The sequence below is a fragment of the Saccopteryx bilineata genome, chromosome 7 (genome assembly GCF_036850765.1).
Source record: "Saccopteryx bilineata isolate mSacBil1 chromosome 7, mSacBil1_pri_phased_curated, whole genome shotgun sequence".
In the NCBI taxonomy this organism is placed as follows: Eukaryota; Metazoa; Chordata; class Mammalia; order Chiroptera; family Emballonuridae; genus Saccopteryx; species Saccopteryx bilineata.
This window is the reverse complement of record NC_089496.1, coordinates 93,072,514-93,144,602: the sequence shown is the minus strand read 5'-3', so window position 1 is coordinate 93,144,602 and position 72,089 is coordinate 93,072,514.

The window sequence follows — 72,089 nt, the reverse complement described above, 5'->3', positions numbered from 1 at the left end:
TTTAATAGGGCCAAAATTATTTTGATATCACTATCAAAGATATTATAATTAAAAAACACACACATGCCAAAATCCCTCATGAATTTAGACACAATAATAATTCTAGCACATCAATTCCAATCATATATGAAAATCATTCAGAGCAATTCACCTTCATCACCAAAAGAAAGGGGAAATGCCATATGATCATATCACTAGATTTGGGGGGGGGGAGATGTTTGACAAAATTCAACATCTATTCCTGATAAAATTCCTCTGAAAACTAGGAATATAAATGACTTTCTTCAGCTCAATGGAGGACATTTACACAAAATCTACAGCTAACATCATAACTGAATGTTTTCTACATCTGATCAGGGACATAGTAAGAAATTAAGAGTAACTGAGGTTCAGAGAAGGCTGAATTCTCAGTCCTGAAAAGGCCCCTTCACCAATATCAGGACCCTATTAGACAGAAGGCAAAGCTCAGAGCCTTTACCTCCAGGATTACCCTCATGTGCTGTGGGCCACCTTCCCTTGGTAGAAGACAGTAGCACCACTCTCCTTGAAGATGAAGCAAAGACTTTATCTGTGCAGGCATCTTGTAAGCCATCACTGATGGTAGAGAAAATCAAAAGTCTCAGAAAGGTGGTCATTCTAAAGCAAATAGACTACAACAGCTAATACTGTTCTGTAGGGAAGCTCAGAAGACACATTATTTACCAATGTTATCAGGAAGGCAGTGATGAGAGGGGGACCAGCATCACTGAGCAACTCAGTGGTGGCCCGAGTTGATGGTAGGATATTCTGTTACAGAACCGGGCTCCCATATAACAATAGAATATAACAACATCCCCCAAATAATAATGGCTTGGTAACCATCTAAATCAAGTGGGCACAATGATCTCAATGATCCTCAAAATTAATGGCAGTCACAGAGGCACAACCCACAAAGCTATAGCAATGATTAATAGAACACAGGGTCCCTAGAGGCAGGATAGATAAACATCCAGCAAGAATATCACCTCATTTATATACTCAAAAGAAATAAAATATAGATGAACTTAAGGTTGAGGATGGACACATCAACAAAATGTGATTCCTTAACCAGTGTCCGTATCGACTGAACAAAGAGGGTGAGTTCTTTTTAAGGACTCTGAAACACTGTTGTAAGCGAACGGAGTAGCAGACAGCTCTGGTCTTCTCAGGTGAACAAACATTAGAGAAAGGGAAATATTTAGGGTTAAGTGTATTAGACACGTGGATTATTAGACATGTGGTCAGAATTGACTTTGATACCCATGATCTTCTGTTACAGTGGAGCATATGGGATGCATTAATAATGTTCTGGCCGAGGTCTAATTCACAATGAATCCACTGGGTCTGTAAACAAACTTGGTCATCACATTCTTAGTCTTTACATGTATTTGCAATGGACAAATTGTCAGTGTCAGAATCCTAATATTGATTCCTAGACCTAGGATAAGAGCAATTGGATTGGGTCGATTAAATGGATACTTTTGAAATCCCCCTTCTAAAAAATAGGAAATAAAAAACAATGATGACTTTAAGTGAAATGACACATAGAGAGTCATCCTCGAAGACCTAATGAATGGAGTTAGTTACTGTCAAATTTCTATTTAACTCATCCCTTCAGCCCCTAGAATACAATATAAATCAAAGTGTGAGAACAATTTTCTGTAGCATTAAGCAAATAGATTGTTCATACCCTCCTGCATGTGGAACCTGGCCACTCACCTGGGGAAGACCTGCTTCCCCATCCCTATGAGGAAGGAGAATCAGAACTAGTTCAACTCTATGGGTAAGGAACAACATTATATATTTATGGAGTTAACAGGATTAATACTAACATTTCTACCCTGTGTCATAATGTTGTTCAAAAAATACATGGATCATCTGCGCTTTCTGCAGAACATGACGTTGGCACACTGTATCTGGAACATTACTCCAGTAAGACTCGATGAGCAAGAAGCAGCAAATTGGAGGCTGTGGTCAGACACACACCCTCAAGGCTGACATCTGTGATATTTTTTAGGCATCTGGTCATCTAGAACATGGGAAAACATTTCCTTCAGAGTAAGGGACACATTGATGTATTTTATACCTCCCATTAGTAAGAAACATCCACAATATTTGTTAGGTCTATTCAAGCTTTAAAGATAGCATGTTTCATATGCAGAAACATCCTTCTGACTCATTTACTAGATGATATGCCCACTCCCTAATAAGTGTGAATTATTATTACAATTCTCTTAGGTGAATAATTAAACAAACTATGGTACGTGTAGTGTGCAATTCTGCTTGATTGTTAGCATTAACTCTCCTCAGTAATAAAAAGGAATGTATACTTCAAACATGCAACAACGTATACGGATTTTCTTCATTTTTATTTTTATTTTTATTTTTTACAGAGACAGAGAAAGAGTCAGACAAGGACAGACAGACCAAAACTGAGAGATGAGAAGCATCAATCATTAGTTTTTCGTTGCGCATTGCGACACCTAAGTTGTTCATTGATTGCTTTCTCATATGCACCTTGACCGTGGGCCTTCAGCAGACTGAGTAACCCCTGGCTTGAGCCAGCGACCTTGGGTCTAAGCTGGTGAGTTTTTACTCAAACCAGATGAGCCCGCGCTCAAGCTGGTGACCTCGGGGGTCTCGAACCTGGGTCCTTGGCATCCCAGTTCAACGTTCTATCCACTGTACCACTGCCTGGTCAGGCAACGTATATGGATTTTAAAGACACTATTGAATGAAAAGAACTACCCATAAAGGTCACATACTATATACTCCATCTACTTAACATTCTCAAAATGATAAAATTATAAATGTAGAAAAGAGATTAGGGATCACCCAAGATTAGGGTAAACAAACACTAAAAACAGATGATAAAGGAGCAGCATGAGAAAGACTGTTGTGTTCATGGGATGTTCTGTATATTGTTTTCAGCAGTGGTCACATAAATATACACATGAGAAGATACGGTTTTGATATTGCCCTATAATCATGTAAGATGTATCCACGGGGAGAAACGGTGAAGGGTACAGGGGCTTTTCTGTGTTAGTCTTGCCACTTTCTGTAAATCTGTAATTATTTCAAATATAAAAATTTTGACAATTCAAACAGTGCTAGATTTTTCCTCCGACAATGGAATTGAGAATAAGAAGTGCAGTTGATTTCCAGTTAGTTTGCAAAACTAAAATGATTGTCTTTACATAGCAGAATAATAAATAGGGTAGAGGAATCTTTACACTCCACAGCCCTCGGGAATGGTCAGTGACAAGAGTCATATCTGCAAAATCATGTCCAACCTGGGCCACAGCTGAGTTTAGGAGTCAGGAGCGAACTAGCGTGCAGAGTTGCTCACTGTCTGAATGGTCTCTGCGTGTTTGGTCTCCTGTCTGTTTAGTGGGCACATAGCTGAGTCGAAGCTCCACACATGGTTTTAGTGACCTCATACCCCAGAGCTGCTCAGTCATTACCAGCAGTAGAAAAATAGATGTGTGCTGGCTAATTAAACATCATTCCTTCTTATTTCATAAGTCAATATGGAAAGCAATTTATTCATCTCCTGCGGCCCAACTGGAAAAACTGCTATTCTCTTTCTCTGGGTGATGAGGTTATCAAAAATATAGAGAGAAATGACAAAAAGTAAAAGCCAATGATTATGTATGACTTTTTTTTTTTCCCCAGAAATGAGTGTAGTTTTTTTTTTTTTTTTATTTTATAATTTTATTTTTTAAATGGGGTGACATCAATAAATCAGGATACATATATTCAAAGATAACAAGTCCAGGTTATCTTGTCTTTCAATTATGTTGCATACCCACCACCCAAAGTCAGATTGTCCTCTGTCACCTTCTATCTTGTTTTCTTTGTGCCCCTCCCACCCCCTATCCCTCTCCCATTCCCCCCTCCCCCCCGTAACCACCACACTCTTATCAATATCTCTTAGTTTCACTATTATGTCCCACCTACGTATGGAATAATACAGTTCCTGTTTTTTTCTGATTTACTTATTTCGCTTCGTATCATGTTATCAAGATCCCACCATTTTGCTGTAAATGTTCCGATGTCATCATTTCTTATGGCTGAGTAGTATTCCATAGTGTATATGTGCCACATCTTCTTTATCCAGTCATCTATTGATGGGCTTTTTGGTTGTTTCCATGTCCTGGCCACTGTGAACAATGCTGCAATAAACATGGGGCTGCATGTGTCTTTACGTATCAATGTTTCTGAGTTTTGGGGGTATATACCCAGTAGAGGGATTGCTGGGTCATAAGGTAGTTCTATTTTCAGTTTTTTGAGGAACGACCATACTTTCTTCCATAATGGTTGTACTACTTTACATTCCCACCAACAGTGTATGAGGGTTCCTTTTTCTCCACAGCCTCTCCAACATTTGCTATTACCTGACTTGCTAATAACAGCTAATCGAACAGGTGTGAGGTGGTATCTCATTGCCGTTTTGATTTGCATTTCTCTAATAGCTAAAGAAGATGAGCATCTTTTCATATATCTGTTGACCATTTGTATTTCTTCCTGGGAGAAGTGTCTATTCATATCCTCTTCCCATTTTTTTATTGGATTGTTTGTTTGTTTGTTGTTGAGTTTTATGAGTTCTTTGTATATTTTGGATATTAGGCCCTTATCTGAGCTGTTGTTTGAAAATATCATTTCCCATTTAGTTGGCTTTCTGTTTATTTTGTTATCAGTTTCCCTTGCTGAGCAAAAACTTCTTAGTCTGATGTAGTCCCATTCATTAATTTTTGCCTTCACTTCTCTTGCCATTGGAGTCAAATTCATAAAATGCTCTTTAAAACCCAGGTCCATGAGTTGAGTACCTATGTCTTCTTCTATGTACTTAATTGTTTCAGGTCTTATGTTTAGATCTTTGATCCATTTTGAGTTAATTTTTGTACAGGGGGAGAGACTGTAGTCCAGTTTCATTCTTTTGCATGTGGCTTTCCAGTTTTCCCAGCACCATTTATTGAAGAGGCTTTCTTTTCTCCATTGTGTGTTGTTGGCCCCTTTATCAAAAATTATTTGACTATATATATGTGGTTTTATTTCTGGACTTTCTATTCTGTTCCATTGGTCTGAGTGTCTATTTTTCTGCCAATACCATGCTGTTTTGATTGTCGTGGCCCTATAATAGAGTTTGAAGTCAGGTATTGTTATGCCCCCAGCTTCATTCTTTTTCTTTAGGATTGCTTTGGCTATTCGGGGTTTTTTATAGTTCCATATAAATCTGATGATTTTTTGCTCTATTTCTTTAAAAAATGTCATTGGAAGTTTGATGGGAATTGCATTAAATTTGTATATTGCTTTGGGTAATATAGCCATCTTGATTATATTTATTCTTCCTAGCCAAGAACAAGGTATATTCTTCCATCTCATTATATCTTTTTCGATTTCCCTTAACAATGGTTTATAGTTTTCATTATATAAGTCCTTTACATTCTTTGTTATGTTTATTCCTAAGTATTTTATTTTTTTTGTTGCAATCGTGAAGGGGATTATTCTTTTGAGTTCCTTCTCAGTTGTTTCATTGTTGGCATATAGAAAGGCTATTGACTTCTGTATGTTAATTTTGTATCCTGCGACCTTACTGTATTGGCTTATTGTTTCTAGTAGTCTTTTTGTGGATTCTTTGGGGTTTTCGATGTATAGGATCATATCATCTGCAAAAAGTGATACCTTTACTTCTTCTTTTCCGATATGGATGCCTTTTATTTCTTTGTCTTGTCTGATTGCTCTGGCTAGAACCTCTAGTACCACATTAAATAAGAGTGGAGAGAGTGGACAACCCTGTCTTGTTCCTGATTTAAGGGGGAAAGCCTTCAGTTTAGTGCCATTTAATATGATGTTAGCTGATGGTTTATCATATATGGCCTTTATCATGTTGAGATATTTTCCTTCTATACCCATTTTGTTGAGAGTCTTAAACATAAAATTGTGTTGTATTTTATCAAAAGCCTTTTCTGCATCTATTGATAAGATCATGTGGTTTTTGTTCTTTGTTTTGTTGATATGGTGTATTACATTAACCGTTTTACGTATGTTGAACCATCCTTGAGATTCTGGGATGAATCCCACTTGATCATGATGTATTATTTTTTTAATATGTTGTTGTATTCGATTTGCTAGTATTTTGTTTAGTATTTTAGCATCTGTATTCATTAGAGATATTGGTCTGTAGTTTTCTTTTTTTGTGCCATCCTTGCCTGGTTTTGGTATGAGGGTTATGTTGGCCTCATAAAATGTGTTTGGAAGTATTGCTTCTTCTTCAATTTTTTGGAAGACTTTGAGTAGAATAGGAACCAAGTCTTCTTTGAATGTTTGATAAAATTCGCTGGTATAGCCGTCAGGGCCTGGACTTTTATTTTTGGGGAGGTTTTTAATGGTTTTTTCTATTTCTTCTCTACTGATAGGTCTGTTTAGGCTTTCTGCTTCTTCTTGACTCAGTCTAGGAAGGTTGTATTGTTCTAGGAATTTATCCATTTCTTCTAGGTTGTTGAATTTAGTGGCATAAAGTTTTTCATAGTATTCTACAATAATTCTTTGTATATCTACGGTGTCCGTGGTGATTTCTCCTCTTTCATTTTGGATTTTGTTTATATGAGTTCTTTCTCTTTTTTCCTTGGTAAGTCTTGCCAAGGGTTTGTCAATTTTGTTGATCTTTTCAAAGAACCAGCTCCTTGTTCTATTAATTTTTTCTATAGTTTTTCTGTTCTCTAATTCATTTATTTCTGCTCTGATTTTTATTATCTCCTTTCTTCGGCTGCTTTTGGGTTGTCTTTGTTCTTCTTTTTCTAGTTCCTTAAGGTGGGAAGTTAAGTGGTTCACTTGGGCTCTCTCTTGTTTGTTCATATATGCCTGAAGCGATATGAACTTCCCTCTTATCACTGCTTTTGCTGCATCCCATAGATTCTGATATGTCGTATTGTCATTTTCATTAGTCTGTATATATCTTTTGATCTCTGCACTTATTTCTTCTTTGACCCATTCATTTTTTAAAAGTATGTTGTTTAGTTTCCACATTTTTGTGGGATTTTTTTCCTCTTTTTTGCAGTTGAATTCTAGTTTCAAGGCTTTATGATCAGAAAATATGCTTGGTACAACTTCAATTTTTCTGAATTTGCTGATATTGTTTTTGTGGCCCAACATATGGTCAATTCTTGAGAATGATCCATGTACACTGGAGAAAAATGTATACTCAGTCACTTTGGGATGAAATGTCCTGTAGATGTCTATCATATCCAGGTGCTCTAGTGTTTTGTTTAAGGCCACTATGTCTTTGTTGATTCTCTGTTTGGATGACCGATCTAGAGCCGTCAGCGGTGTATTGAGGTCTCCAAGTATGATTGTATTTTTGTCAGTTTTTGTTTTAAGATCAATAAGTAGCTGTCTTATATATTTTGGTGCTCCTTGGTTTGGTGCATATATATTAAGAATTGTTATGTCTTCTTGATTCAGTGTCCCCTTAGCCATTATGAAATGGCCATTTTTGTCTCTAAGTACTTTTGCTGTCTTGTAGTCAGCATTATCCGATATGAGTATTGCTACACCTGCTTTTTTTTGGATGTTATTTGCTTGGAGTATTGTTTTCCAGCCTTTCACTTTGAATTTGTTTTTATCCTTGTTACTTAGATGAGTTTCCTGTAGGCAGCATACAGTTGGATTTTCTTTTTTAATCCATTCTGCTACTCTGTGCCTTTTTATTGGTGAGTTTAATCCATTTACATTTAGTGTAATTATTGATACTTGTGAGTTCCCTATTGCCATTTTATATCTTGCTTTCTGTTAGTTTTGTGTCTTGTTTGATCCTTCTCTTTCGTTTTTCTATCTTTTGTTTTTATTTGGTTGTATTCCATACATCTTTCCTCTGTTGCTATCTTTTTTATCTCATGTGCTTCTGTGGTGGTTTTTTCAATGGTGGTTACCTTTGAGTAATGAAAAGGGTCCCTACCCTGTTCATTGTAGCAAACTATTTTGTGAGTACTTTTGCACTCCATCGTCCTTTGCTACTGTTAATCTCCGTCTTCTCCCCCTCTTTCTTTTTGTTGTTGTTACAGTTTAAATTTGGTTTTATTGTGTTCTTCTTGGAGCTTTTACTTGTGGCTCTGTTTTTTTTTTTGTTCTTTGTATCTGATTGGAGAACCCCCTTTAGTAATTCCTGGAGTGGGGGTTTTCTGATGATAAATTCCCTCATCTTTTCTGTATCTGTGAATGTTTTTATTTCTCCTTCGTATTTGAAGGATAGCTTTGATGGGTATAGTATTCGTGGCTGAAAGTTCCTCTCTTTCAGGACTTTAAATATTGGGGTCCACTCTCTTCTAGCTTGTAGAGTTTCTGCTGAGAAATCTGATGATAATCTAATGGGCCTTCCTTTATATGTTGTATTCTTCTTTTCCCTGGCTGCCTTGAGAATTTTTTCTTTGCTGTTGGTTTGTGTCAATTTCATTATGATATGCCTTGGAGTAGGTTTGTTGGGGTTAAGAAAACTTGGAGTTCTGTTTGCTTCTTGAACTTGAGGCTTTATTTCTTTCCACAGGCTTGGGAAGTTCTCATCAATTATTTGTTTAAGTATGTTCTCCATTCCATTTTCTCTCTCTTCTCCCTCTGATATACCTATTATTCTTATGTTATTCTTTTTGATGGAGTCAGATAATTCTTGTAGGGCTATCTCATTTTTTTTAATTTTTGAGTCTCTTTCTTCTTCTCTCTGTTGTGCCTCAAGTTGCTTGTCTTCTATTTCACTAATCCTCTCTTCTATCTGACCTGTTCTATTAGCTAAGCTTGTTACTTCGTTTTTCAGCTCGTGAATTGAGTTTTTCATCTCTGTTTGATTTGTTTTTATAGTTTCAATTTCCTTGGACATATATTCTTTGTGTTCATGGAGTTGTTTTCTGATCTCCCTATATTGCCTTTCTGTGTTTTCTTGTATATCTCGGAGGATTTTTAGGATTTCTATCTTGAATTCTCTGTCATTTAGCTCCAAGGTTTCCAATATATTAAATTTTTTCTCCATAGATTTTTCCTCATCTAGCTGTGTTACCTCTCTTTCTTTTGTATCCATGATATTCGATTTTCTCTTTCTTAATGGCATCTGAGGGTGGTTTTGTTGATAGTATTAATGAGATTTAATAAAGAATAAAAAGTTAAAAAAATAAAAAAAATAACAAATCGAAAAGAGTTGTTTTTTTTAAAAAAAATAATAATGAAATAAAGAAAAATAAAATAAAATAAAAATTTTTTTAAAAAAGGAAATTATTCCCCCCCTCTTTTTTTCCTCTCCTCTCCTCTCCCCTCTTTCTTGAGAAAATCTTGTGGTGGACTGTGAGTTATAACAAACAATGCCTGTGATGGAGGGCCTGAATTGGGGAAAAGTAATAAAGGGGCAAAAAAGAGAGAAAGAAAAAAAAAAAAAAAAAAGGAAAAAAAAAAAAAAGAAAAAAGAAAAAAAAAAGAGCGTATGGACCCACAAAAAGCAAATAAGGAAAAAATTTGGGTCAAGAATAAAATGATTTGCTTTTAGGTGTTGGTTTTCTAAGAGTTATGATGAGAGGAATAAGAGGAAAATGGAAAAATGGGGGGACAAATTAAAAACTTACTATTGTATTTAGTGGAACAAGAACTAGATAATATGGAGAGCCAGGGATGGGAGCACTGCTAGTGAGTTAAAAAGGTGAAGTAAAAACCCCCCAAAATGCCACAAACATAGGTTTGAGTCCCAGATAAGATAATTTGTTTGTTATTGAGGTTTGAATGAGAGGAGATGTAAAGGAGAAAGGAAGAAACTAATATAGAGGGAGAAAAGAAAGAGAGAGAGAGAAAAAAAGAGGGAACCACTAAAAGAAGAAAAAAGAAAGGAGAGAGAGAGAGTTAAGGGTTTTGGAGTGCAACCCTCGTAGAGAGAAAGGAAGAGAAGAGAAATGATAATGGGAGATGTAACACTTATGGGTAGTGTAGTTCAAGGAGAGGAGAGAGTAAGACCGGTAGAGAGTTAATCGGCCAAATTGGAGGAGGAAAAAAAAGTCTCAAGAATGAAGATAAGAGAAACAAACGAATAAATATAATAAAATGGGATAGGTTATAAAGTCTGCAGATTATTCTTGATTTTGAGAGGTTATCTTCTTGCTTTTTCTTTTCTCTCCCTCTTCCTGGTCGGTGACTCTGTACCCCGGGTTCTGCCCCTTTGGCACGCTCAGGTAGAGGTTTGCAGTTGATAAGTCTCTATGGCAATGTCATGTATTGTGCTTTATTCTCGTTGGGAGTCGAGGCTCATTAGCATTTATAGGCTCCGACAGTGAGAGAGTCCGTGTTCCTGGAGCCTTTCTCCTAATCTTTCCTTCCTCAATTAGTAGCCTGATAGTCCAGGTATGGGGTTGCTGCTGCCTCTGCCTGGATAGTAAGAGGCTCAAATTGCTGGCAACTCCCCACTCTATTTCCACTCAGCACAGGGCTCTGGGTAAGGCTCAGTCAGTCAGAGCTGCTAGCATAATCAGGCGGGCTTTCTGCCCACTCGAAGACCTCTGGCTCTGCCACTCTATCCGGTAACACAAGCAGGCGCCCACTTCTGGGGGGCGCTTGGAGGAAACTCTCACTCACTGTCTGCAACCAGGATATCCGGCCAGCAGTCTCACGCTCTGAGTGAAACCCCCAACCGCAGGGAAAAGTTGCAGCGTTGGAATTGAGTCTCGCTCCGTCCCCGTGTGCGGCTTTTGCAAGGCGCTGGGGCGGCCCGAGATTCCGCTTTGGCCCACACAAAGGCCCCTGACTCTGCCCTCTCTGCGATAACATGGGCGCACACTGCCAAGGCACTCGGAGGAATCGCTCACTCCTTATCTGCGCGCGCAAACCAGGATATGAGGCCGGCCGCAGTTCCCTCTGAGTGAAACAGCCTCCAGCACGGAAAATCTCCACCGTTGGGATTAGTTCTCACTCCCTCCCGTGCGTGGCTTTCCCAGGGCGCTGGGGCTGCCCAGAGACTCTGCCCTCAGCCCACAGAAAGGCCTCTGACCCTGCCTCTCCGTGGGGCAACACGGGCACCCACTTCCGCGGCTTAGGAAGAAATCTCTCTTCCACTAACTGCGCACCGACCAGGAGACCGGGTAAAATGGCCGCTCCGCTTGTCTTTCTTTGTTTGGGTTTGGCGCGAGTGTTAGCTTGTATTGCCCGGGTTGCCACAGGATCAGATTTTCCTCGGCTTGGATCTCTGAGCCACAGCCTGGTTCGGCCGTTTTTGCTGCGGCGGCCTGGATGTATTCACCCCCTTTGCCCGCCTCAGTTTCTATATTCACAGTTACCAGAGAAAGCCGCCCTGTTTAGGTTAGTGAGGAAGGCGGAGCATTTCTTACTCCCTATTTCCTTCGGGGTTTGGTTATATATTTAGCCAATTTTTCACTCAATCATACCTTTGGGTGTATTGCGAAGAATCTGGAAGCTCCAAGTATAGGTTTTTCTGTTTCTGGTTGAAGATCTTGTTGAGTTTTGGGGGAGATTTATCGGTATCGCTTCCTACTCCGCCATTACTCTGACGTCATCTCCCGAGTGTAGTTTTAACGTCTTAAAACAGTGTTTTAAAAATCGGATAGTGGCCCTGGCCAGTTGGCTCAGTGGTAGAGCATCGGCCTGGCGTGCGGGGGACCCGGGTTCGACTCCCAGCCAGGGCACATAGGAGAAGCGCCCATTTGCTTCTCCACCCCCACCCCCTCCTTCCTCTCTGTCTCTCTCTTCCCCTCCCACAGCCGAGGCTCCATTGGAGCACAGATGGCCTGGGCGCTGGGAATGGTCCTTGGCCTCTGCCCCAGGCACTAGAGTGGCTCTGGTCGCAGCAGAGCGATGCCCCGGAGGGGCAGAGCATCACCCCCTGGTGGGCAGAGCATCGCCCCTGGTGGGTGTGCCGGGTGGATCCCGGTCGGGCGCATGCAGGAGTCTGTCTGACTGCCTCTCCCCGTTTCCAGTTTCAGAAAAATACAAAAAAAAAAAAAAAAAATCGGGTAGTATTGTGGTATATAAGCAATGAAAGCATTAAAAGTTGGTAGCTCAGGCCATAATCTCCACTGTCAGTGATCAGCCCTATGACTTAGGACAACTTCTTCAGCCTCACTGTGACCCATTGTCAAGGGGACAGCAACAGTATAGAGCAATAAGCAAGAGAACAGTATATTAAAAATGGTTTAACATTGCTTCCCACATAGTGAGATCTTTATAAATGCTAGCTATTTTTAAATAATTTCTCATACTTGAAATCTAAACCATTTTTTTCTCTTGCTTACAGAAAAAATTGTAGGTGTTTTATTTGCCAACAAAATTTTTATGATTGAAATGGGTCACTGAACAAAAAAGCTTATATATACATATATGTACATAGATTATATATATATATGATCATTTTATTTAAGGCACACATATATATATACCACTTATAGGCACTTCAATAATAAGCATTCTGTTTGTGCATATATTTGAAAAGAGTACCATCACTTTACAAGTGAGTTTACATGCATTGTCCTGCTTTACACTTAGAACTTTCCTTCTGCCCCTGGGCCTGGCATTCTGGGTATTTGACAGGGATTCAGCTTTCCAATGCACCGACTCTCTGTGCTGTACACATCAAATGCCAGGTTTTACCAAAAGAAAAATAAAGGTGGGAGAGTGAGAGGGAATCATTATCTCATTAAGCAAGATGATAATTGCAATTATTCACCAAGAATTATGAATCACAAATGAAGACTACAAAGTCAATTGGGAAACAATTTGGCTATAAATACTCATATTAAACAGCCTAATGAAATCTGCTTTGCTTTAGATACTTCCACTCCTGTTTTCGTCAAGTGCTCTGTAGAAGTACAAATCTTGATAAATTATTCCTGTCTATTGCAATGCAGGAGAAAAGAGGAAATGTACTATAATAATCATGCTGATGGTTGCAGGATCTTCTGATGGTAATATCACCTACAATTCAATTGCACACAGTTTTCAGGTTTTCTCACTCAAAATCATTATTTCATGGGATGCTCATAACACCATGTAATAACAGGTAAGAAAACGACTCCATTGCAAATTTATCGCTAAGGAAAATGTAGTATAGAAAGGCATAATGATCATGCCAAGGTCATATAGTTAGTTGCCGGAGTAGAATTTGGGTCTGCTTATTTCCAATAATGGGAATTTTTCCCCCCTAAATCATATTGTCCCCACCATCTGATTTGATGTTTTCAGTTTTACATAACTCAAACTGACTTGAACAATAACAGAATGCATTGATTTATGTAAACAGTAAGTTCACATGGAGGTAGGTAGGTGTGAAGGTTGGTTGGATCTAGTAGTTCAACAACAGCACCTGATATTTTTTTTCATCTCTTCAGCCTTCCTGCAGCAACTCCTCCTCCCTTTCTTTCTTGGCTTAAGAAGAGCTCACGTTCTTGCAGCATTAACTCTCAAAAACTTCGAAAGGTAGTAGCGGGGAAAGAGACCCTATTACACACAAGTCCTAAACTTATTTCTGATGGGTCAATGTAATTTAGTTGCCCTTTTTCATTGCCAAGTGCTATGACTAAGGCTTCAATGGGTAGTAATGTCCATTCCTTTACCAATCACCCCGGCACAGTTTTACGTTAATGTTGATTGCATTAGAACAATCGGAGACTGGTTCTGGAGTTTGCAGAGATTGCACCCAAATTCAAACCACACAGATGCTACACATTGATGTGAGAAGAAACATCTGGGAAGTATTATAAAACAGAGGTGGGTGGAGATGTGAGCTGGAAAAGTCACAAATGAATAATCTATCTACATCACCTCCAGATGTGCCACTCATTGAATAAAAATGAACAAAATTCAGAGGCTACCATACATGGATCTAGAACAGGGGTCCCCAAACTTTTTACACAGGGGGCCAGTTCACTGTCCCTCAGACTGTTGGAGGGCCAGACTATAAAAAAAACTATGAACAAATCCCTATGCACACTGCACATATCTTATTTTAAAGTAAAAAAACAAAATGGGAACAAATACAATATTGAAAATAAAGAATAAGTAAATTTAAACAATCTGACCAGTATTTCAATGGGAACTATACTCCTCTCACTGACCACCAATGAAAGAGGTGCCTCTTCTGGAAGTGCGGCGAGGGCCAGATAAATGGCCTCAGGGGGCCGCATGCAGCCCGCGGGCCGTAGTTTGGCGACCCCTGATCTAGAACATAGAAGATAGAGCCGACGGCTGGGGATTAAAATGGTTATGAATGTACATTAGTTCTAATAAAAACTCAAGATTTGAGATAGAATGGAGAATGGGAACCAAGGCAAGAATCAGTTTGAAATAAATCTGATGGGCCAGAGGCACTTCTTCAGTGAACTTCCATGTTCTCCGCACATCCACTTCCTCCTTATTTTGTTCTGTTTTGTTTCCAACAGCTTTCTCCTAATATTAGGTAGTCGTGGCAGTTACAGCGCTCACTGTGAATTGATCCAATCCAACTCCATCTGGCTGCAACCCCAGCTCTGCAATCTTATAAAAATTATTTAATATCTCTGGGCTCACTTTCCTCTTCTCTAGGATTCATGGTTTTATAAAATTTGTTCTAAATTGCTTCACAATCTCTAAGGTTCTCCCTGTGTTGACTTCTAATAATCCACCTTCTAGAGAGAGGTTCACTTCATTGGAACATTATATTTCTGCATGTATGAGGAAGTGCAGAAAGATTGGGCTAGAGACCTGTGTTTCCATTTTATCATACACTAAACTGACATTCTTGGCCGGGGGAAATTAAAAGACTTCTTGGGCTTTAAAATTGACCTTAATTGTCCTCCTTCCAGCTGGTGTTAGGCAGATTACACACTAATAGTTTTCTGCTTTCTTATCTAGAACTTACTTTAGTTTTCATCATAACATTGAGAAGCCTAACCTAAACAATGACTGCTGTTTTCATTGAAAAACTGCTGCAGGAATGATACCTGATGTTCACTTACAAATATTCTTAGATTGACGATTTAATCACCAGCTCCAATCTTGCATCTAACCTTTGGCTGTTAACACTAATCCGTCAATAAATAGGATATGTAGTTTTGTCAATGTTATCTTTGGAATTAATTCTAAGAGTGGAACCAGTGGGTCAAAGAGGATATAAATATGTTATTTTACTAGATATTTCTAAATCTGGACCTTAATGTTGTACTATTTACCATCCTCACCAGCAAGGTTTGAGAGTACCTGTGTCTCTATAACCTTACAAATAGAGAATGCTGGCAAACTTTGGAAATCTGTCCAATAATAGGTGAGAAACTGCTTTGCAGTAAAGTTTTTTATTTAAAAAAATATCTTTATTGTGACATAAATGGCACATAACATTGTGTAAATTTAAGGTGTACAACATATTGATTGGATATATTTATATTATGATTGCTCCTATAGCATTGGCTAACACCACTGTTGCATCATATAATTATTTCTTCTAATTGTGGGAACAATTTAAGATCAAGTCTCTTAGCAAGTTTAATATTTATGATACAGTTTTGTTTTCTATAATCCCCTTCTATATGTGAGTTTGAGCATGGTTTGCTAAGATTAAGGGTCACTTGCAATTTTTCCCCTATGAATTCTATTAATTTGTTTAATCCATAATTCCTTAGGCCAGTTCAACAATTTCTTCTTTTTAGAAGTTCTTTTAGTATTAATTTTTATCTATAACAAAAGGTGAACCCCCCCCCCCAGTATGTCATTTTGGGGCATTGCTTTCATTATAGCATATTTTTTTGTGTTTTAGAGATTTTATTATGTTGTAATCAGATTTACATTAAAAAAGAAATCAGAGGCTACTTTAACTAAGGGGCTGAGGGAATGTCTCTCTGATGAGGTGACATTAAGCCTGAGAGGCTTGAAGGTAGGGTGACCAACTATCCAGTTTTATTGAGGGGTGTCTTGGGAGGGGGACTTTGAATGTTAAAACTGTGATAGTCCCAGGCAAATCAGGGTGAGTTGGTCACTCTGTCTGAAAGTTGAGATGGACTGACTGCCTGGGGAGGAAAGGAAATAGTGTTTGGGGAAGAGTGAGCATCAAGGACAAAACCAGAGGGAAAAGGGCCAAACCTGGACTGAGAGGGGCCATAGGACCACAGCAGGACCAGAGCAGAGAGAAAGGACAGCAGCCCAATCCGATGATTGGACGGAAGGGCCAGATCACAGGAGATCATTACCTCACAGGCGGAGTGAAGGTGACTTTCATTTATAACAGGGGTCCCCAAACTTTTTACACAGGGGGCCAGTTCACTGTCCCTCAGACCATTGGAAGGCCGGACTATAAAAAAAACTATGAACAAATCCCTATGCACACTGCACATATCTTATTTTAAAGTAAAAAACAAAACGGGAACAAATACAATACTTAAAATAAAGAACAAGTAAATTTAAATCAACAAACAGACCCATATTTCAATGGGAACTATGCTCCTCTCACTGACCACCAATGAAAGAGGTGCCCCTTCCAGAAGTGCGGCGGGGGCCAGATAAATGGCCTCAGGGGGCCGCATGCGGCCCGCGGGCCGTAATTTGGGGACCCCTGATTTATAAGAAAGGTTTCTGGATGTTATTAACAGGCTTCACCAGAAGAGTGGCATGATCCATTCATGCTATCTGGTGCTTGTTTCTCTGTCATTGATTAAATGCTGGCTTTTGGTTCTGTTTTGAATCTTTGTACTTCAATGTTTCTATATGAAAACTTTATCTGCTATCATGAATCTCTTCCTCCTCATTTCAGGGCCCACACAGAGGGATAAAATAAATCCTTATTGGCTAAACATATGGAAGAAGGTTTGAAAAGTGGCCCATACTTCCCTCACATCAATTCTATAAAGGACCTTCCCGAGGGAAACAGCTGAGGGGAAAGCTTTTAAAGGCCAGAAAAACCCTCCAGTGTAATACATTGCCTTTAAATTTACAGCACTCGGTTTTCCTCTGTGTTTTCTTACGGCTCAAGGAAAGACTTTATAGATTTATCTAATAACTGGATATTTCTCATTGTATTGAACATTTTGGGCTTTATAAGCATAAAATAATTTGAACCTTCTTATTTTTAATCCCTGCGTATAACCATATTTTGCCAAACCACTCTTTTTGATTTCTTAACAGTATGTGAGGTAGATTCCATAGCTTTACAATCACTTTAAGTTATTAGAAAAGTCACTTGGTCCAAACTGATTTAAGTCTCGAGTCTCAAACACAATTTCAGTATTCACTGCTCTCTGCACTTCAGCAGGCCTTGCTGTAGAGGACTTGGTCTGTGAGAGGGATGTGCAGCCTTCTTAGATCCCCGCATTGATGGGAGCGGCATGGTCTGGTTCTGGAATCCCTCTTCTCTCCACCCACCTCTGTGTGGAGACAGGGGACAGGAGAGAGAAAGAAACAAGGAAGGGTGTCATTGGCAGAAAGGGGTCTAGGGTCTCACCCTGACTCAGGCTACTCCCATTTGTTGCTGAGGCGACTCACAAGTGTGGTGACTCCTGCAAACACACGAGTGATTTCTTGAGGCAGGAATTAAATTTCACGTTGACCCTTCCACTGCTGAGGATGCAGAGAAGAATAGCTGTGTCCCCTTTCCACCATGAGATGATGAGATGGTCCTCTCTCTTGGTGGAACTCTCTTCTTTCCTGGAAGCCAAGAGACCTGGCTCTTGCTCTATTCAATTTTTTTTTTTTTTACTTCACTTGAAAGCACAAGGAACTACCCAAATTTCACTGAGGAACAATTTTTTTCTTTCACTTTCTGTTGCATGAGGTTTTAGAACTTTTTCTATATACTTCTGAGTCGTTGATTGCAAATCTGAAATCCGTTTTTTGGTACATGCTCTAGTTTTTATGCAATTTTAATTTCCTTTTGTTACAGTTAATGGCATGCATTGGTTTTTAAATTGGAGTTAAAGGGCAACGACTCTTGGATTGAACATAACCACAAGGCAATTAATGTTTTACAAACATCACTTTCACATAATTGTAGTTGTTTTTAAATGTAAAAAATTATTATCTGATAAAAACACCCTCTTATTTTAAGACTGAATCATGACTTCTTCGAGTAGGCATAAATGTAAGAATAGCCCTGACACCTTCCGTTATATATGTGGCTGTTACACACTTCAACGTCAAAGGCGCAATATTTCATTATTTGTGACAGTGCATATATTGCCTATTTTCAAGTTCCCCTTGGCGATCAAGACAAGAATTGGGCTCCTCATATTGTGAGTCATGATTGTGAGGAAATGCTTCATGACTGGACAAAAGGAAAACGCAAAGGAATGCCTTTTGGTATTCCCATGGTTTGGCGTGAACTTAAGGACCACAGCAGTGACTGTTATTTCTGTCTGATCCATACAAAGGGCATCAGCAAGAAAAAACAGCATATGATCACATATCCTAATATTCCTTCAGCAATATGACCTATCCCACACTCTAATACACTCCCGGTTCCAGTTTTCAATGGTTTTATTTCTTCTAAGGATGAAGAAAGTGAGCATGGTGATCAAGTGTATTTTGATAAGATGCATGAGGAAATGGTTGTAGAATCTGAAGGGTCTTCTTCTGATGCCAAGCAGTCATTAACCCCTCGGCAGTTTAGCCAACCCGAATTGAATGACTTAGTAAGAGATTTGGGCCTATCAAAGAAAGCAGCTGAGTGGTGGTAAATTTCCTGCTAGAACAACAGAGAGGTTTCATGAAGTATCCTTGCTTTCTGTGTCTGTGAGACAGCTGATCTCAGGAGAAACACTGGACGTAGAAGGAGTAGACGAAACTTGAAGCTCTGGATGTAGGGATGCAAAATATTGTGAATAAACCTGCAGTTAATCGAGACAAGATCATTTTCCCCCTCTTCACATCAAACTTGGCTTAATGAAGCAGTCTGTTCAGGCTTTCAATAGAGAAGGTGAATGTTTTCAACATATTATTTCTACTTTTTCTGCCTTATCTTTCGAGAAGATAAAAGCAGGTGTATTCGATGGACCTCAAATTTGAACCCTCATACATGATGAAGAATTTGCCAGGAAGATGAATAAGGAGGAGAAAGCAGCATGGCAGTTTTTTTGTGGCAGTTACAAAGAACTTCCTTGGTAACAAAAAAGCAGAAAACTATGAATTTCTGGTTCAAAGGATGCTGTTGGCTTTCCGCGACATTGGATGTAACATGAGTGTTAAAATTTACTTTCTGAACAGTCACCTTGATAAGTTTCCCGAAAATCTTAGAGCTGTTAGTGATGAGCAGGGAGAATGCTTTCATCAAGATCTGAAGATGATGGAAAAGCATTGTCAGGGGCGATGGAACAGAAATATGATGGCCGACTACAGCTGGAGCATCAAATGATACTGTCCTGAACAAGTACACAAATGCAAAAACTACAAACGCAAATTTTTGCTTGAAAAAAATTTAAATAAGTTTTGCACAAATTGTTATGATTAAAAATAAGTGTTTTAATATGTTCTATTTCAAAATTGTAGACAAATTCTGATGCAATCTTATCTTTTAGTGTATTCATGTATTTACTGCATTATAGAAATTATTATATTTTCACAAAGATGATGCCCAAGAAGACATTCTACTTCATTATGTTAAACTAAATGTTGAAAATTTTACAATAAGATGAAAACCTAAAATCTTAAATTGCACAAAAACTCTAGCTTACAGAGGAAAAGTAATGTCAGATTTGAGATCAGCACACTCGAATTAGGTAAGAACAAGTGTTTTTGTGGATGCAACAAAAATGTTCCCCAGTGTTTTCTTTCACACTCTATGAGTATAGAACCTTTGGCATCCATTTTCACCCATATCCATCAGCTAACATCACCAGGTTTTCCTTGGGCGGGGGGGGGGGGGGATTTCTGCAACATCATCGAGTAGCACCTTTATGGTCTGATTTTGAGTAGGCTGTGCCCCACCTCTGCTCCATAACTGGGCTCTGCTTGATCTAAGACAATTAACCTCAGTGTAACTCTTTGCCATGAGAATTCAACTGCGTGTGAGCCCCCTTCCCTTTTCCCCAAGCGTACCATCCAATGATTCCAACTTGCTCTGTTTATCTGACAATTCTGTCTTCAAATACCTCTGGGTGAGAGCAGTCCTTTGTCTCTTGGGAACTGTCCCCAAGTCCGGAAAATAAGTTTTCTCTCCTTTCTAGTAACTGCCTATTTCACAACTGAACAATCTACCAGGATGGGAGTGAGATGCTATTGCGTAAATACTCTAAGCCAGGGGTCCCCAAACTTTTTATGCAGGGGGCCAGTTCACTGTCCCTCAGACCATTAAAGGGCCGAACTATAAAAAAAAAAACTATGAACAAATCCCTATGCACACTGCACATATGTCATTTTAAAGTAAAAAAACAAAAACAAAATGGGAACAAATACAATATTTAAAATAAAGAACAAGTAAATTTAAATCATCAAACTAACCAGTATTTCAATGGGAACTATCCTCTTTTCACTGACCACCAATGAAAGAGGTGCCCCTTCAGGAAGTGCAGCGGGGGCTGGATAAATGGCCTCAGGGGGCCGCATGTGGCCCGCGGGCCGTAGTTTGGGGACCCCTGCTCTAAGCCGTACTCATTTGTAGAGTTTGAAGACCCCTCTCACTTGGCCTTGGATTAAAAGAAATATCTCACCCTCCATGGGAAAAAAACCATACTGTAGATTCTCCCTCCTTCCCCCAGCCTGGGGACAAGTCTCAATTAAATGAGATAGAAAGATAAAAATGGATGGCGTGATTGAGGCACCAATAGAGATGCTGCCAGCCCACACGGTCCCCTTTAGTGAATTAGAAAAAGATATTTTTACTCTCCGACGATGTAGCCCATGTGCGCACTGCCAGGGTAGCAGAATGCGGTCTGGATTTCAGTCCTCCTTACCCTCCCAGTCGTGCACATCTGAGCAATAAACCTGTATACCACAACCACGGGCTGTGGTCCTGACACTGCAGTGATCATCAGGGGTAACTGGGCTGGTTCTGGCTCCTGCTTTAGAAATGCTGAGCAGGTGGGTCTGGCCTCGACTGGCATTCATTCTGAGCCAGCTGTGCCGTGCAAATGAGATGCCAAAGACAACCACCAAGACATTGTCTTTGGTACCTGGGGTTGCTGTCTGCAAATTTTGTTTTAAAATCAAATCCAAGGGCAATTTAAAAGTGAAGCTATTGCTTTTCATGATTGAGAGGAACTTGGTACTTTTAAATAATGCTAAAGAATACATTGAGCCTGACCTGTGGTGGTGCAGTGGATAAAGTGTGAATCTGGAACGCTGAGATCGCCGGTTCGAAACCCTGCACTTGTCTGGTTAAGGCACATGTGGGAGTTAGTGCTTCCTGCTCCTCCCCCCTTCTCTCTCTCTCTCTCTCTCTCTCTCTCTCTCTCCTCTCTAAAATGAATAAAAAAATTAAAAAAAGGAATACATTGAGGTTAGTCACACATTGTCTTTTCTTAACATATTGAAAATTGCAGGATATTTCAATTAAAAGGACCAAATTCTAGAAACAAATACCAAATATGTTGAGCTAATTACTACTACTACTACTACTACTAATAATAATAATAATATAAAAAAGATCTGCTTTTAGCCAAAGGAGAATGGTAATAGGGCCAAAATTTTCTTAATAAGTATTTTTTTGGTTTGTTCAGTTAAAAGAGTTTTAGATTTTCTTTTTCTTTTTAAACAGTACAAATAAAAATGTATTCATAAGCCTCAGTTCAGAACACCATAAGCATCATCAGTTCCTCCTCTATGTGCTTGTTTGTTTGTCTTTCCCATGTAGCCCCATTACAAATAACATTCTTTTTCCAGCTACAGGCCACTATTTTAATGGGTTTAAATACATCTGTGAATTTTTTGTATACAATATTATTATAAAATGCATCCATTTGGGGGAGATATTTTTAAACTGTTATTTTTAAATATTTTATTTTTATATACTTAACTTCTATATTTTAATTCTATATATTTTCAGATTTTTATGCATGCCATTATAGCATTTTTTTCTATTTATCAGTTTTTTATTCTCTGCACTTTTTAAGATAATTTATTTTTATTGCACAGGCATGACTATGTGTATGATTGCTTCTATTTGTAAAAGAATATTGCACAGTTTGAATCCACCTCGTTATCACTGTTCTTCCTTTACATAATGGATTGTCCCCAACTGTGAATATACTGATGCATGGCTCCTTATAAAATTGTGTGAAACTTGGATGGTTGTGCCACTTAATTTGACTAAGTACTGCCATGATCTTCTCCAGAATGACCACACTGCTTTACTCTCTCACCCCACTGAATTATGGGCTCTCTACTCTTGCCAACAAGCATCACCTTTACAACTGGTTGCCTTGACTCTCTTACGTAGATAATTGTATCTGTTTAATGCAAATGGCCATGCATGTCCTCAGGGAACAGAAGAAATGGGGATGGATACAGCTGTATGGTGTGTGGATGGACACAGAGAGGATGCTGTAATTATTAATCAGGCTGATGCAACTTAAATAGGCTACATAGGTGATAAGTTAACACTATAATGAAGGTCTCATTCTTTTACCTTTTTTTTTCCACATTAAAAATATGCTTATTGCTAAGTATTTAGAGAAGAAAATGTCTCAAATGATTATAAAAATCATTTTTTACAATAACATTAAAAATAAATATTTGAAAAAACTGTTTAATTAGTTTTCTATTAGTTTTAAAGATATACATGTGTCTTAATGGCACTTTTTTGTTTTTTCTTATTGTAGTAAGACAGCTCTGCCTGACCAGGTGGTGGTGTAGTGGATAGAGTATTGATCTGGGATAGTGAGAACCCAAGTTTGAAACCCTGAGGTTGTCGGATTGAATGTGGGGTCGCTGGCTTAAGCATGGGATCATATACATGACCCCGTGGTTGCTGGCTTGAGCCCAATAGTCACTGGCTTGAGCTCAATGGCGTTGGCTTGGTTGGAGCCTGTCTGCCACCCCCCCCCCCGCCCTGGTCAAGGCACATATGAGAAAACAATCAATGAGCATTAAGGTGATATAGCTACGTGTTGATGCCTCTCATCTCTCTCCTTTCCTATCTCTCTGTCCCTGCCTCTCTCTCTCTCTCTCTCTCCCCCTCTCTCTCACTAAAATAATTTAAAAAGCACATAATATAAGACCTACCCTCTTAACCAAGTTTTGAATGTGCAGTTAGTATTCTCAACTGTAAGCACGGTGCTGTACAGCAGATTTCTGAACTTTTATACCTTGCATAACTAAAACTTTATTCCCATGGAACAGCAGTGCCTATTTCCCCCTCACCAACCCCTGGCAACAATTATTCTATTTCTTGCTTCTCTTTTATTCTCTTTTAAAAACAATTTTCTGATTATTACAATTATGCATTATTTTAGATAATGGGAAATTATAGACAAGAACAACATTGGAGAAAAATAAAATTTTATACAATCTTTCGAAAGTCAGAGGCAATTAGTCTGTTCTATAATTTTAAAACATATTTGAGATATTATAATGTGTTACATTTTATATAATTTACCCAAATTATATCTCAAACTTAACCCTGCATAATTTAAATATTTTCCTCAAACATCATTTTAAAAGGCTACTTAATGTGTTACAAAGTATGGACAATGCACATTTCCTAATCTCAAGGTCAGTTTTAAATTTATTGCTTGAAATTATGGTTATGATTATAAACCTCTCAAAACAGAATATTTAAACCAAACAAAAGAGATTTTTTACCTCTCATCTTGCTGCCTGATATCTCCCTTTATCCAAGAATAGAGACAATATGAATTCTTAACCTACATTTTAGAAGTCCAATGAAGATGATATTTGATGGCTCGGTAGAATTTTTGGTTTGCTTTCTCTAGGGAGAATGTAATTAGAAAGAGAAGATCGGGAGATTTGATGAGTCTTTGGGATGGATCCCTAAATTTCACCTTATAGGACTGTGAGGAATTATGTCATGGAGGGGTAAGAAACATGTCAAACAGAAGGGTTGGTAAACTTTTCTTTTGCCATTTGAAAGAAGATAAGAATGTCAGCTTGCTTTAATTTTAATTTTTCACTGAGAACGAGGAAATGGTTTGAACAATTTTTTTTTAAACTTTCTGAAGTCATGGGAGCTACCAAGGAAGTGAACAACATAGGGGCCAATATTCCAGAAAGAGGCAGGGAAGATCAAAACGGTGAGCCCCATATTTGGTACTGCTTTTCCCTGAGGCATTTACTGATTAAAAACACAGCTAAGCCTGACCTGTGGTGGCGCAGTGGATAAAGCACTGACCTGGAACACTGAGGTCACTGGTTCTAAACTTTGGGCTTGCCTGGTCAAGGCACATATGAGAAGCAACTACTGCGAGTTGATCCTTTTCACTTCTCTCAGCCATTTCTCTCTCTCATCTCTTGAAAAATCAATAAATAAAATATTAAAGAAAAGAAAAGAAAAGGAAAAGCAGCAGCTGAAAGGCTAAAAACTGAGCCTGAAGAAGGAACTAAAATAATCAGTAGTCTCACAGGTCTGGGGACAGAATTAAAGTTCAGAAGCCTACCAAGAGGAAGGGCTGTGGTTCACAAATGAGACATTAATTGAGGGTTTGAAAAGCTCTGTGGCAGGGGTTGGGAACCTAAGGCTTGTTAGCCAGCTGTGGCTCTTTTGATGGCTGCATCTAGCTCGCAGACAAATCTTTAATAAAAATAATAATAACGTTAAAAATATAAAACATTCTCATGTATTACAATCCATTCATTTCCTACCGCTCATGTTCATGGTTGCAGGTAGCTGGAGCCAATCACAGCTGTCCTCTGGGACAACACCAAATTTTTATTGGATAATGGGTAATGTACAGGGGTTGTTGTGTGACTCTCATGGAATTACATTTTAAAATATGTGGCGTTCATGGCTCTCTCCACCAAAAAGGTTCCGGACCCCTGCTCTATGGTAAACATAAGTGTGGGTCAGATGTAGACCAGCTTCTACAAGGAATGAAGTTCAGTTTCGAATCAGCTCTAATGCTGATTAGATTTAAATAACTCCCCTGGCAAAGTCTTCCTTGGATTTTTTGCTCTAAACTTTTTAATACAAAATGTCTAGCATCTGCTCAGAAAAGAAAAGAATCAGTGTAGGTCCAGTCAGGAAGCAGAAAGCACACAATGTTATTTCAGTAAAAATAATTTCATGCCCTGGCCGGTTTGGCTCAGCGGTAGAGTGTCGGCCTGGCGTGCGCGGGACCCGGGTTTGATTCCTGGCCAGGGCACATAGGAGAAGCACCCATTTGCTTCTCCACCCCCCCTCCTTCCTCTCTGTCTCTCTCTTCCCCTCCTGCAGCCAAGGCTCCATTGGAGCAAAGATGGCCCGGGCGCTGGGGATGGCTCCTTGGCCTCTGCCCCAGGCGCTAGAGTGGCTCTGGTCTCGGCAGAGCGACGCCCTGGAGGGGCAGAGCATCGCCCCCTGGTGGGCGTGCTGGATGGATCCCGGTCGGGCGCATGTGGGAGTCTATCTGACTGTCTCTCCCCGTTTCCAGCTTCAGAAAAAAATAAAAATAAAAATAAAATAATTTCATATAAAGAATTTTTCGACGGGAACTGAAGAACTGTAAGGCAAAGGGAAAAGACATCAAAGCATCACAAAGGTAGCAACTGCAGAAGCTGCTACCTCATTTCCAGCAGGGGAATCAGGAGAAAGAAGTTGGAAATTTCTCAGCAAAGCTGGGGAGAGAGGTCTCTCAAAGAAACAAAAAACAAGTAAAACAAAACAAAACAAAAACCAGCAGGCGACATTAAGAGAGATGCTACTTGTCTAGTGGTGTGTCTGAGCTTGGAAGGGGATCCTCCTGCAGTGAAAACCAAGACCTCCTAGAAGTAACATTGTCTGGCTGGTGCTGGAGCCACTGAGCTGTCATGTCATGGCTGGTTCTTTGTCTGAAGAACTATAAACCGGAATTAATCTCAGATACTTAAATAGAACACCTGCTCTGGAATGAAGAAACATGGCTCAGATGGCAGCAGATGGAAAGCCAACCTCCAGGACCAAGTCCCTCCTCCTCCTTCCCCGTATCCAATCTCCCTCTAGCTTTCTTCACAGGCAGAGCCTGATAGGAAGTCAGTGGGCAAATCAAAACTGTGTTTTGCAGAATCCCACCCTTCCAGCAAATTATAGATCCGTGGGTTTGAGGCTGAAAAGTTATTGTTCATAAACTGCCATAGTTGAGAATGTAAAAGAACATGATTGACCAAGAGCAAGTGAAAAGGCAGACAACAGCATGAACCAGAGGGAATCCACATAGTGGCATTGACTAACAATTAGTGTAAAATAACTGCGATTAAAAATGTGCTCAAGAAGTTCAATGACCAGATGGAAAAAATTTGGCCAAGAACTGGCGACTATAAAACCAAATCAAATGGAAGGTGAAAAGCATAACTGAAATTAAGAACTCAATAAAAATTTAACTTCTCCTTCCGACGTAGAATGTAAAAGGTGTTCACTCCCACTGACTGTCAAGAAGTCAACAGAAAAAAAAATCATATATTTTTAAGCCATTAAAGATCTATGGGGAAAAAATATCTAAAAAACAAAACTCGGCCCTGGTTGGCTTGCTCAGTGGATAGAGCGTCAGCCCACCTTATAGATGTCCCAGGTTCAATTTCAGTCAGGGCACATGAGAGAAACAATCATCTGCTCCTTTTCCCCTCCCTCTCTCCTCTGTAGTCTTCTTCCCTTCTTACAGCCAGTGGGTCAGTTGATTTGAGCATCAGCCCCAGATGGGGGTTGCTAGATGGATCCTGGTCAGGGCACTTGTGGGAGTGAGTATTCTATCCTTCCTCTTCTCACTTAAAAAAACAAAAAAGTAAAAACAAACAAACAAACAAACAAGAAACTAAACTCTAGAGTGATGAGCCCTTCCTAGGTAAGGAAGACAAAAGATTGTATACTTGGGGCACTGTTGCAGTACTGTAATATTAAAATACTAAAGTAGTATTTAAGGAGATAAATAAAACTGATTCTTTGTTGCTAAGTTGATCAAAAACAATTAGAAAACTTGAAATAGTCAAAGTACAGAATAAAAGAAACAATATCACCACCCATCTTATATCAATCTAACGAAAAATAAGCTAATATAAGGAACATTATGGCAATAAGTTTGAAAGCTCAGATGAAATAAGAAATATTTTTTAAAAAAACATTTTTTTCAAGTATAACTGATACAAAACCCCTTGCACATTAGTATGTATATACAATTTGACATGTTTAGACATATACAAATACTCATGAGAACATCTCCACAGTCAAGGTAATAGACATATCCATCACTTCAAAAAGTAAGTTTTCTTATGCCTCTTTTATTTGGGGGGGGTTGTTTTTTTACTTTTGTTGTCCTTATAAGAACACAACATGAAATCTACCTTTTTAATAAAGTTGAAGCACACAGTACAATACTGTTAATTATGGCCACTACACTGTACAGCAGATCTCTAGAATTTACTCATCTAGCATAATAGAAACCTTATACCTATTGTGTATGGCTTTTGGGAGTATTCTAATTAGACTGCCAGGCATTTTTATAATGTCTTATGCCTCCTAATGTAACCACAGATATGCTGCGACAGTAAACAGCTTTATTCATCTTTATCAACATGCTCACTTATATTCCTAATGCCAAGCACGAGTTTTGGCCCAAGAAAGCACTCAGTAAAGATTTGAGCTGAGTAGCAAGTGTTGAATAGAATAAAATTTAAATCTATAGACCTGTCACAGAGAGACAGGGGAAGAAAGTGAACATTTTTTTTTTTTTTTTTTAGAGAGAGACAGAGAGAAAGAGAGAGAAGGGAGAGGAGCAGAAAGCATCAACTCTCACATGTGCCTTGGCCAGGCAAGCCCAGGGTTTTGAACCGGTGACCTCAGCGTTCCCAGGTCAACACTTTATCCACTGCGCCACCACAGGTCAGGCGAAAGTGGACATTCTTGAGGATCCAGAAAGTATCTGGCACTGACCAAGATCATTATTATATTATTCATTTCAGAGTTTTATGGGAATTGAGTAACAGCTTATTGACCGCATTGACTCTGAGGAAGAGTATGTAAAAGCAATACCGATGTCCTGAAGTTGGAAAGTGCTCTGCAGTTGCTTCTTTGCCTTTGATAAATGCTTATTTTTCTGCTCCTGCTTTCCCTCTCTAATGCTGGAATAGTAACAGTATGGTATAGAGGGTTTCAGCATACCTTCTGAGACTATCCATCTGAGTACAAATTTCCACATGGACTGCAGATATAACCTCTCTCTCCTAGTCTCTTCTAAAACACCATTCCATTACAAAAGTGATAGACAGGAAAAATTGAGATAATATATGTAAAGTGTCACAGTGTCTGCAATCTAAAATATACTCAAAATGAATTATCTGTAATTATTAGTGCAGGTTAAGCAGCAAAGGACACTAACGGTGTGATCTGTACTAAAGCATGTTGCCTCTCAGGACATTAGTTACCACATAAGTAAAGCATTAGTTTGACTCTCAGGACATTAGTTACCACATAAGTAAAGAGTATATCATGGCTTTGACTTCCCAAGGCCTGTCCAGTGCTAAAGCTTACACAATGCCTATGTTTCCGCACAGAGGTGGATACAAATATATCTCATTGGCCTTTATCTGAAATAATACAATGCTCATTTCCGGTTTCCATTTTCATGTACTGATTATCTGCAGCGTATTTCTTAGCTGGAACTCAACGTAGTAAAACTCCCATAAAAAAAAAAAAAAGAGAGATGCAGATAGAAGAGAAATGGCTGATACCTGTATGTACATACATGTGATATATATAAAATTGTCTAGCTACACAATATAGAATTATTAAATATTGGCTTTTTCATCCAGTTTGCAAACTCACTATCATTACAAAGTGGTCACAGTTCTTGCTAGTGTATATTTGAGAAACATTTCACTTTTGAATCCAATAACTTCTATGGGCTCTCAACTTTGGGTATTAGAACTTAATCATTTTCTAAAGAGATACCCAGGACTCACGATGTTTACATATACTATATGTCCCCATAGTGTTTGCTAAGACTACACTTCTAAAGGTCATTTAGGAAAGCTTATCAGAATGTATTATTAAACTAATAATAATAAATCCATTCTAATAAAAATAAATGATTAAAATACTTCAGTTTACTGAGTAGTAAATTACTTGTGACCTATCTTCCAATCAAAGGAAGATAGGTCATATAGATCAGTGCCTGCTTCAGGACCTTAAGGGTTAGAAAAGAAATGTATCAATTAAATTAACAATAATAGTAAAATGTGGTGTTATGATAGGAGCTTCATGTGGCAGAAAGAGCAGGGGCTTGTCACTTGTTCCAGAGAGGATCAAAAAGGGGTACCCAGATGAAATGATGTCTGAGCTGACATCTAAAAGATTGGTGGGGGTTTTTCAGCTAAGAAAAAATGTTTCAGAAGGAGGAAGAGCAGCAGTTGATGGCACCATGGAGATGGTCATCAGCCTTTTTCTTGGTAGCTAAATAGGGCTTCAGGTCACCTTGTGACCCTCACCAAATGGAAATATGAACACGGCAGGGAGAAGGATATTTCAGCTCCCTTTTATTTATGAGTCCCGGGAAGTTAGAGAGGCTCATCGTCAGCACGGAGACTGACAGCAGCTCTCTATCAAGAAAGGCAAGTGGAACCTGTGAATTGATTGAGGACCACTTGTCAGTTGAGAAGTCAAGAAAATTCCAAACAAATTTGAAACAGGTACATGGTTCTTCTGTGCAGAGGAGGATTATGGGACAAAAGAGTCAAAATACATAAAATTCAAGCGCAGGAATAGGGGGCATTAACTTTTGATACTCTATATTTGAGCTTCCTGATTCTTCTGTGTGTCTGAGCCAATGGGCTTGCTAGGGATAAAACTAATAAAGGCAGGCATAAATGTAATGGCCACCAACCACACCTCAATGCCATGAGCTGACTTCCCCACACATAGATAAAAAAAAGCTTTATTCTAAGACATCTTCCAATCCCATTGATGTCAAATGACAACAACAGAACTCTACTAAACTAGACTTTTTATTCTCAGAGCCTCACAGCTATTCTTAGTTCTCTTTGATAAAATAATCCATCAATCTTCTGCATGACTCAGAGCTCCTCCGTTATCTCTGAGGACCTATCTTGTAGACACAAGGTATAATGTTAGGAATTATTTACCCAAATTGGTTCATCCAATGCAATCACCCTGGGCAATCTGCACTGCCAGTATTGTTGATGAATTGCAGAAAAGCTTTTCCCTAGAATAGATGTTAAGTCACCACTATTCTCATGGTATTTATTGTCCAATTTTGGATTCAGTATTTCCAGATTAAAAGAATTTTCACCCAGAAGTATCTGTTGAGGAAGAGAGAGTGCCTATAAAATTCTTTTAAATGTGTTGCTAATTCTGCAATCCATACCTGGTCTTCTCATTTTTTTTTTTAACTTTTATACATTTAACCTAGTTTTATTTTAAAAAAATTAAAACAAAAAATGGTGATAAAAGTGGCATTGCTCTATATTTTTGTAGATGTCTTTTATTACAGGCATAATGGAAGACAACTGGATTCTCATATCTGCTTCTACATTCAGTCTATGGAGATTCTGTTTTGGTTGACATCTATGAAGAAAATAAAACCTCACATAGGTAAGCAGCAGGCAATGAGAAAATTTTTATGGATCCCCCAAAAGATGTTGGAAATCCAAGGGTCTTTGGAGTATCTTGTAGAGACTAGTCTAATCCACAGTGGACAGTGAGTCTTTGTTGAATTCAGAGATGAATGAATCTAACCCTGGCTGTTGAAGGAGATGAGACAGAGAAACACTGGTTGTAAAATTTAGCTAATATAGAAGCACTTTCCTCTTTATGGTGCTGTTTACTCATCATCAGGGAGGAAAACGATGCCTCTGTTTTTAACCCCTGCATCTAACCGTGTGATGGTTTTCTTATGCTTTGATGGGTAGTGGTGCCAGTGAACACACAGCATCATCCATTGGTCAACAACCTTCTTTAGGGTACAGATTCTACAAGACCCTTTCTTTAGTGTGGCAGGTTAGCTCTTCAATGATTTGGAGTTAAATATACTTGGTCATATTTTCAAGTACATATGAAACACTCTGTATGTCCCATCTCTTTAGTATATTTGTATTCTGATGATATGCAGTTGGGAAAAACTAAACTTTTCAAACAAACATTTTGCATGGTAGAAACTCACGAATAAGCATAATAGTCACTAATTGTTGGTTGAATTAGAAGATTAAAGGGGTGATTTTGAAGATGAATCTCACTCTCCAAATAGTCTTCCATGTCTGTTAAAGCTTCAACCTGTGTCTGAAATTTCTTTGTCATTTGTGAATGAGCCTGAATAAGGGGTGTCCAATTCAGCCACAATGGTTGCTGGACTCCTGAATCCTGCATCTGGTGGTTTTATTGACCACTCTGAAGGGCTGTGATCTTTAATTCCTTCATTTCCAGCATCTTCAGGTTGGCCAATATCTTGGTAACTCCCCAAGGACTTTGGGAGCTAGAGATGTAATATCTTAAAAATATTTAAAAAGTTTTTAAGAAGATATAAACAGAAAATATTACCAGTAATAAAAATGAACAGAGAAAGTGAGATGAAGTATTTCTAAATAGTACAGCTCTTTCAAGAAGTCTAGTTAAAACCACTTCATATAACTATATATATTTTACTCCTTATTTTCAGAGCATTTAATGGCACTAAGTGCTATTCATTTTATATAAAAGTAAAAATATTAAAACAATTTTGTTACATCAGGTGGAACCAAAGAACACTAATCACAGTTACTAACTTGTCTACATATAAAGTGAAATGCCTCTAAAGAAATTTACTTGGTTGCTGGGTGTGTGTGTGTGTGTGTGTGTGTGTGCGCGCGCGCGCACGTGCGTGCATGTGTCTGTTAGATGTATAAAAGGGTGTTAGTCTGAGATAAAGACAAATTTAGGCTTTTAAACTTAATGCTCTACTTCACATAGAAACCTTAAATCTATCTTTCCTGTCTCTTGTTTTTTACTGTTGAGACTATTACAACAATGGTATTCTCATCTTTAGATTTCCTACTCACTAATAATGGACAAAATTATAACCTGTTCAAGATTCTCCAACCACATAAGATCCTCCTAATGCATTTACTTACCTCCAGTAATAGTATTCACCACTCCTACAGTCTTACTCAACTTGGAAAGATATGTACTAGCCAGCATTTAAGTAGATAAATAAACTCACTTTTACAATTCTGATGAAAAAGAATACAGGGAAATCTGTTCACTCACACAGCTCAGACAGATGGAAGATACAGATAAAGACAAGTTCAGCTGGAAATAGTGGTTCAGATTTGCTCTGAATCATGATATTTAATATGAAATTCACCTATTTTATCAACCAGCAAGTATGTTCCAGCTGCTTGTTGTAGGTACTTTATCATATTAAAAATTATAGAAATTATAATAAACCACAGACTCTGTCCAGGAATGACTTACTGTGTATATATACTTTAAAAAGGTTTAGAAAATTAAATGAAATGAAAACCAAGAACCACAAGGCCACATTGCTTGTTTAAAGTAGAAAATTAGAAAAGGTGACATGGTCCTATCAAGTTTTCCTTTTATGATTAAAAACAAACACATAGAGCATTTTCAGGTGTTTTTTGGGGGCATCTTTTTTTAAATTGTACATAATTTAAATGCAATTGTCACCTTTATAATACATATCTTAGCCTATACCTCAGTCTTCATACATAAACTCATCTCTCATCTACATATTTGCAAAGTACCAGACAACAGCTAAAATTTAGTAAACAAATAATTACCTAATAAACAAACAAATTAGGTGCCACTTCCTGCATAATTCTGACCACTTGGTGCTTCAGAATGAAGGATGATATTCTGGGAAAGCTACATAAGTGCAGGAAAGAAATAAGGTGTGCAGAGGGTGTTATATTGAATGGGACACTTGAAACCACGTAAATACAATCAAGTAAACATTAAAATTGAAACAAAAAAAGAGACTATGCTCATTTGGGAAAGCAGATTTCAGCATGTTCAGAGGACAGTATAATAGTACCCTATAGACAGATACCATTAAGAAGGGGTGTCTATTGAGCTTTAATGTCCACTGTGCCAGGCTCTAAGACAATGTCAGAGAATGGGAGCCCAACTGTTCACTGAATAGTTACAATGCCCTTGAGATTTTTGTACGGCATTTTCCACTCAGCTGTACTTCATTGCTTTCTTCAGAAATCAGAAGTACTGTAAAATATTCTTATAAAAGTTGTTGCCCTGGCTGTGTGGCACAGTGGATAAAGCGGCATCCTGGTACACTGAGGTAATGAGTTCAAGCCCCAGTCAGGGCGCCTATGAGAAGCAATCGAAGAATACACAACTAAATGGAGCAACTAAGTGAACAACTCACTGATACTTCTCTCTCTCTCAAATCAATACATTATAAAAAAAAAATAACAATAGGATTTCCTCAGGGAAGTCTTTCCTTAAAAAAAAAAATATTGTTATCCTTTCTTACATCTATGATTTGTTTTACCCATACAGTAATTTTAAATATGTTGTTGAGAAATGCTAAAATCTATGGTTACATAAATATAAGACAGATAAAAAGGGCTATCAAAAAGGAAAAAAAATGAGAGGCATTAGAATTAATTTCTGATAATAAAACTGATCACGAGAAAGCTGATATCTCAAGCACCTTCCATCTCTAAGAGTATGTGACTCTCCAGTCCCTCCTTGGAGCTTGGACAAGAGGTCATCACCAAGTGGAGAAAACATTTCCAACCTACAAGAACTGGAAATTTTACAACCCATCCTCACTCAACAATCTATGACTGATATCAACCAGAATGATATCTCAATCAGAATATCAGTGCTAGACAAGGTCAATATCACTAAAGTCCATTTTAGGTAAAGGTTCTCTTACTGTGAGATTATTCACAATTATCTTTTTCTTATCTGCATAAAAAGCAAAATGTTCATGCTATGAATGAATATTGAGAAAAATTAGAAAAATTTAAAAATGTTAAAATACAAGAAATTACTAGCCAGTATAATATTGAAAAATGATCTGTAACTTTACTTCCTCACTCTGAACATATTTCTATATTTTATTCATTAATAATGCAGTGGTTAGGCACTGACCAAGTTGTCCAATGGATGAAGCATCATCCCACATATTTGTGTGGCAGGTCCAATCCCCAGTCAGGGAATGTGTTAGAAGTAGTCAATGAGGCCCTGGCCGGTTGGCTCAGCGGTAGAGCGTCGGCCTAGCGTGCGGAGGACCCGGGTTCGATTCCTGGCCAGGGCACATAGGAGAAGCGCCCATTTGCTTCTCCACCCCTCCACCGCACCTTCCTCTCTGTCTCTCTCTTCCCCTCCTGCAGCCAAGGCTCCATTGGAGCAAAGATGGCCCGGGCGCTGGGGATGGCTCTGTGGCCTCTGCCTCAGGCGCTAGAGTGGCTCTGGTCGCAACATGGCAACGCCCAGGATGGGCAGAGCATCGCCCCCTGGTGGGCAGAGCGTATCCCCTGGTGGGCGTGCTGGGTGGATCCCAGTCGGGTGCATGTGGGAGTCTGTCTGACTGTCTCTCCGTTTCCAGCTTCAGGAAAAAAAAAAAAAAAAAAAAGAAGTAGTCAGTGAGTGCACTACTAAATGAAACAATTAAGTGGAACAAGTTGATGCTTCTCTCTCTCTCTCCCTGTCCTCCCTTCCTCTTTTTCTCTCTCTCAATTAATGCATAAGTTTTTTTTTTTAAAAAAAAACATTGGTTACATGCTCCATGTGTATCTTTTATCTTTAAGTAAAAGTACTATGTTTTATAAACTTTTAGAAGCATATGTATCACATTTTTCTTATCTATTAAAATTATTTACAAAATTATTTATATTACATAATTTACTGACTCAGTATGTTATATGTAATTTGACTGGTTTTCCTACCATTGAAAAACTACCATACATTGTCTCAACATTTTTATAATTGAGAATAATGTTTAAATAACTTAAGCATTTGGACACATGTCTAATAAAATTTTTTAAATGTTTATTTTACTGATTTTAGAGAGTGAGGAAGGGAGCGAGAGACAGGGACATCAATTCGTTCTTGTATGTGCCTTGACCGGGGATCAAACTGGTCACCTCTGCACTTTGGGATGATGCTCTAACCAACTGAGCCCTCTGGCCAGGGCTGTTATAATATCTTTGTAATTAATTTTTAGATGAGTATTGCTACATGAAAGGGTATGGACACTAAAGGATTTTGACATTTCTTGGTAAATTACCTGGAAAAGAATATCTATTATAGTCCTTCCCACACTTCATAGAACTGTTTGTGTTCTCATACCCTAAATAGGACTTTTTAAAATTTATGGCTAAAAATGTTATTTTATAATTTGTATTTGTCTGATTACCTTTGGGGCTGGCTATATTTACATATAATCATCAGGTACTGTATGCACATTTTGGTTTATTTGTTTATGAATTATTTGTGATGTTCTATGCTCATTTTTGATCAGAGTATATTCCTCTGACTTGTTACAAAGAGTTATTGGAGGTTAAGGATATTAATCATTTGCCCGTCATGTAGATTGGAATTTTTCCTTGCTGCCATTTGATTTTGGATTTTCTTAGAAATTTCTATATCTATACAGACATTTAATTGTTTTATAAAGTTAGATAAATATAGCAATCTGATTTATGAATTATCATACACTATTGCAAAGAGCTTCCCCACATAGAAATCAAACACTGATACATATTTTCTTCTGGTTCTTTCATGATTTCATTTTCATTCTTACCTTTCAGAAGTAAATCTAAAATATTTTGTGAGAAATCATCCTAATTGTATATGTACTTATAATTTGAAAATCAACTGTCTTATGAATATGTACTATGTATTTGGTCCCCATTGACATGAAATGAATCACCACCCTATATTACCAGGTCAAATGCTCTACTCCCACTAGGATTCTGTTCCTGAATATAAACCTATGTCCCAGGGAAGCTAACTTTATTCAGAATTTGAACCAACAACCATGGCAGTGAAATATATACACAAGCATATTGCAATCCAAATTCAAAAAGAAGTTACTTGGAGATCGTTCTTTCAGACGTTGGCACAAATAACCAAGGGTTTGCTCTATTTTATTGGACTATGTGAGCATGTGTACAATCTCAGCTTTCATTCACTGAGCATTTATGAGGTGCCTGGCATGGCCCTGAGCATGTTATACATTCTGCATACTTCTCATCCTACGTTCTGAAAGACCCTAGACCCCATTTATCATGTTGAAAGAGAGAGACAGGGATTAAGTATGTTTTAGAGTTTCTCTGACCTAGGGAGATAAAGTGAACAGAGAGAGAGATGAGCCCTCTCCATATTAACTGGATTATCTCAAGGGCGATTCTCACATCCCTGCTGGAATCATTCATTTCTACGGCAAGTTCAAGAGCAAGCGTTAAAACCAGAAGAGGCTGAAGCAAGTCAGGCTTGTCAGAGGGAAGACCAGAGTATAAAGGATGGGGCTCTGAGCGAGACTGACCCAGCCCCTGATCCCTGCAAACACTCTGGGAATGCTAACACAAAATGTGTTTATTCCTTTCAAACAAGTGATTGATTCCTCCAAATGAGGCAGATTTCAGAAGAAAAGCATGTTAATCTGAGGGCATGGAGACTACATTTAATTGATTGTTGTCTAGAGATGTGCCTTATTGGTCAACCATTTAAGTGAAAAAAGATCTTTTATTCAACAGCATTAAATACTGCAGGGGTAAATGGCAAAGCTCACAGACGAAGACCAATCGCGTTTGGAGATAGTAAATCATTATCCACACGGTGGAAGCAAACATCCTTGAGGGAACAGCCTGAAGAAAAGAGGGACAGATCCAGAGAAGGGCAGTCCTGCTCACAAGCACAGAGCCAGCACAGAGGATAAAAGAGAAGTTGTAAAAGAAACTATATTTGTGGAGATAAGGAACATGCAATGGAACTGGGCAAGTGAGTCAGGAGAGTAAAAGAAAGGCCCAGTCCCTCTCAAATGGACACCACAGCCCTGGTCAAATCTTCCTCATGCTTGTATCTCAGCTTTCTCATCACTTCTATGGAAAGCTTGACTTACCGTATTTCCCTATGTCTAAGACGCACCATATTTGGAAAAATTTGGGGTCTAAAAACTGGATGCATCTTATACAGTGGTTGTAGATTTTTTTATTAGCATTTTCTGCTTTTTTGCGTGGATGAGGAGTTATATGAATTTTATGATGAATAAAACTTGAATTCCATATCTTTTTGTAATACTTTTTTTTTTTTCAAATTTAGGGCCCCCAAATTAAGGTGCGTCTTATACATGGGGAAATATGGTATGAGTTATTTATCCCTTCAATGCTCTCAAACAGAAACCTGACTTTCTACTCTTAGAAATCATGCAAAGAATGCAATAATAAAGAGGGTGACTCTGGAGCCCAATAATCCTCGACATCATCATTTCCTAACTGTGACCTTGGCTAAAATAAAATTGATGTGCCTCAGTTTCTTCACCTGTAAAATAAGGTTAATAGTATCATATCATTAGTTTATCTTGTGGATGAAAAGAGTGGACACAAATTGAACACTTAAGAAAGTGTCTCATAAATAATCATTGCTTAGACAAGGTTGGTCATTAAAATGATTGCTCTTATGGCTCATTTTATTGTTTGTGTTGCTCACTCGATAGTAAGTTCCTGAAGATAAGGGTTTAGATGTTCATTATCACAGGGTCTCTGAAGTCTTAGCATGCCTACACATCCCTGGAGGTTTTTGTTCAATGTGAATTTCATTTCAGAAAGGTGTAGTGGGATCGGAGTTTCTGTATTCTAATAAGCTCTCAGGCGATGAACTGTCTAAGAATCCAGCTCATCGAGGATGTGGCCAGCACCGCAAACCTCTATTCCCTTTTGCTTTGATTTCATGAGCTAACTTGACACATATCTGAAGGTGATGGGATTGCCCAAGTCACTCCTTATCTTTATGCTTGAAATGAGTTCCACAGACAGGAAACGGTGTCGGTGCCACTGGCAGAACGGAATCATGATTTTGCTTCTCTGGGTACTGGGTCTCCCAGACTCCTGTTCCCACACCTATTCAGTCCATCAGGCTGTCAAAGACCCTGGGGGAGAGTGACTCAGTCCACTCTGAGTGTTAGCCAGCCTCATTTTTCTTATTTCTTCTGATCCACTAAATATAGCAAGATGTGAGCTCTGGCTGGGAAGCTGTTTCTCTACGAGGGAAGCGGGCGCTCCTGCTGGCCTAACATGAGGTCCTTTATAGGCCACGAAGGTCATCCAGTTTGAGGTCTCAAGGAGCATCTTCTAGTCCATGCTTTTACAGGTTCCTGTTTAATGGCCTGTGGTAACTATACAGGTAGTGCTCAACTTACGACCACGATTGGTTCCAACAGACGGGTCATAACATGATTTGATCATAAGTTGAGTAGGCTATATGTACAGTACTGTGAAATGATGTTATTAAAATCTTTAAGTCTTATTTTACCATAGTTTTCTTTCATTATTGTTATATATCATAATTTTCTTTGTTCATTTTATGCCATTTGTATCATCTCTACACCATTTTGTTTCTTATGTTTACATTCGTCAGGTTTAAGTAAAACACTGCATTACCAGTACAACTGGTTTAATATTTGCAAAGACAATTTCCTCTTGGTAGACATCTTGGGAGGGGTTTGATGAAAAATATCCAAGACACAAAACACAAATTGCTGTACCGAGTCTGGGATAACAGTGGAAATGGTGCACGTGGAGATGGTAGAGCTGCCAGAAGCTGGTCCACACTGTCGTACGCCCAGCTGGGCAACGCTTGCACTGCCAGACACAGAGCAGTTGTGGCTAGTGATTGTGGTCATAAAGTCGAATGATTGTAAGTTGCATAGGCCGTAAGTCGATCAATATTTGTATAGTTTTCCAACTATTGGTGTCTATTTTACAGGCTTAGGTAATACTGATTCTGCCATGATGGTGGTCAAATCTAGTGTGCACAGTGTCTTCCACAAATAAAGACTTAAAAATGTCTGGTTGGTGGCCATGGCAAAGTGCTATGTGGAGACCAGAGTGAACATGGCAGCCTTTACAAAAGTCCTTCTGGAAGAACCTCTTTGATTGTTATCATTGTTAGTGTCACTCTCTGAACTCGTCCTACTAAAATAGATTAAATCATTAAAATTTGGTATTTGATAGTTACTTTTTGTTTCTCATTGTATTCTACTGTTGTTTCATTTTGTTGAAACCTGGTTTCCATGACTGGCCTGTCATTCCTCTGGGACCTTTTCCCGTCTCACCCATCTACTGAAGGCTCAGCACAGTGCTGGACTCCCAAGGCAATCAGTGCAATGCTTCTCAATTCTGGACACTAGTTAGGATCTTCCTCTGGAAATAAATAGCAACTTGTTGATGCAGCAACTGAAACTGGAACTCTCCAAAACTTTTCTAGCTTTAAGTGCAAAGAAATGCCATCTAGATGGTTTGGTGTAAATATTGAATTAGGCCAACCAAGGAAAGGTGCTTATTTGCTTGGGAAAGTCTAGCTACTTAAGGCTTTTAGGTATTTAGGACTTTTACTTCACATATATGACAAGTGATGATAAAATAATTCTGTGGTTTTAAAAATTCCATCTGAGATTTTGAATAAAACATACTAGATCAATTACATGCTTATCATGTGTGTGCTTGTATGTGTGTGTGTGTGAGTGTGAGAGAGAGAGATTAAGATTCAAAAAGACAGAGAGAAACTGACAGGAATGCACATGTGTGGAAACTATACTTACTCATACACAATTACATATTTACATACAATTATATATTTACATGTAACATACATTATACGTATTGTATATGTATATAAAATCACTCTCCAAATAAAGCATATAAATGTAGTGATACGACTAATAGGTTAAATGATAGGAAGTTTAAGCCTATACTTAGAGCACTAATAAAGCAGGAAAATCAAAGAAATGAGAAAAAATAAAAACAATACATTTAATATATATTTTTAAGCATAAAAATTTTCCCGGGAAGCTTAGGAAAAATTTTGGCCTTCTTCCAGTTTAATTTATAAGTTTACTTTTATTTTTGTTTTGAATTACACATGGCTTATACTCTTTCCTTTGCTTAGCATCCCTGAAGTTTCCAACAGAGTCCTGAGAAAAGTAGGTAGTATGTACAGGCTAGCCGATGGGAGGAATGAGAAGTGTCCAAATCTGTTCAGGCCACGTATGAGGAGTTTGCCACCAGGATCTACATTTCTGATCTAATGCTATCACATTGTGATATGACACATACCACTTTGTTTGAATCAGCAATTAAGTGGCAATAGCAACATTAACTTCCTGTGTGACAGGGAGTTTTGAGACCAAAAGAGGTCACAACTTGTTATAAAAATGATTGTTGCAAAGTTAAAGTTTCTGTACAAACAAAAGCTCTTGGTGATTGATGGGATGTGAGAGACAAGGAAAAAAGAGGAAGTGAAAATAACTTAGTGATTTCCTACTCTTGTCATGAGAGAATAGTAATGTCATTATGCTAAATAAGTTAGGGGACTCATTATTAAAAACTCAGAGAATCTTCCTGGGTTAGAGGTGATAGGAGTGATAGATAATATCCAAGTATTATCTTAGTTTTCTCCACATGTGAGTCTTACGCATCTTTATTCTTAGAAAATAGTCAATGCTAATATACTCTTGATATATTGTAAAGGCTTTTGATAGCAGAGACTGTCATATAATATAATATATATATATATTTGGTATTTTTCTAGGCTTAAGGCATTAAAATATACAAGACTTGGTTGGTGCTGGGTATTTTCCCATTATTTTGTATTCTAGTCCATCTGTGCCTTTATTGTTTGTTTGTTTGTTTGTCTTTACTTTTTACTCACTCTTAGCACAGTGTTTGGTCTTCTGGTTTAGGCAAGAAGTCAACTACAGTTTCTTTTATAATAGAGTTTCTGCTTGTAAAATATTTACATTGATGCATAATATATAGCAAGTAATAAATGTGTTAACTATTATTCTTTTCAGTAATAAGTGCTAAAATTATAAAACTATGAATTTTCCTCTAAATAAGCTTTTGGCTGCTTATTATTTGCTTCATTTTAAATCTCACAATTTAAAATTTTTGGCCTTGAGATGTCATATGGATAAACACAATCATTTTTTAAGAGGAAAAACAAAAACATAGCAAAAACTGACTTGACCAATATCACAGAGTAGCTTCCAAAATGTATATGCAATTACGCTTGGTGAAAATAAACCAGGAAAGAAGAAATTTAAGATTTTTTTCAACTGTATTTAACAGGACCTAACATATAAACCTCTGAAATTATAAGCAACTTAATTTTCACTATTTTCAAAAAAGTGCTCTCTACATAAACAAGCAAATAAAAATAGAATAATTAAGCAACTAAAAAAGGAATGTTTTTCACCTTCATTATGTCAAAATGAATAATTAATTTGTAGATTTTCATAATAAAAACAAACTTTTTGACTCACTTGGATAATTGTTACCTTTACAAAACTATTCTGGCAATGCACATCTAATCCTTCCTAGGTTACATAAACAAGAAACCTTGAAAGAAATTAACCCTTTAATTTTATTCTTTAAATATCAGTTCTAGGGTGAAACTGATGCCTGGTTATAAATTCATAGCTAGACATCGATTTTAAAAAATCTTCATTCATCCTATAACAATGCATTTCCTTTGTTAGTTCTATAATCATTACCAATACTATTAACATAATATTCAAGGTTTTCCCTTTGGAAAGCTTAAAGAAATCACAATGAGACTATGTAGAGTTGACATGCCCTTTACAAAGTCTCCATTAGGTGTCTCATTTGGAAAATATCAATGTAAACCAAATGAACAAAGTACAGGTTTAATTTTGTTTCATTAGATTGTGAAGAGAGCAACATGAATTAATTAGTGTTAACTACAACATGCTTCACTAATATCCTGCCCACACAAAGATATCCTACAGTGCCAAGAAGAGAGGCATATTCGGGATGGCAAGTGAGAGGTGTAAGTGGGTTGGTGCAATTATTGTTACAATTATTGCTGCAAAGAGTTCTAATTGAAAGGGGATTTTTGCATTTGGGGGGGTAATAAGCTCCATTAAGATCTTGGGCTAGACATTTAATTTAGTTTTAATGCCATAATTTTATGTTAAATAGATGCAAATTAATTATTAAGGTTATTGATTGTGATTATTCATATAAGCAACAGCATCTTAAAATGACAAATGGGGACTTCTGAAGGGTAACTAGCCACCTAGGTACTAATCGGGTTGAAGTGATAGGTAACTGAGAGGAAGCCGTGGGCAGGTAAGTGAGCATTTATAGGGTGACGGAGGAGAGATGCCATTGGGAAGGCGTTGCCTTCAGGTTCGTTTCTGGCCATTTAAACCTCAGTACCTGTTGTTATTAAAACACCTGTTGTACAAGTGATGAAGTTTTTCAACACTCTGAAGGTTGTTCTCTCTCTCTCTGTAGGGCATCAAAATCACAGTAATGTTAGCAAATTAGTAGCAATAGTTTGTCCCCCAGGGTTCCTAGAGAGCAAATCCTAGAATGGGACAGAGACACAATGCCAACCACCTGCAGTGCTAAACAATGTATATACTTCTTGGTGTGCACATAAAAAATTACACCTTGCTGTGCTTACTAATGATTAGTCTATGCCTCATAACTATACCCAATAATATACTGTCATTTACCTCTTAACTCCTGGTAAGTGTTCTCAGTCATACTGTTAGCTGTCACTCAAAGGTGGCAGTGAATTAAATGGCAGAGAGAGTTTATGCCTCCCCCCCCCACACACACACACAGACACAGACGTATACTATAATACAAAGCCTTTAAATAGTTCCTGGTTGTTTTAGTACCTGCCTAACACATGCCTGACTCTGGGAAATGTGGGAGAGCTCCTTAACTTGGGCTCTGTGTTGGATTTTCCAATGATAAATGTAGGGACTCTTAAACTTGCTATTATAAGGAAATAACTATATGTTCAACATTTCCATAATGTGAGATGAGAGTCATCGTTGACTTCGGCACTCAGGGAAGTTGTCAGTGGAGAATTATAGGTATAGAAATTGGACCGGCAGTGAGATGGAAGAGGATGGGGGGGGGGTGACTTCAACATGTTGATGACAGTGAATAGAAATACATGTTTTTGTGGGGGAGCAACAGAGAATCAGTTCAGATGGGTAGGGTTAAGATTTGGGGCTACTTTGATGGCAGGCAGAGGGGAACCAATATATGATGAATGGTGTACATACTGAGATATTATAAAAAGACATTGTCTAGTGTCTTATTTAGATGCACAGCCACTTCCCAGCAGGGAAGCTTTACTAAAGGTCAGCCATCACCAGACAGGCTTGGCTGCCCACACACTGGAATCCTGTAAAGTAAAATCTCCAAGAGTTTCCCTCTAAGCTTAGGAGTGATTTCCAAAACTGATTCCCCTGAAAGAAGATAGCCTAGAGATTTCCAAACTGCTGCAAAAAAGATTTTTATGAAGAATTATCTGCAAGCCAATGTGGTTTATACCACATTATAGAAATAATTTGAAAAGATCTGGTTAATGCCACTTGAATACCAGTAGGGGGCTTCCAAAGTGTCACACCACCACCACTGTCCTCACTTTACAAGCCAGATATAAACATTGCACTCCTTAAAAATCCATCATCTGGACAATGACCAATGACATGAAACCACGTATGGTCAAATATGCTAAAAAGGATCTCAGTCTTTAATACTAACAATTCTAAATGATAAGATAGATAGCTGCCCTAGGAAAAAACAATGTCTCCACAGGGGTGGACAATTTGTAATCTTTTAGAAAATGCAAAAAAAAAAAAAAATGTTTTCCACCTTTGAAACGATGAAAAATGAATAAATATTTATGGGCATTTTAAAATTAGAAAAAAGTTAAACTATGTTGAAAATCCATTTTGACAATATCTGTCCACTTTCTAGGTTAAAATTTCACTTATTTTTACTTTGTTAGTTCAAGTACAAGTGTTGGTCTTTGCTTCCCCATCCCCCCCCATTTCAGGAAACTGGTAATAGACCAGTATGAGACAATGGATATTATCTCAGCTCTGTCACTTAAAACTTTCATACATTGCAAGACTTTCTCTCTGCTTCAGCACCTTTTATTTCCTCAACTGATCATATATGAGAAAAATATATTTTACTTTTCAATAAATATTTATATTTTTATTATGTTTTTAAAACTGATTATGGAGTGGTTAATATTTTATCATCTTAAAAAGTGAATTACGGCCCTGGCCGGTTGGCTCAGCGGTAGAGCGTTGGCCTGGCATGCAGGAGTCCCGGGTTCGATTCCCAGCCAGGGCACACAGGAGAAGCGCTCATCTGCTTCTCCACCCCTCCCCCTCTCCTTCCTCTCTGTCTCTCTCTTCCCCTCCCGCAGCCAAGGCTCCATTGGAGCAAAGTTGGCCGGGGCGCTGAGGATGGCTCTGTGGCCTCTGCCTCAGGCACTAGAATGGCTCTGAATGCAACAGAGCGACTCCCCAGAGGGGCAGAGCATCGCCCCCTGGTGGGCATGCCGGGTGGATCCAGGTCAGGCACATGTGGGAGTCTGTCTGACTGCCTCCCTGTTTCCAGCTTCGGAAAAAAAAAAAAAGTGAATTTTTTTTTTACCTCTGGAATGACCCATTTAGTCCACACAGATACCCACTCCTTGCCTGGTTAGTTCTTAGCAGAAAACCTACTTCTTTCCGCTATTCTTGTAACTAATTCTTTAACCAAATGTATCATGGTTAGAATCTACACTGCCATGTGATCTGTTGGCAGGGTTCACATCGCTTCCGCACAAAGAGTAAGTTCTGCCTAGGACCAACTCACTCTCATTATCTGTAATTACCGTTCTTTAAGAGCAAAAGGGTTTTTCTCTCCTCTCTGTGTATAAGATATAAACTGACAGAGTCAGCAGGTGGATTTGAATTCCCAGAACTTCCATGTGAAGAACAGACAGAGAACACAGTTCCCACACCTCTTGCTGTCCCCGTCATTGTGCCCACAACCTTCCTGTGGCTGTTTGCAGTCACAGAGGGTCAGAAGCTGATGCGAGCCTCTCAGTGGAATGTCTGTGCCCTGCTTACAGCATTTCACTCACCATGACAAATGGGACCTGGTCGGGCTCACTGTATTCTGAACCCATTCCTGGGGAGTTTCGTCATTTTGTTCTTTGACCAAATGTGCAACTCTGAATATATATCTGTCAGGATGCATTTCTACAGGGATGCTGAAAATTTAACTGTAAATTTGGTACATGCTAGAGATGGAATTGTAAGATAAATGAACAAAATGCATTTCATGATGCTGTAAGGGACAAAACTGAGTGACAAATTAGATAGGTTGGGAGAATGCCTAAATTGATTTCCAGGTTTCTGACCTTACATTACTAGAAGGATGACACATTATAAACAAGATACCAAAGGATGAAGAAGGAATAATATAAACCAATTCTTTACTATAAGTCTACTCTATAAGCCAGCTGGTCTTCAACACTAAAAAATCTCAAAAACTCATTTGCTTAAAGTTGTTGGTATTTCGTTTTTATTTTCCCCTTTCATCTTCTGAAATTATAAAAGTCACTATTATTGATCCATAAATATCTCAATTTCATGAGACTTAATCTAAAACTAAGGCCATGGTTAGGACTAACCAGCAGTGCCACCTAACATGGTATGGCATGTAGGTGGGTTTAATTCTGGGTTTGATAGCTCTGACTGAGACCCTGGCAGTGTGTTCCTGCAGACAAGACAGAAATAATCCTAGCCTTTGAGAGGCTAGCAGAAGAGATTAAGCAATCTCAATCAGCTCATAGCCAAAGATGCAGACTGGTACTAATAGTTTACAAAAGCAATTAGAAAACTATGGAGCAATCCACCTTAAATTTTGGATTCGTTTGTCAATGTACTGCCTTTAATAAACATTTCTCCTCTCTTTCTTCAAACACTCATCTTTCCATCTTGAAACGGCTCATCTCAAACTTCCAGGTTTCTGAAGTAAAAAGAAATATAAGGCCTTCACCTCTAGTTCAACTTTCTTTAGGAAACAAAGATGTCTGACCTTGAGCTGTGTGGAGCCTCCATCTGGAATGCTGGGGTCCCCGGTTTGAGGCCCCCGGCTTGGCTGGTCAGAGCACATGGGAGAGGCGACTGCTGTAGGTTGATGCTGCTTGCTTCTACCCCACACTCCTCTTTCTCTCTCTCTAAAATCAATAGATAGAATCTTAAAAAAAAAAAGAACAGAAACAAAGATGTTGAAACTAAATAATGCCACAAGTCTGTTAGACTTTTCTTTCTTCCATTGTTTTTAACCCCTGCCTCTGCTATCCTCGTTTCTCTCAATCTTCCTCTTATTCTTCGAGAGCAATATAGTTGCTTTCTTTACAGAATAAACAAAACTAAAATCCTTATAGTCTGACTTTTTTTTTGACATTCTATAGAAGCAGCAGGCTGTAAATCATGGAGATGAATTACCCCAAGGTGAGCAAAAGGAAAAGGAAACATTTATGGGATGACAGATCATTGTTACTGATTTCTGTCCAGGGGGCCAGAGAATCATACAGTTCACATGAAATACTCAGTGAGCAAAGGCTACATGGATAAGGCTAATCTTCAGATGACATTTTTTTGACCTAAAACAAAGAACTCTAAAGTAAACCACCACCCTCAGCTTCTGTCATATAAATAAAATCTCTCTCCAGACCATTGACTCACTGAGTCACATGTTAGTCCTCTCTACTTCATTCAAACCCAGCTCTTCTTGGGATACCCACATGCAATGTTCCTCAACCTTCCTCCCATTGATTATATCCCCTTCTTCTCTCCATGTTCTTCTGTCCAAGACCTGGCTTCATATGCATCCCCTGCAGGCAATAGTCCCAAGTTAACTCTATCCTATAAAAACTCTTCTAGTCAAGACTGAGTTGAAGTTTTCTGATAAACCCTTGCTTTCTAAATATAGCAATTTACCTACTTCTGTTTTTGCATTTTTCTAGATCCTTTATTCAACAGGCATTAGCTCAAGTATAGGAATATGCATACAGAGTCTATTAAACAAGATGTGCCCCCAGTGTCACGGAATTCTAAGTGAATTGACAATATTTCTCCAGCAAGTTAAGTTCTAGCTGAAGATGTGTATAGGATGCTATGACAGCACAGAATAGATGTATGGATTTCAGACTGGGGAAACACGAGAGGCTTCTAGGGGGATATGGGCCCTAAGCTAAGTCTATAAGAGACCTGGTTGGGAGAAGTGTTGGGGGAGGAGGGTTATTATAGAAGAAATAAAAATGGCCTGAGATGTTGAAGGAATTTGAAAGTTGGAATGGTTGCCACAGAGCATACATGCAGTCAATGGTGGGAAATAAGCCAGAGAAAAATCTCAACTAGAAGGTCTCAAATTTTGATCAACATCAATATCACCCAGGCGACTTACTGAGGGATAAATTCCTGGCTGGGTCCAGACAATCTGATCACTGGGGCTCATTAGTCTAGTTTCTTAATAAGCTCTTTACAAAGCATTGTCCCGGATCATGAAGAGTCTTCAAAGCTGAGCAGGGACATTTGAAACCGATCTTGAAAGATTCAGGGAGCATTGTAGGGTCTTAAGTAGGAGAAGGACAAGATACAGTTGGGAACTATTTAAAAAGAAATTCCAGTGATCTACTTATTATATTTATATGTGATAGAGACTGTGATATATATATATATATATATATATATATATATATATATATATATATATTCCTCAAAGCAGTGTTTCTAAACCATACCATATCATGATGAGCTGGGATATTGAAAAATAAGAATTCCTGGGCTTCATTTCTTTATACTAGATAAGAATCCCTGGGGTGGGAGCCAGTGATCTACATTTTAACAAGTTTCTCACATGAGTCTCATAGGCCACAAAGAGCATAGTATCTCCAGGGCATCTCAGCATAAACAGGGTCAACATCTTCTAGGCCAAACCTTGAGGCTGCCATGATGGGCTCTAACCTGAGTGCTTTCTACCATCTTGAACAGAGAATTCATAATATGTTGCATCATCCCTATGGTAACACTTTGTCAAAGAAGGTGTTTTTTCTTTTTAGTATTCCCAAGAAGCACTTAATTCCTATCTCCACAGAAGGTAAAAAACAAAACAAAACAAAACAAAACAAAAAGTCATCGTACAAATTTTTCAGGCTCACACCAAAGGAACAGCAGCTTCTAAAAGTCACGTGGAAATAACCATGTATTAAGATGTCTAAAAAAAAAGAAAAGAAAAAAGATGTCTCTTCAGAAAAAAACAAGAAGCTGCCAATGCTTCTGTGAAGCTTAAGGAGCTTTTCCTTAAAAGAAATCGGGTAATTCATTCTGAATTAAAGTTAAACACTTGGCTTAGTTCTCTTTCATTTTTCTTCCGGTAAATTTCTGACTAAATTAATTAAACTGTGTTTAAAACCAGCAGTCAACCTGACAAAGGAAGCAACACGGCTCTCTGGGTGTTGGCAGTGAGATTAAAACAAAGGCTAGAACCAGCTGATTGGGAAGAGTGGGGTTGCTGCTTTCTCTGCTCCCCTGTCTCCATGTCAGCAACCACAGCCCTGGCTGCCAAGACCACCTTTGAACACTTCATCCCTGAATCCCTCAGCTGATGTTCTTCCCTCTTGTTATATATAAAATATGATAAATGCATGAACAGTGAAATGGAAGCATAACAGTTACAGCTAATCCCATAATCTAAACCCAGAAGAAGGCAGAGCGCTCAGGCCAAAGACAACACGAGGTCCCTCCCACAGGGGAAGCAGAGGAGGTGAGGTGGTGACGGATTATTTGATGGGTCTAGTTAACTGGGTTAAGAGATGACCGTTTCTGGGTGTGTCTGTGAGGGTGTTTCAAGAAGAAATTAGCATTTGCAACAGTAGGGCTGAGTAAAAATCACCTTCATCAATGTATGTGGGCATCATCCACTCCTTTGAGAGCCAAAACAGAATAAAAAGGCAGAAGAAAGGCAAATTTGTGCTTTTGCTGGAGTTGGGACATCTGTCTTCTCTCCCACCCTTGGCACTGGTGCTCCTGGTTCTTGGACCTTCGGGCTCTGGGGCTTACAGAGCAGCGCCCTGGTTCTCAGGCTTCTGGACTTGGACTGAGTTACACCTGAGTGTAACTGGTTTCCCTGAGTCTCCAGTTCACCCCTCAGATGGGGGAACTTCTTGGCTTCTATAATTGCATGAGCCAATTCCTTAAAAAAATCATTTATACATTTTTATTTTCATTCTCTTGCTTCTGTTTCTCTAGAGAATCTTGACTAATACACCAGGCACTAAAACAAAAACACAATGTACTCAAATTAATTTCTTTTTCTTCCTGCTCCCCTCCTTCCTCCCTCTCTCCCTTGCTCCTTGTCTTCTGGTCCTTTCTTCCTTTCCTTCTTTCTTCCCTTTTACTTACATACTGACTGAGTACCTACCATGTGCTCACACGGATAAGCTGGTGGTGAACTATAATAGAGGCAAAATCCCTGCCCACTTTGGGAGCTTAGAGTCCAGTGGAAGACTCAGATCATATGCAGTAAGAACAATTAATGACAAAAATAATAAAAGATTGGGACACAGGCTATCAAGCAACAGAATAGAATGCCGAGGCAGAGGATGTTGGAGAAGGGAGGTTAGGGAAGGTGGAGACGGTAAGGGCTACTTTTGAACGGAGCAGTGCAGCCTGGGAAGGAGCCAAACAAGCTGGAAGAAGCATGTTTCTGGCCGAAATGAGCAGCGGTAAAAGGTCGTAGAGTGAACCTGAGTGTAACTTACTTATCTCTTGGAGACCACCTTCTCTGTTCTTTTTCTGTCCTGTTCAGTAGAAATTATTTCTAAGAGTTCTAAGTGGAAATTTCACAGGGCTCTCTGTAAGGGACTCTCTGAATTGAAGAGGTTGCTTTCAAAGTGAATTGTTCATCTTCTTTTCTTACAAGTTTAGCACACATGTAGTTTAAATACCTGAGGATCAAGGCAGCTAACACAGAAAACACTGGTGGAAACAGACTCGGTGGAACCATAGCATTTCCCTTGCCATAATTAGCCTCCCTTCTAAGTTCTATATTCGGCGCAATTCCTCTTAACGATCGACTACAGGAAAGACAAAGGCAGGCTTGACATCTACAGTAATTATATGGGCTCAGTTATTTTGAGTTCCTGAAATTTGTTTGGCCTGAAGTTTACAGTAATTTAAAGCAAAATTGTTACGGTTCTGCAGTGAGAGGGGTTGTTCCTAGATGCTAAATTGTGGCAACTGTGAAATACCAGCTGGACCCTGGTGGGGCAGAGACTGGTGCTACCCTTTGGCATTCTGATTTGTGCCAGTCTCTGTAATGCGAGGTGATGTGATTCGACACCAATTAGCTGGCATGCACAAAAATCGTCCCTTTTGCCAGTGAGTGGTGACCGCAGAGTTATCGTGCACCTCCTCAGATATGTCAGACGGCACACATGTCACTGCCTTTGTTAATACCCATCAGGGCTGACAGGCAGTGAGTCATGGAGAGGTGCTGGAGAAGCAGAAAATGCGGTTGGTCATAGACAGCATCAGGGGGGACAAACCCTCCCACTATTTAGACCAGGTGAAATAAGCAGGCAAAATTTAAGTTTATTACTGCCCCGAAGCATGAACTCAGAAGCTGTCTGTAAACATCCTGTGCCTCTCAAGGGACTCAATAGTCTAGGAGAGGTATAAGATGCTTACCTCTCTGGGCTGAACCCTTTCCTGTGTAAAGAAGACTGACACGTTCATTGGCTTCCAGAGAACATGGAAGTTTGTAACCTTCTGATGTTCTACAAAATGGATTACAAAGTATGTTTTACAGAAAATACTTTGATGGGTCTGATTTTATAATTGATAACTGTGTTTATTATAAAGCATAAGTCTCAGTGCAGAAAAAGATGTACAGGCATCATAACAAAGGCTATCCCATCATGTCCCTCACAGCCAGAACCAACCTGGATCTCTGCTGCTTCATGCTTTTTGCTGACCTAACTATCGGTGTTCCATTTCTTATGAGAGAATTCCCAGAATGCTCTTTAATTCATACTTCCTCTGAAACTTTTCTTTATGATATCCGGTTTTATAATCACACTGGTTCTCCTTTTTTCTACAATCCAAAGAAACAGGGAGATAAAGACAAAGAAAGATCCGCAGGAGATATTTTCATGTACAAAAACAAGGTGTAAAAAAAAAAAAAAAAAAAAAAAAAAAAAAAAATATATATATATATATATATATATATATATATATCCTATCTGATTCTATTTTTTTAACGGCATACTTATATAGCACTCAGTGAAAGGAATAAACAGAGATCTTGTAGGGCCCAATGAAAAAGAATTTTTTTCTTCTTTTACCTTTTTTATTTGTATACATAGGAATTTGGGACTTTTATAATTATCATGTACAGGCATGTATTGATGGATGGTATCAACTTATATAGTTGTGTATCAGTGACATGGAGACTTAAGCAGGAATGATACCTCAGAATTCTGTAACACTCCCCCCAAATCTCAGAGAACTGACACTCAGGGAAAGGAATTTACATATTTAACCAAAACCAGTTTGTTGGTTTTAAGATACAGATTAATCAATGACACATCTCCCTTGGTCTCTTCGATATTTATGGCAAAATGTCTATCCGTTCTTGCAACTAGACTGAGAAATAAATAACATATTTAACTGGAGCCAGATGGAAACAGTATTTATGACCAGCTGCCAAGAGGAAGTGCAATTCTACCACCTCCCTCAATCAGCATTTCTTAAGTGTGTCTTTTGGGGCATAAATTCCACAAGCTAGCCAGTGAATCCTTTGGTCAACCATGTCTGGAAAATGCAGCATATCGTATGCCTTGCAGGAGATTCAGAATACACAACCATGTACAAACACCTCTGACAATTCATTCTGGAAACAAAAACCCTTCAATTAATTAACCTAGAATTTTCCAAACCTATTTGGTTAAGACCACTTTATATAAATTCCTGTGTGACATGCTCAGAGAAAACACCGCGCCAGCTACTTCAAAGGTACTCCCAAAGCCTTCTTCTCCCCAGTCCGGGTTGTGTTGGCCAAACTTCTGCTACTCAATAGAGCTGCAGTTACTGACCCAGTAAGTTTCTTTCGCTTTAATTTCTCGATGTACTCTTGTTATTTTTATTCACGAGGACAGCAATGTGAAAAATTTAAAAATGAAGAGTCACTAAATTTCAGTTTCTGTTATGAATAGGAACAAGGCTGATTTCCCTTTTTACTGTTTAAGATAATTCTCTAAACAATGCTATGAGCCCTGACCAGATAGCTTGGTTGGATAGAGAGTTGCCCCTATACCCAAAGAGTTACAGTTTCAGTCTCAGGCCAGGGCAAGGAACAGATTGATGTTTCTGTCTCCTTCCCTCTCTCTCTCCCCCTGCCTCTCTCTCTAAAATAAATAAATAAATAAATTTTTAAAAATGTTAAAAAAGAAGCCTCTTTTCTAAAAAAAACAAAGCAATCTTATGAGTGCTGTTGTTCCCAGAGACAAGTCACCCGCTATATAACAACATGTCAGTCAACAACGGACAGCATATTCCTAAAGCTAGTCATTGTGTAGCTGTTTAAATTCTGGCCCAAGGATTACTGTTTTGTGCTGGTCTCAGTCGATAGGTACAGGTTGTAATGCTATCAGAAAATTCCTGGGGCACTCACCTGGGGCCCCCGGACTTCCCGCTGAAATAAAATCTCCCCCTTGTAAACCAGTGTACAGCAGGATCCACCCTTGTGTTTCTTATTACAATTGCAAGATGCCCTTCAGCAATAACCTTTGGGAAACCGAAGAAAATAAAGTTTATTACTTACAGGCCCTGTAGCACACAAGGCACAGAGAGAGGTTGTGATGAGAGAGAGGGAGGGCGCAGGCTCCGAGGGGTGGGTGTGAGTAGGAGGGGCAGGATTCTGCTTACTCTGGGGACTAGGGTTTCTCAGGCTCACTTATTACTCGTGAATTTAAAAACCTAAGAGCGGGCATTTTAAAAGGAGGGAGAGAAATAATCATGCAGTGCTCAAAAGGTCAGTTATCAAATCAACCAAGATCTCTAAAACAGAGGGGCCTCAGAGGCAGGAGGCCTGGCTCTTTATCTAACTGGCTGGCCAGGTGCTCGCTGGAGACAGACTTCTTTTAATCTGCCGCCTTGTTCAAGTGGATGCCTACAAGCAAAACTAAACCAGGCCCTTGCATGACAAAAAGAAAAGCCACCTGTCAGGATTTAAACTAAATGACTAACGTGTGTTCGCGGTGCTGCTGGTGCAAACAAACCCACAGAGCTGCCAGTAATAAGACAATTACAGTCGTAGGTTAGAACATGCAGGTGTGTGTAAGTGCGCTCTGCGCTGTCCCAGCAAGGAGGAATCTGTGTAACGGGGCATTTCTCAGAAGATACCCCGGTCTTGAAGCTTTCTATGACCGTAGTGATGAAAGAGCCCGAGGGAGGTCCAGGAGCCTTGCCCTGAATAACACAGACAATCAGTTTCAGAGCGTGGACTCAAACCCAAGCTGCTTCACTCCTGGGCTCTCCCTGGTGACCCGCATGCCTAAGATAGCCCAGGAGGGACAGGCAGCTCTTAGTGTTCGCTGTAGCAGAAATAATTTGACTCCGAATGCTATTTGCTATTGTTTTCACATTTCGGTCACTCCGTGTTATCAAATGAGCTTGCCTTCCTCTTCCCTTTGCTGCCCAAACACCTCCAGCCCCAAGTGTGGCCCGGCAGATATACAGTCTGCAAGGCATCTGTAGTGGGCCAACCTTCTGTTGGTGCTGTCTGACACCCTTCCTCTTACTTTCCTTTGGCCTCACTGTGCCTCATTCTGTTTCCTATTGGCTGTAATTCATTTTTCATTACTGCCCTGCGCATATGCTAGCTACATAAATAGAAGGTGGCCAGGTAGGAACGTGTTGCATCTCGAGTACCTTTTATCCATGCCCTAGCTGCCAGTCCTTTCCTCCCCAGCTGCAGAACCACAAAATACCATTATGAAAACAAGCCAGCATGGAGTGCCAGTAATCAACATGCTTTCTTCACTACGGAGCTTTAACCCACGCTGGTCAATTAGCATACAGTGCATCACAGGGGAGAGAATGTGTCAGCAGCTCAGTTTGTCCTCCACAGATAAGTAAAAGGTAGTTCATGTAAATTACATTTCCAAAATTCATTCCATTTAGCGGGGTTCAGGAAAGACCTTCGGACTACAGTCTGCAGACCGCAACGCAAGTGAGTATCACGGCGGCCACTTTTCCACTTAATGTGAGCGTCTTTCTCCGGAGAGCACTTTGCGGTTGTCCTATTTACTGCTCCTCGTTACACTTGTTTGGTTTCAATGGTGAGCATCGCAACCTGAGCCACCATGAGCAGCAGCTCCCCAGAGCACTTTCCTGAAACTGTGTTAAGAGATCTGGTTCAAACCAGGCTGAGACAAGCGCCGCCTGCCCTGAGTGGAGACAGGACTCCATTTCAAAGATGGCCGATCATGTGAGGCGCGGGTATGAGTCACCTGGGTAGTGGTATTTGCAATGGCCATATGGCTCATCTTTCGGTCACTAGGATAACTGCACCAAAGATCAGACTTAGAGATCAAATAGTCAACCAGTTGCTTTAGAACAACAACAAAATATATTTTTGGTTGAAAACAAAGTTTCTTTGCAGAAAATTTAAACCAGAGATATACAAAATAAATAAATATATATGCCCCCAAATAGTCCTCTGTGCCATGGGAATGTGAGTGGAATTGTTTCCAGACATGAATTCACACACACACACATGTAGACATACACACAGACACTCACATACACTCCATGCATGTATGTATGTTTATATGGATGCATGTTAGTAGTTTCATGAAATCAAGCCGAGGATTCAGGATTCATAATTCCACTTAATTTCCAGGTAGACTGTGCTACTATCCACCATGATCTAGTTCCCCTTCCTACAGGAAAATTTTACTTTCCTGCCACATTGAATTCAGGCTTGACTTGCCAAGCTAACAAAATACAAGGAAACTGATGTGAGGCATTCCTGTGTGGAACTGTTAACAACCAATGCATGATTCAGCGAGGTCTCTATTTCTTTTTCCATGACTACTGCCCTGTCAGCTCACACTTGGAAGGGGTGACAACCACAAGGCTGTAGCAGAGGGCTCGGCTGGCCCTGCATGGACATGTCATGTGAATGAAAAATAAACCCTTGTTGTTTCAAAACACTGAAGTTTGGGGATTGTTTACTATTGTAGCCTAATCTACCCTGTCCCAACTGTCACCCTACCTTAACAGAAACCAGTGGCAATCAACTTCAAGTGCCCATGACAGAGCTATAAACTTATCACTTCTTAATACGACCAGACAAAAGAGCCACAAACGACACCAACAATGATGCTCAGATGACATTTCTTTTTGCTCTCTTAGAAAACCTGGGTTTATGGTGAGATTCTGGTTTTTGCTTTGTCTGTGACATACATTCAAGAGAGGTGAAGGTGGTTTTTCTCTCATTAGTACAGCAGCGTCTTGTCATATACATCAGTAAGTGGTATCCAAAAAACTTAACCATATAAGATGTGGCGTTTTTGTCTTTCGAGGACAATTGAAATGATTGGGCTTCAGTCTACCTTCTATGTATATTTCCTCTGCCCCACTCCATAATAAAAGAAATTTAGTTTTTTCTGTTTGGGAATAAGATGGGCAGAAGTTAGGAACTGCTTGCCAATTCAATTTGATATTGATTTCTTGTTTAAGGATATATAAACATCGAGTTCATTCCAGATTGGGTTATCTTGACTTATTTTTCTGCGTGTCTCAATTTCTACTGTTCACAATGATGTTACTGGGTACTCTGTTACAGGAAAATTTATTAAGGGGATCTTTGAGTTTTCACATAATGAAACCACCTTATATGGAGTTTAAAGTTTTATAGTAGATATGAATGAAATCTGACAGTAATCCACACCAAGGAGTAATATAAATAAAAGTAACCCCACATAGACTAATGTCAACCATCATCTGAAATTATTTTAAAATGAGAACTTTAATAATATGAAAAATATGCATAACACATTAATACAATTTATTAGAATACTTTGAACTTACTGATAACCCATTATGTACTAACTAGTAAGGGAAACCAGATGATGTTCTAGTAAGAAATTTAAAGTCACGTAGCTGGCTCAGGCTTTGAATATATAGCTGTGTGACTTAGACCTGTCATCCTATCTTAAAACAACCCTCAGATATGCAGAGCAAATTTAAATAATTACAAATAAAAGATGTCATTTCCATGGTTTCAGAAATCTTGCAGCATCTCTAGGCATAATAGTCTTTAACAAATACTTCTTGAGATAGAAGGGAAGGGGTTGAATATTTTATTCATTTAATCTCTGACTCTGCCAGGAACTCATTAATTCTAAAAATACTTATTGAATCCCTACTATATGCTAAAGGCTAAGCTAGGCACTGCAGATAAAATGATTATCAACAACAGATAATACCTGTACCCTTAAAGTCTTGGGAAATAGAAGCTGCATATAAACAAATGAGTGAATAAACACATCAGTGAAATACATACCATTTTTGATAAGTGTTGTAAAGGGAGTAAGCACACGGGGTGGCTGGATGGTGGTGGAGGCATACTTTAGAGAGGGTAATGGAAAAAAATCTCTCTGAAAAGATGACATTTAAAGAGAGAGTTTAAGACTAAAGAGCTAGTCATGAAGAGGTGAAATAAACCTGCAGAGGAAACAGCAAGGCCCTGAAGTGGGAGAAAATCTTGAATGAGAACTGAATCAGGGTAAGTGAGTCTAAAAGGTCACCAGGACCACATCATGTGGGAACGTGTAGGCTGGCAGAATAGAGTGTGGTCCATGGGAAGTCATTGATGTTTTATGTGAATGTTATTTTAATGATTGAGAGGAGAACAGCCAGCAACATAAAAGAATATTTAATGTTGGACATAAGTGTGGGGAAGACCAGTGAATTAAGCTAGATAATATCCATCAGATGTCTAGGACATAGCTTAGTATTTTCACAATGCTTGCTATAAATAAGTTCTTTTCCCTCCCCCCCCCTTCTAAAAAGTCAAATGTCTTCAGATGGGATGGATGCTAAATGCTCTTATCTGAGGCCTTTGCTCTCCACCTCAGCCTTCTGATGTCCTTTAACTAGAGAGCCCTCAACATAAGCCCAATACCCCAGAATGCCGTCTTTGGATTCCTTTGCTCTTCTAGTTTGCAAATACTTTGAGCCACAGTGTTTACCACCATCTGGTCTGTATCAATAACCTTCCCTACAAAATAAAACTGTGTTAAATATTAAACAGTTGTAAAAAAAAGTATTTATAGAGAGTCATCCTCCTTAGCATACCTACTTACATATCTCTATGTACATGTTGAATTTCACCTTGTTGTAATCAGTGTGTACATATCGTCATGTGGCACTTTTTATTTACATATTTTGTTGGTATTTTTCATGCTTTCATAATTTTGATATTTATCATTTTTATGGTTGCATAGTACTAACAGTTTCATGCATCACAGTTTAATGAGTTCTTACTTAAGAAATACATATATTATCCATACATTTTTCAAATTGATTCCTAGGCCCTTCTCAATATATCTCATGGTGCTTTAATGCTTCTGGAGCAACTATGACCTTTTAAAATAAAAATGAAAATTAAGGGGAAATGATCTTTTAAAACAATCTTTTAAAATGATCATATATTCCTAACATTCAAAGAGGCTTTTGTCCTCAGTTTTTTAAATTGATTTTAGAAAGACAGAGGACGGAGGAGAGAGAAAAACATAATTTGTTGTTTCACTTATTCATGCACTCATTGGTTGACTCTTGTACATGTGCTGACTGGGGATCGAACCCACAACCTTGGTATATTGGGACAACACTCTAACCTACTGAGCAACTGGCCAAGGCTGTCCTCATTAAAAAAAAATTAAGTGTGTCTAACTTACTCAATTAGCTGTTCTAATCTTACTTCTATAAACTTCTACTGTGACCTTGCCCTTCTCATTAATGTTGACTCTTTCTTTGGTTCCGTTTTCATCAGACCAAAGGCCCAGGATAGCTGATAAACTCAGTTGTATTTCTTATGCTTTTATAGTTTGACTCTTCCTCTGGGGCCTGAAGTTCACTTAGTCTTCCTTGTGAAAAACAGAATTGGACTTAAAAAAAAAAGAAATTAAATTAGGATGGCTTGTACTTTAAAGAGAATATAGAAAATATGGGAAAAAATAATCAGTGAACTTCTACCACATAGCTAGACTAGATTTAATTGACTGGTATAGATGCTTCCTTTCTCTATGCATGTCTTTTATCTGGCTGTAATCATACGGTGTAATTTCATATCACTCTCCCACTTATCATGACCTCATATGCATTTTTCATACTATTTCAATTTTTTCATAGCTAAAATTTTAAAATAAATATTATTAATTTATTGGTTTTTAGAGAGAGAAAGAGAGAAAGGGAGAGAGAGAGAAACACCTACCCATTGCTCCACTCATTCATGCCATCATTGGTTGTTTACTGTATATGTCCTGACCAGGGATCGAACTAGCAAACTTGGCATGGCAGAACAATGCTCTAGCCAACTGAGCTACCTATCCAGGACCTCATAGCCAACATGTTTAATGGCTATCTAAACTTCCTTGGTTGGAGACATTGTGGTTTTGTCAACCATCAAGAAGCAGAGAACATCCCCCCAGAGCCTTAGATCTGTATCTCTATTGTTTCACCAATTTTTTGCATATTATTTATTACACTGCATTTTACCTTTTCCCAGAGATTGCTTTTCTCTCATTTCCTTTCTGTCGTCCAATACAGCTTGGAATTACCCATGACAGGCATTTGATTTGATTTTCCCCTTGTTACAGAGCACCTTCTAATTTGGCAGGAAGGCTCATGCTTTACATTGTTTACCCCATGAGCTGAAGTCTAGTGAGGCATCAATGATTGTCAAACACATCATAAGCAGTGAAAAGATGAGCCTTGGGGACTTTAATTGAGGGAGGGAGGGAGAGAGAGAGAGAGAGAGAGAGAGAACAGGCATACCTCCACTGTAAGAGAGGGAAAGAGTGATGATAAAGGAAAGTAGAAGGACAGCTTTGGTTTTTAGAAGAAACACTCCACAGTGAGAAATGCCTAGAAATGAAATTGACTTCCATGATGGATTATTACACATCGATAAGGCAGACCTGGAAAATGGCACCGGTTAATCTGCACCATCCATTCAGCGCATGAATAAGACAGCTTTCAGAACTCACTTGGACAAAGAGGGCTATCAATATTGGAGAAGTCCACAGATACTGTGTGAATTAGATCAGGATGAATGTTCGCTGAGGGCATGGGGATTTTTCACACTGCTCCTCATTCTCCTGTATGCCACTGTCAAAATTCAGCAGTGCCCAGAGGCTCAAATTCAGCTTCATGCTAGTAATAACTGCATGGTAATTGCATTGTACTAAATGCAGAAAACACCAGTGGATCATTCACTCTGGTCAGACTTTCTTTGAAGCTAACTTGATATTCTGGTGATGTAGGCTCCACAAAGCCCTTGGAGTCAAAACAATTTATTCCTCAAAAACTTGTCCCAAACCACGCTGTATTTGATTGGAAAGAATTGGTTTTCTTGTTGGTCTTTTGTGCTAATAAACACTAAGCATTTACTTATTGTTTATTTACTCCATCATTTATGTATATCCTACATCATATTCCACAAAGAATTTGAGGCAGTTGGAAAAACTGGCAGTTACAAGGTAAAATAAATATATATCAGGTTATTTATAGTAAAATTTTATGTACTATGATTAGGTGAGTTTTACTGATAATGGCCAGAATATTCTTTTTATAGATTTAAATATATCCTGTTACATGTGATATAATTAAGATCTTCTATAAGGACAATGTGCATGTGTCTGGCTAATTATATAACAAATGACAACTTAGTAATAAGTTTAAAAACTTCCAATTGCACACTGCCAATTAGAGGTATGAATTAATCTTTGTAGCCTCAGCAAACCTTATTAATATGCAATAAAGTAAATAAAAACAAATTGCAAACATAGAAAAGGTGCAGACCAGAAGAGGATTACAAGAAGTTTTTGGAATGTAGGAAGTACTTGAATGGATTAGTTTTGCTAAGAAACCTGAATCCTAAGCACTTGTACAAGTCATTTAGAAGTCCAAAACTCAGGCACCAATAGCACAGAAGTAAAAGGTAAAACACTAGAAGAAACAAAAGGGAAAGAAATTGGTAGAAAAGTCAGTACCCTGGTTCATTGTCTATTCCACCCAGTCAGGCAACTGTACTTTCTTCACTTCAACATGAGCATGAAGTTTATTCTGTAAGAATTGTAAGTCAAAGAGGTTATATTCCAGGGAACATGAGGCCTGGTACTTAGAGGGAGAGAGATGCTGTGACTGAAGTAATGAGTATAAGTTGCCATTACCCCAGCCACCACCCATAATTTTAATTTCCCCAAGAATATTGGCACTGACTCTCCTATCTAACAATCACTACCCACACAAACCCTGAGCCTGGACCTAGCTGAATACAAAATTTGTTGTTCCTTCTTTTCAAAAAGGAACACATAAGAGAAAAAGACTCAAAGATACAGCCATTTAGAGTTTCCATGGCGCAATGGCCAAGACTCTAATCAATCACTGCATGATTTTCATCTATACACCAGACCTTCCAATAGGCATTTAGTGTCTGACCTGTAACATAAATTTTAGGAACCACAGATAAAAATAAGTTCCTAAAATATCCTAGAAAACAAACAAAGTGATACACAAAAGAACAGTGTTAGAATGATCTAGGATTTTCAGTAGCAGTCACTTACTACAGGTTGGATTGAAAATGAAACAAGGCTTTCAAGCCTCTAAGGCAAAATATACCTGGTCAAAATACCAATCAAATGTGAGGGTAACAAATTACATTTTCTAGAAATTCAAGGTCTCAAGATTTCCTCATGTGTATGATTCTCAGAAAATCACTTGAAGTTGTGCCTTTCCAAAATGAGGGGATAGACCAGGGGTTGGGAAACTTTTTGGCTGAGAGAGCCATGAATGCCACATCTTTTAAAATGTAATTCTGTGAGAGCCATACAACGACCCGTGTACCTTACACATTATCCAATAAAAATTTGGTGTTGTCCCGGAGGACAGCTGTGATTGGCTCCAGCCACCTGCAACCATGAACATGAGCAGTAGGAAATGGATTGTAATACATGAGAATGTTTTATATTTTTAACATTATTATTTTTTATTAAAGATTTGTCTGTGAGCCAGATGCAGTCATCAAAAGAGCCACATCTGGCTCGTGAGCCATAGGTTCCCGACCCCTGGGATAGACCAAGAAAGACAAAGGCACTTCATTCGGGAATCATTGCATCAACCACAAAAGAAACAAAGAAAAGACCCAAAAGGTTTTTGGTGCAGTTCAGAATGCAACCAGTCCAGAGCAGAAGTGGAGGATGGAAGGCCCAGGATGGAGGACTGTTTCCAAAGAAAAAGATAAATAGATATTTGCTCAGTTGCTGTAGAAAAGGGTATTCTAAGGGATTCTATATTTCTTTTGTAGAGTTAGGGAAGCAAACAAATACAGATTGAAAACAAAGAACATTTTTTATAAAGACAATTATTAACTCCAATATAAAAAGCAATACCAAGCCTTGGCTGGTTGGCTCAGTGGTAGTGTCAACATGCCAGGTGGATGTCCCGGGTCCAATTCCCAGTCAGGGCACACAGCAGAAGTGATCATCTGCTTCTTCACCTCCCCCTCCCCTTTCTTTCTCTTAGAGCCATCGCTTGATTGGTTTGAGTGCATTGGCCCCAGGCACTGAGGATGGCTCCATGGAGCCTCTACCTAGGTGCTAAAAATAGCATGGTTGGGACCAGGTGGATCCAAGTTGGGGCACATGCAGGAGTCATCTCCTCTCACTTGGAAAAGAAGAAAAAAAAAAGTGATACCAGAAAGAAAATGTAATCAATAATTCCCAACTATGGAATACTACTTATGTAGTCATATACAGTCGTGTATCATTTAACAATAAGGGTATGTTCTGAGAATACATCATTTGGTAATTTTATCATTGTGCAAATATCACAGAGTGCACTTACACAAACCTAGATGGTAGGCTGTATGTTATAGCCTACTGTTCTTAGGCTGCAAACCTGTACAACATGTTACTGTACTGAATTCTGTAGGCAACTGTAACAATGGTATTTGTGTACACAAATATATCTAAACATGGAAAATGCGTGATAAAAATACAGTATAAGAGATAAACATGGTGCACTTGTATAGGGCACTTGCCATGAATTGAGCTTGCAGGACTGGAAGTTGTTCTGGGTGAGTCAGTGAATGAGTGGTGAGTTAATGGGAAGGCCTAGGACATTACTGTCCACTACTAAAGCCTTTATAAACACTGTCCCACAAGCCTCCACCTGGATGCCATCAGACAGGGTCAGAAATAGAACATCAAAGCTGTGATTGCTGTTCCATGAACTGGAAGTTGGGCTGGCCTGGTTGGAAACATGGAGGAGAAACTGGCTGGGTGAGGCATAGATCACCATAAAGAGTGATTGTCAGGAGGGAGTGGAAGGTGGCCTGAGGATCACTAGCAAAAAGAAATCAAGATGAAGACATGGAAGAACATGTGGATTTTCATAAGAATGTGGCTGGAGCAGTGGTCAGATACAGGACCTTTGTGGTATTCATTAAAAAAAGGAGGTGTTTCAAACATGGACAGGGTGTAGAAATGAGGACTCAATCTTCTGAATTCAGAAATGTGTTCTTTATTCCACTGACCCTATCTGGCTCAAAGAGCTCTCTCTGGCATTGAGTGGATGAAAGAAATAAATCTTACCTATGCTTTACATCATTACAACCTAAACGCATTTCCAAAGTACAGAGACAGGCTGGCTCCACATCGCCACAGAAAGCTTTTACTAAAGTAGCAATGACATTTAATACTTGTTAAGGTGGTTCCTATGGACCCTTGTCCTTGTCCAGTATTGTAGGTCTTCAACAAAGATTTTACAGCAATGATCTCGGAAGGCCATTAGGCTAGGGCTGTGGCACCCTCTGAGTATGTAATGCTGGGGGGAGGGGCAGACTTCTCTGTGCTGAAACAGGCCAGTGGCTGACTGATTGGGACTTGATCTGTACATTTAAAATTGCGGTGCTGTGGGTAAGATGGCATCTGTTACCAAGCCCCAGAGACACTGCTTCCACCAGAGAAAAAAATATCCTCCTGAACCACAAATCCTTCCATTTTTTTATAGTATATTCAGTTTCATGTTAACCTCGTGGGACCAGCATCATATATGTGGCCCATCATTGACCAAAACATCAGTATGGAGAACATAACTGTGGTGTAAACATATGTTTGGCCAATGTTTAGAATGCTCAATCCTTATGAATATGAAGTAAAGAGGGAATGCTCAAAAGTGCAAATCAACCTTGTTCATAGTACCGTGCATACTATCATAATTAGTGTAATGAGTATTATAGATACTAACAACTACAAATATGGACGCCAGACCAAGTTCTACTTGTAGAGATAGGTATGTGTGTATGTGTAGAGATATTATTGATAGTGATTGATGCTGAGGAGTAAGACATTCAGACATTCGAGTGGAGTTGATAGAGAGAAAGTGCTTTGTGGAAGCCTTAGAGTTCTATTTGATGTGAATTGTCATATTCTACTTTCATAAATAATTTTTGGAAATAAAGTTTTTAAAATGGGAGAAAAACAGTGGACCCTTTTATGTTGTGAAGGTTAAGACATTCAGATGAGAGGCTGGAATAAAAAGACTTTCATGTTGGTCACACTATTTCCTTGCATTTTTGTATGTTTGAAATTTTTTGGTAATTAAATCCTTAAGAGTTACCATGGAGGTAGATTCTACAGGAATTGTTGACTGATGGATGAATGGTTTGTGAGAAAAAGAAATAAACAAGGCCCTCGTTATGAGGATAGAAGCAGTGCTATTTGAAGAACCAAACTTATAAGAATTCAAATGATAAATTTGTTAGTTCTTTTTCCAAAGGTTCTTTTCCATCTACAATTTCAAGTCTTTTCCAACTGACCTATGAAGCATTACTTAACCTCCGCAGTTTAGAACTCTCAATCCTTCTTAATATCAGGCTCTCCCTAGTCAATGCCTACAGAGAGATTCTCTCCCTTTTTCTCTCTGTGTCTGTTATTTGTGTCTATATATACACAAGTATGTTCTAAACCCACATGTGCACGTGCGTGCACACACACACACACACTCACTCACATGCCCTTTGATACTGTTATATTTTGCCCCAGGCAATGATTAGACACAAAATGTGTTCTTTTTCAGATTGCTACCCAGCAAATATCAGGCTCTACGGTCTAGGTGGGGTCTTATCTTTCTTAATAGCAATAAAATATTTTGGAAAACAACAACAAAAACAGTTCCTGACATCCAGAAGCTGGCCTGAGACAGTTGTCTTAGTGTTTTTAGAAGCTGGCCAGATGCTCAACCTAGGCTCTGTTATTCTCCTGTTGAACATAAACTTCTTACAAAACACAGGCATCAGATGAAGTCACTCTGAGACCAAGATAAAGTGAGACAAAACAAGGCCATTGCATAACAGTATAAATCTAGAAAAGAGAAGGTCAAAGTGCAATCCACAAAGTGACAGAAGCTCCCACTCACAAGCCTATTATGAGTAAAAGCTACTGTTATACCAATGACAGCTTTATCCTCACTCCAGTTTACTTCACCCAAAGATTAAATACAGAACAAATAAATAGAATTTTGGGACTTATTTTTAAGTTCAGAGTTTCCTTAATGTGAAGGGCATATCTAGAATATTGTTGGCCCTGGCCGGCTGGCTCAGTGGTAGAGCATTGACCTAGCCTGTGGATGTCCCAGGTTCAATTTCCAGTCAGGGCACACAGGAGAAGCAATCATCTGCTTCTCCAGCCCTCCCTTTCCCCCTTCTCTTTTTCTTCTCGTCCTGTAGCCATGGCTTGATTGGTTTGAGCACATTGGCCCTGGGTGCTGAGGATGGTTCCCTGGAGCCTCTGTTTCAGGTGCCAAAAAAAGTCGGTTGCAAGCATAACCCCAGATGGGCAGAACATTGGCCCCAGACAGGGGTTGCTGGGGGTATCTCAGTTGAGGCACATACAGGAGTTTGTCTCTGTCTCCCCCCTCTCATTAAAAAAAAAAAAAGAATACTGTCAACCACTGAATTTTTTAGAGCAATAATGTATTATATAGTAGTTTATATTGAAAATATATTGCTTTTACTTAAAAACTGAAACAAACAAAACAACTCATCCTAATGAGATACAATAATCTTTTTAATGATGAAATTCCCAATAAGGTTATTTTATAGGTCAGTAGGTAGAATGTTTTCATACAAACCTGCCCACTAAAGTGTCACCTGTTTGTAAATAAATTTCTGTCCAGCGCTTTGAAGAAGAATATGGCCACCTATCATTCTTTTGAGATTTGGAAAGAAAGATGCAAAAGTTAGTAAGATCCATCCCTGGAACCCATGATTTTAAAACAAACTACAATACTCAGATTTGACATTATTAACAACTTATCTGGCTCAATCTTAATTCTTACATACTCACAAGTGACAATATGGTAAGGCAGACATGTCATGTGCAGATTCCCTAATGTATCAAGGGCTCAGCAAAGATTTTTCACAGGCTTTCAACTTTGTTTTATTATTGTTATGCATGACCAAGTCAAGAGTTACCAGTAAAAGGATTTAAACCCTTTAAACTCATCTATATGTCTCTGTGTTTGTGCATATTTATGTTTACATTGTTATCTGGCAAAATATCTATAGTGAAATCTCTATGATGGATTTCTGTGAAAAATTATGGTTCACAAAATGTCATGGTTGAAACACTACTCTTGATTTATGTATGAAAAAAAAGTATTCAATCCAAACTTTTATGTGTATTACAACAAACCAGCTAATTTTAGGAATTCTATGCTTAGACTGCAGCCCATTCCAATGAAATCTCTGAAAAGGGAAACCAGTTACTCATTTTTTCTGACACTCCTTCCCAAGTGATTCTAGCATAGAGTCAAATTTAGGTCCAATGATCCAAACCAGCAGCTTACAGTATGGTCTGGGGGGTTTACTGTACAGGTGCAACTTGAGAGCTTGTCAAACATGCAGAGTCCTGGGTCCCTTCCTAGACCCACTGATTCAGTGTACAATTTAGACCAGTGTTTCCCAAACTGTAATGTGCCTTCCTATAACCTAGGAATTTGTGTCAAAATGCAGATGGTTAACCCCATTCAATTGGTTAGCCATAGAGCCTGAGACTCTGCATTTCTAATAAGCTCTCAGAGGGTACACAGGATGCTTTTCCACAGACCACACTGTCATTAGGATCCAGCTGGTAGAGGATGTCATCTTTTTTTTTTTCTGAAGTTGGAAACGGGGAGGCAGTCAGACAGACTCCCGCATGCGCCTGACTGAGATCCACCAGGCATGCCCACCAGGGGGTGACGCTCTCCCCATCTGGGGCATTGCTCTGTTGCAACCAGAGCCATTCTAGCACCTGAGGCAGAGGCCATGGAGCCATCTTTAGCGCCCAGGCCAACTTTGCCCCAATGGAGCCTTGGCTGTGGGAGGAGAAGAGAGAGACAGAGAGGAAGGAGAGGGGGAGGGGTGGAGAAGCAGATGGGCGCTTCTCCTGTGTGCCCTGGTCGGGAATCGAACCCGGGACTCCTGCACGCCAGGCCAACACTCTACCACTGAGCCAACTGGCCAAGGCATCTTTTTTTTGGAACATAATTATCACGCCCTCCAATATAACAAAGACGATAATGGTTGCATCTTTTAGGCAACTACTATGTACCAGCTTTTTAAACAAGCTCTAGGGGAAGAACTTTAAAAATTTAGCCTGACCAGGAGGTGGCGCAGTGGATAGAGCATCGGACTGGGATGCAGAGGATCCAGGTTCAAGACCCCGAGGTCACCAGCTTGAGCGCAGGCTCATCTGGTTTGAGCATAGGCCCACCAGCTTGAACCTAAGGTCGCTGGCTCCAGCAAGGGTTTACTCGATCTGCTGAAGACCCACGGTCAAGGTACATATGAGAAAGCAATCAATGAACAACTAAGATCTTGTAACGCGCAACGAAAAACTAATGATTGATGCTTCTCATCTCTCTCCATTCCTGTCTGTCTGTCCCTGTCTATCCCTCTCTCTGTCTCTGTAAAAAATTAATTAATTAATTAATTAATTAAAAAAGAACTATAAAAATTTATATTTAAAAAATAAATAGAGGTTCAATGTGGTAAAGAGTGTGACTCACAGCTGCTCAGCTTCCCCTACATTAAGAGCTCTCAGACTTCAGAGTGATTATGAGTCCTTCAGTGTGTTCACTAATAGATAAATTGTGAGCTATTATTCTGTTTCAGTGTGGTTGTGGTGAGGGGACTTGATCATCTATTATCACCCCCAAGAAATTGTCTGAGTCATCAAGCAACAGGTTATGACTGTAAAGTGATTTTCAATGAATACTACCAAACTAATCTGGAAGACGTTCTACTTAGCAACACTATGTAAGTGTGGGTAATATACAGTTAACTGTATAAATAGGAGGAACCAAGGTATACCATTGCAATGAATTTTCAAGAGATTAGCTTCCTTGGTTTCTAATCAATGGAAAGACACCTTCACGGTGCTTATTGCTAAGTGCCATTCAAAATAAGTGTAACACACAGCACATCCATGAAAGCCACTTTTCGAGGAGACATATATAAACCCATAAAGTAGTTCAATAACAACACAAGGATGGCATATGGTAGATGCCAAATGAGCAATAGCAACATTACTCATAATGATAGTAGCTACCACTTATTGAATGTCTATTATGCAGCAGATGTTTTATATAACATTCCGTCGCTACAATCTATGTAAAGTTATAATTTTAATATTCCTATTTCACAGATAAGGGACCTCAAGGAGTTCTGTGATTTTTCCCAAGGACTTGCCAATATTGTATGCCAAACTGGATGTCAACCCCAGGTCAGTTTGACTCCAAACACAATTCTATTTCCAGAATGCCTCATTGCCTCTCCTATACCATGCTACCTTCTTTGTATTCTTGGAGGTCAGTGAAGGAAAACACAGCAACAGAGAAAGCTTCATGGGGAGATTTTACCTGAGTTGTATTTCATAAATATCTCTGGGATTTGGATAAGTAGGCAAGGGACAGGAAGAGGCATTGAACTACAGAAAGAGAAGATTAGGGAGAAATATCAGGAAGAAAGGCGATGTTCAAGTTTGACAAGAATGGCTAGTTTGGGGAAGGAATGCAGAGTGGAGTGCATGAACTAAGATCACTATGAAGGACCATAAAAATCAGTCTCATGGACACTGGACTTAGGACAGGGTGGGCTCACAGAAGTTTTCAGGAGAGGGTGAGGAATGATGGCCATGCAATTCTCATAAAATGAATAAAAAATAAAAATGAATAAAAAACAGGTGAGAAAGAATGTGTGAAGTATTCTAAAAAAACATATTAAAGCTTTGAGGGAATAGTAGGACTATCAAATTTAGAAATAGAAGATTTCTTTGTGGAAATTGAACCTATAAAGCAGTCATATTTTGATAGTCCCAAATTGTAGAGAGCTAAGGGGACTTGGAATTTTCTCTAGGCAGTGGAAAGCCATTATGAAGATCAGTCTAGGAGAGAAAGGAAACAGCAAGACCTCTTAGGAAACTGGAAAGTTTGAGGTGGTAGCTATGGAAATGGAAAAGTATAAATAGGAGAAACCAAGAATCTATAAGAGAACAGGGTATAAACAGTGATTGATTGGAACTTTGACATTCAGAGAGAAGCCAGAATGACTCAAAGATGATAATGCCTCGAAATGATCAGCTGATCATTTGCTTACTTATACCTAAAATCTAGATTTTGAATTTATGGTGTAAAGAAAACACAATATAAAGTAGGATGTATTTTCCTTTCAAAAAAATCCATGGTAACAATAATAGCTTATATGTGTGTATTTTCTCATGTGTTTTTTTTTAATGTTTTATTGTCTTATTTAAAAGACTCTTTTTTAATTAGAAATTAAATTTAATGTGGTGACATTAATAAGACCACATAGGTTTCAGGTAAACATTTCTATAACATATAAACTATTGCGTTGTGTGCCTATCACCCAAAATCAAATCATTTTCTGTCACCATAGATTTGTCCTCCTTTACTCCTCTCTCTGCAACCACCTCTCCTCTGTAACCACTTCACTTTTATCTATGTCCATGAGTCTCATCAAATGACTCTTAAGAAAATCACCTCATTGAAATCTCACTTATCCTTGAAGGAACTAGAGTAGAAATTATTACTTACATTTTATATGTGAGAAAAGTGAGGCAGAGAGAGAGACTCAGGCATTTTGCCTGAGGTCACTCAGTGTGTAAGAGGCCATGACAGAACTGGTCCCATGTGTTGTATCCCTAAGTCTAAGAGCATTCTCCTTAGAGCAAAGCCAGCACATTCGAGGCAGGAGGAGTCAGGGTTTTCTAGGTAAGAGCACACAGATTTTTGTAGCAATGTGTTATTCCTTCAATTAGTCCATAAAACAGAAGACAGCTCAATAAAAGTAGGTAATGACTTTGCACTTTAGTTGTCATTAGGCTTAAATTACAGAGGTACTGCTCATCAGTTTCCAGGAAAGTGAGAGAGCAGGAGAAATGAAGGTGTGGAATTTTTTTTCGTTTTCTTTTTGAAGTGCAAGTTATGTGTGTCTAAATGGGAAGTCACTTTGCATAAATCACTGACCCCTTAATTACTGAGCGCCAAAGGTATTCATCTGCCAGATCAGAAGAAGCTCACTCTTTATGAAGGCTCTTGGGGTCAACAACTCATAGATATTGATGAGGACCCATCTGTGGAACCCAGGCATGGAGGTCAATATTGCTCAATACTTAAATTTTATTTACAGTTTCTCAGGCTCCAACCAGTCAGAGAGGAGGAAACTTAAGATTTCTATGCCTCTGCTTATATCCAACGCTGCTTTCTAGAAGGAAACAAACAAAAAAGATGAAATTTTGGAGACCTGGATACACAAGTCTACACTTGCCCATAATTTGCATACACCTGGGCAAATCATTTAATCCTTGTGCCTCTGTTTTATTACCTATAAACTCAACATAAAAGCCATTTATTTCTATGCCTGACCAGGTGGTGGCATAGTGGATGGAACACTGACCTGGGAGGCTGAGGAACCAGGTTTGAAACCCCAAGGTCGTTGTCTTGGAGTGTAGGCTCATCTGACTTGAGTGCAGGCTAACCACTTGAGTGCAGGGTGGCTGGTTTGAGCATGGGATCATAGATATGACTCCATGGTCACTGGCTTGAGCCCAAAGGTCACTGGTTTGGATCCCAAGGTTGCTGGCCTGAGCAATGGGTCACTGGCTCAGCTGGAGCCCCCAGTCAAGGCACAACAATGAACAACTAAAGTGCTACAACTACAAGTTGATGTTTCTCATCTCTCTCCCTTCCCGTCTGTCTCTCACTAAAAAAAGAATTAAAAAAAAATTAAAAAATAGCCATTAATTCCTAAATCTACTTACTGATTAATTTCATAAAATGGAGACCTACTTATATGCTAAGGATTAAAGTTGGCGCTCAGGAACAGTCTGGAATAACACAGGTTCTAGCCCAAAAGGAGCTTAGAGGTTTTCAGAAGAAATTAATATTAATCAAATAATTATAAAAATAATTATATTAGAAGCACTAAGATCTCAATGTTTTAGTGAGGTGTTCTAGAGTGAAGGAATTTCTAAACATAAGACACAATATAAATGCAAGAAATTTTAAAGTCAGAGGAAGAGAGCTAAACTTTACTGAGCAAACACTACCTACTCCAGGGATCCCCAAACTATGGCCCACGGGCCACATGTGGCCCCCTGAGGCCATTTATCTGGCCCCCGCCGCACTTCCGGAAGGGGCATCTCTTTCATTGGTGGTCAGTGAGAGGAGCATAGTTCCCATTGAAATACTGGTCAGTTTGTTGATTTCAATTTACTTGTTCTTTATTTTAAACATTGTATTTGTTCCTGTTTTTTTTTTTTTTACTTTAAAATAAAGTATGTGCAGTGTGCATAGAGATTTGTTCATAATGTTTTTATAGTCTGGCCCTCCAATGGTCTGAGGGACAGTAAACTAGCCCCCAGTGTAAAAAGTTTGGGGACCCCTGACCTACTCAGTAGTATGCTAGGATCTTTATATGCGTCATCTAATTTAATGCCCCCCCAGAAACCACACATTACTTGATGTTACATATGTTCTCCAAAAAAGCAACAAAGGCTCAGAGAAGTTAATTAACTTGACCAATTCGTTATACTACAGTGCTTCAGTACCCAAATTCTGGAGTTAGGGTACATGGGTTCAAATCTCAGTCCTGCCTTTTTACTATCTGTAAATTTGGAAAACTACTTAACTTTTCGGTATCTCAGTCTTATCATTCATAAAATGAAAATAATAACATTACCCATCTCATGAAGTTGATGGGAGGATTGAATCAACTAATTTTGCCTGGCAAATTATTAACTATTCTATTCTTCTTAATATTAGGTGATTTGATAGTTTCATTTGTCAACTTGGCTAAGCTATGGTGTGCACTTAATTGAACAAACATCACACCAGATGTCACCATGGAGGTATTTTTTTTATATATAATTAACATATAAATTAGTAGACTTTGAGTAAAGCAGATTACTTATCATAATGTGGGTGAGCCTCACCTGATCAGTTGAAGGCCTTCCAAGGAAAGACTGCGGTTTTCTAGGAAGAAGGAATTCAGCCTCAAGACTGCAACGTAGAAACCCGGCCTGAGTTCTCAACCTGCCTGGCCTGTTCTACGCAATTCAGACTCCAAAC